The sequence below is a fragment of the Pyrus communis genome, chromosome 15 (genome assembly GCF_963583255.1).
Source record: "Pyrus communis chromosome 15, drPyrComm1.1, whole genome shotgun sequence".
Lineage (NCBI taxonomy): Eukaryota > Viridiplantae > Streptophyta > Magnoliopsida > Rosales > Rosaceae > Pyrus > Pyrus communis.
Window position 1 is genome coordinate 12,783,240 of NC_084817.1, and position 71,310 is coordinate 12,854,549.

Sequence of the window (71,310 nt, forward strand, 5' to 3'; positions counted from 1 at the left end):
ACGGCGTTAGGAATATTCCGTCAGAATTGACGGAATATTCCGTCGCCTTCTTCCTTCGATCGCCGGCAACGTCGCCGGCGCCGGAAACTGGGAAAACCTGCAACTCAGGTTTTCTCACTCATTTTTCAACCGTTTTTCGTGATTTTTGGACCAAATGAAAGCCCTAGACTAGAAGAACAAGTCCCAACAAGTTTTAAGGGCTAAAACTAAGAGATTATACCTGTGCAAATTCTCCAAAACCGGCCAACTTCGAGCAGGACGATCCCGACGTCCAAATTCGTCCAACGAAGTACTCCGAGGCTCCTGGGAACCTCACAAACACAACTACGAGCTCAGAAAACCCAAAAACTTAATGTATAACTTTTGCATGAACAGTACTCAAAACGGACATCGTCGAATCGACGTGAAAACGATGTGTTTCTCACCTGAAAATGCTACGGTTGTGTTCCCCTCGACCTCACGAGCTCAAATGTGTCCTTGGTTTCCTCGATCCACCACAGTTTGAGGGGTATGTGTGTTGGTCCGTACGTTTTTGGAAGAAGAAGAAGAAGAAAGGGAGAGAGAGAGAGACACGGGACAGAGACAGAGAGAGGGTGAAGAGAGACAGTGTATGTGCAGGTGTGTGTGTGTGGCCCAAAGCTTGCCAACACCACACAAAGTAACCAAAAACAATAATACGAAAACCAACTAGGGGTAAAAAGGTCATTTCCTAAGCACATTTCCGATATTTTCGGGACGGGATGTCACAACCTTCCCACCTTAAAAGAATTTCGTCCCGAAATTCAAAACAACAACGCAGCAACCCCCTAGTAGTCAAAGAACAATCGAGGGTACAAATCCCTCATCCGATTCTCTGTCTCCCACGTAGCTTCTTCGACTGAATGGTTTCTCCACAGAACCTTCACTAAATTCACTGTCTTGTTCCTCAGAACCTTCTCCTTCCAATCAATGATCGTCACCGGTTCCTCATCGTACGTCAAATCTGGGTTAATCTCAAGCGGTTGAGGAGGTATCACGTGAGATGGATCAGCAACATAGTGTCGGAGCATAGACACGTGAAAAACATTATGCACTCTAGCCAACTCCGGAGGCAACTCCAACCTGTAAGCTACCTCACCAACTCGTTCTGTGACCACGTATGGTCCGATGTACCTGGGACTCAACTTCCCTTTCTTTCCGAACCGCACAACACCTCTCCACGGTGAAAGCTTCAGAAATACCCAATCTCCGACCTCATATGTTCTGTCCGTAGCATGCTGATCCGCTAGACTCTTCTGCCTGTGCTGAGCTGCTTTCAGGTTAGACTTAATCACCTGAACATTCTGAGTAGTCTCCTCGACAATCTCTGGACCCACTAAAACTCTTTCGCCAACCTCTGACCAACACAACGGTGTGCGACAAGCTCTGCCATACAAGGCCTCAAATGGCGCCATGCCAATGCTCGAATGAAAACTGTTGTTGTAAGCAAATTCCATCAAATCCAACCTTTGGTGCCAAGCGTCACCAAACTGCAACACCGAAGCTCGCAGCATATCCTCCAAGGTCTGAATAGTTCTCTCTGACTGTCCGTCTGTCTGTGGATGATATGCCGTACTGTAAAGTAATCTCGTGCCCAAAGCTTCCTGAAAAGCTACCCAAAACTTCGATGTAAATCGCGGATCTCGATCCGAAATAATACTCACAGGGACACCGTGGTACTTCACAACCTTCGAGATAAACAACTCCGCTAAACGGCTCAAAGAATACTTCTCTCTCACTGGAATAAAATGAGCCGACTTAGTGAGTCGATCAACGATCACCCAAATGCCGTCAAAGCCATTATGTGTACGCGGAAGCTTGTACACAAAATCCATGGTGATATTTTCCCATTTCCACTCCGGAACGGGAAGTGGCTGCAACAACCCAAACGGCTTCTTCCTTTCTGCTTTAACTTGCTGACAAACAGCACATCGGCTCACATACTCGGCTATCTCCCTCTTCATACCCGGCCAATAATAAAACGGTCGAATGGTATGATACATTTTTGTAGCTCCTGGATGCATGGCATAAGCCGAGATATGTGCTTCATCGAGAATTTCTTTCTTCAACTCCACACTCTTAGGCACGAACATCCTACCTTCTAGCATCAACATGCCATCCGAATCACGAACTCTGAGGTCTCGCCTCTTTCCATGATCTCGAGCTTGAATAAGTTCTTGAGTCTCCAGATCAGCTACTTGGGCTTCAAGCACCCGATCAACAAGTATCGGTCTAACTTGGAAATTAGCAAGTAATGCCACATCTCGATCTTCGGCTTCTAGCCTTACTCCCGTAGTACGCAAGTCCACCAAAAGAGGAGCACGACTAGTGTACAACGCATTAATACGGCCCTGTGACTTCCTGCTAAGTGCATCAGCCACTACGTTCGCACGACCAGGATGATAATCAATCGTGCAATCGTAATCGCTGAGCAACTCCAACCACCTCCGCTGACGAAGATTAAGTTCCTTCTGAGTAAAGAGATACTGGAGACTCTTGTGATTTGTAAAGATCCTGCACTTTTCTCCATAAAGATAGTGCCTCCACAACTTCAACGCAAAAATGATAGCAGCCAACTCTAAATCATGTGTAGGGTAATTTAACTCATGAGGTTTCAACTGCCGCGAAGCATAAGCAATCACCCTACCATGCTGCATCAATACACATCCCAAACCATTCAAGGAAGCATCACTGTAAACCTCGAAATTACCACTATCGTCTGGGAGTGCCAAAACAGGTGCATGAGTGAGACAATGCTTCAACCGTTGGAAACTCTGCTCACACCTATCATCCCACTCAAATTTAACACTCTTCCTCGTTAACCTCGTCAGTGGTAAGGCGATCACCGAAAAATCCTTAACGAATCTCCGATAATACCCTGCCAATCCAAGGAAACTTCTCACCTCGGTGACGGTTCGCGGTTGCTCCCAACTCTCTACCGCTGCAACCTTCTGAGGGTCAACCAAAATACCCTGAGCAGAAATGACGTGTCCCAAGAACGCAACTTGGTCTAACCAGAACTGGCACTTGCTAAACTTAGCATATAACTGGTGTTCCCTCAACCTTTTCAACACCAAAGTAAGATGTCGAACATGCTCCGCTTTCGACTTAGAATACACCAGAATATCGTCAATGAAGACAATGACAAATCTATCCAAGTAAGGCTGGAATACTCGGTTCATCAAATCCATAAAGGCGGCTGGTGCATTCGTCAACCCAAATGGCATAACCAGAAACTCGTAATGACCATAACGAGTCCTGAACGCCGTCTTAGGGACATCATCCCTACTGATCTTCAGCTGATAGTAACCAGACCTCAAGTCTATCTTAGAGAACACACAAGCACCTCTCAGCTGATCGAACAAATCATCGATACGAGGCAATGGATAACGGTTTTTAATCGTCACCCGATTGAGTTGCCTGTAGTCGATGCACAGCCTCAAAGTTCCATCCTTCTTCCTCACAAACAACACTGGAGCGCCCCAAGGCGAAGTACTAGGCTGGATAAATCCCTTATCCACTAACTCTTGCAGCTGAACTTTCAATTCCCTCAACTCCGCGGGAGCCATACGATAAGGAGTTAAAGAAATAGGATTTGTACCTGGAATCAACTCAATGGTGAACTCTACGTCTCGATCTGGGGGTAACCCAGGTAATTCCTCGGGAAATACATCTGGGAAGTGTCTGACCACTCTCACATCCTCAACTCTGTTAGAAACAGCTTCATCTAGCACTACGTGAGCCAGATACCCCTGACAGCCTTTAGATAACAACTTTTTCGCTCGCAGCGCCGAAATAACGCCATGCCTCACCCCACTCTGCTCACCCACGAAAGTAACCACAGGTAGTCCAGGTCGGTGAAACGTAACTACTTTCCCGTAACAGTCAATGTTGGCACGATAGAAGTGCAACCAATCCGTGCCCAGAATCACATCAAAGTCCACAATATCTAACGGGATAAGATCGGCTGACAAAGCAACTCCCTCTACGATCACTGGACATCCTGGGTACACACAATCTACGACACAACTCTCTCCTCTAGGCATAACGACCTCTAAATCATACCCTAGAGGTGTGGGGCGAGGTTGCGTTACTTGAGCAAAAGTATGAGAAATTACGGAATGTGTAGCTCCACAATCAATTAAGACTCTAGCAAAACAACCAAGAATGTTCAACGTACCCATGATCAAGTCTGGGTTGTTCTGAGCGTCCTGCAGAGAAATATTGTGAAGACGCCCCTGTCCCTGCTGACGCCCACCGCGGCCTCGGCTCGCCTGAACGCCGCGTCCCTGAGCACCACGCCCCTGACTGGGCTGGCCTGACTGTCTCGAAGACCCTGCACTACTAGTGGCAATCTCCCCCTGCTGATACTGTCCTCCCTGGTACCACTGTGAACCACCCGCTGGAGCTGGAGGATACGGCATATAGCCGCCCGAATACTGGGGATAGCCACCCTGGGAATAGGGATCCTGGGGATACTGATACTGCCCCGGAGCATAAGGAACAGCATCACCCTGATAATGGTAAGCACCACCTCGACTCGTCTGGCCGTAACTACTAGGACCCTGGATCTGCTGGAGTGGTGCAGGCGGTGGCATAAAGGTCTGCTGTGGTTTCTGCTGCTGCTGACCCTGGGGACAATTCGCCGCTCTATGTCCCACCTGTCCACATGTGAAGCACCCGTTGCTGCCACGTCTACACTCGCCAAAATGCCGGTTGTTACACCTACGACAAACTGGGGCTCTGCCTCGCCCACCATCGCCCTGCCTCTGGCCTCTAGCGCCACCAGCAAATCTACCTCCACGACCCTGTCCAGTGGCACTGAAGCCACCACTCGAAGAACTAGAACTAGCTCCACCTCTCTTGAAGTTCTGAGTCTGACGGGGCCCGAGCGATGCCTGACCCTTGCCTTTGTCATCTTTCTTCTGGTTGCCGTCCTTCTCTTCATCAGTATCGCTAGACATATTCTCGGAGTCCTCGATCCTCAACAGTATCTCATAGAAGTCCCGGTAAGTCTCACTGTGGACCGTAGACGCCATAGAACGCCACTTCTTCCTGGTGCCCAGACGGAAAAGAGGGAGCATCTCCGCCGGATTACCAGCGACATCAGGGTGATAACGGGACAAGTCCGTAAACTTACGGTAGTACTCATTCGCTGACATCTTCCGCTGTTTTAACTCGGAAAACTCCTGTTTCTTACGGTCAATATACTCAGGGGGGACATATCTTCTCCTAAAAAACCTCGTAAAAACATTCCAATCAACCCTCTGATCCGGAGTCAACCTACGAAGCTCCTGCTCCCACCAAGCGGCCGACTCCGTATCAAGAAACCAAGCGGTCGTCTCGACCCACCTCTCCATAGGCAAGTTCCCCTGATTATGCAGCACCCGGAAAGTCTTCTCTATGTGTTCTAGCCAGCGCTCTGCGCTCTCGGGCCCCTCACTGCCCTTAAACTTATCCAACTTCAGATTGTACATCGTCTCCAGAGGAGTCCTCTGGGGAGGACGCATCACTGCCTGAAGGGCTGTAGCAAAAGCTTCCCCCAACTGAGTAATATCGGGGAAACTAGGCTCAGAAGAGCGACGGGGTTCCCGACGAGGAGGCATAGTTCTGACAGAAGACACCAAAATCATTAGAATACTCACAAGGACACAGGACTGCCAAACCTAGGCTCTGATACCAAACTGACACACCCCGACCGAGATCGGAGCGTGCTGGCCGTCACTCAAAGGTGACGTAGCCATGTGCACGTGCGGAAGCTAGTAAGTAGTAATATAAAGGTACGAATAATTAAAAACTAGCATACAAGTACTAGAATAAGTGCTAGTTAGTGCTATACAAGTTCAGAGCAGGTCTAAAGCAGTCCAAATAAAACGACAACAGTAGTACGCCCGAAGGCGACCCTACAATGTGGAGTGTCTGTCAGAACGCCGAAAAGCTCTCAAGGGAAACCACCGCAACGGCTAAGCAACTAGAACCTGGAGGGGCGCAAAACAAAAGCGTGAGTGGGCAAAAACAAAGCTCTTTGAAAACCATTTCATAAAATACATTCTAACCCCTCACCGTAAAACCTGTATACTTCCCAGGAAATAAACATATTTACGTAAGTATAGATATGCCCAACGTGCTCAAGGGTATGCCAATCATGCTCAAGATATGCCATGTCAAAACCTCGCAATGAAATGTATGTGCTCAGGTATGAATCATATCAATAACATAACATCTGGCAGCCGGAGTCACCTAACGTGACCTGTACGGCTGCATATAGAGCTCAATCTCAAACTCAACAACTGAACCTGCCCACGAGTCGGAACCACTCTATGTGGTCTGTACGACAGGCCTGGGTGTAATACATATATACGCTCTAGTGCTACGATCACGTGAAGGCTGTGCGAATAATCGCGGGTCACCTACGAGTCGGAACCACCTAATGTGGTCTGTACGACAGGCCTATGCACCTAGCTTGGATCCAAGCTGAGCGTATGGTGCGGGAGGTGAACAACACGTGAAGGACTGTGCCCTACTCTGGGCGGGAGCACTAACACCGGGGGTGCAGGTTATGAGCTCTCTAAGCATCTCTAAACACTATGTAATGCAATCGTTAATTAACGCTTACCTGGCACTTACCTATGCCTCCACAGCACCCACATATAAATATATATGGCATATGCATATGTATATGTATGCTACAAATAATGCATACAAAGATGCATAAACGATAAATAATAAAGTGCATGGCATAAGGCAAATAACCCTTTTTAATTCAATTTCTGGGAATACAAATGTATATAGGTATATACGGAAAACAAAAGCCCACTCACTGGTATGTAGAAGGGTCGTAGCCCCCCTGTCTCGCGTGTGCACGCTCGTCCTCTGGGTACGTGTCACCTAGATGCGAAACAACTATAAAAACGTTAACTTTAAAGCACATAACCCGTTTCTCGTAATAACTTCTCAAACATTGCTCAAAAAGGACAAATGAATATACCCACGTGCTCTACACAACCTCAGGATCACAACCATATTTTTAGAAAAAATTTTGGACCCCGCACGCGCCCCCACGCGCCAGCACAGGCACGGACCTACGCGCCCCCCACGCGCGGCCACGTGCCAGGCACACTGACGGTGTCAACAGACGCCGTCAGGAATATTCCGTCAAACTGACGGAATATTCCGTTAAATCTAACCGGATCCGTTAACGGCGTTAGGAATATTCCGTCAGAATTGACGGAATATTCCGTCGCCTTCTTCCTTCGATCGCCGGCAACGTCGCCGGCGCCGGAAACTGGGAAAACCTGCAACTCAGGTTTTCTCACTCATTTTTCAACCGTTTTTCGTGATTTTTGGACCAAATGAAAGCCCTAGACTAGAAGAACAAGTCCCAACAAGTTTTAAGGGCTAAAACTAAGAGATTATACCTGTGCAAATTCTCCAAAACCGGCCAACTTCGAGCAGGACGATCCCGACGTCCAAATTCGTCCAACGAAGTACTCCGAGGCTCCTGGGAACCTCACAAACACAACTACGAGCTCAGAAAACCCAAAAACTTAATGTATAACTTTTGCATGAACAGTACTCAAAACGGACATCGTCGAATCGACGTGAAAACGATGTGTTTCTCACCTGAAAATGCTACGGTTGTGTTCCCCTCGACCTCACGAGCTCAAATGTGTCCTTGGTTTCCTCGATCCACCACAGTTTGAGGGGTATGTGTGTTGGTCCGTACGTTTTTGGAAGAAGAAGAAGAAGAAAGGGAGAGAGAGAGAGACACGGGACAGAGACAGAGAGAGGGTGAAGAGAGACAGTGTATGTGCAGGTGTGTGTGTGTGGCCCAAAGCTTGCCAACACCACACAAAGTAACCAAAAACAATAATACGAAAACCAACTAGGGGTAAAAAGGTCATTTCCTAAGCACATTTCCGATATTTTCGGGACGGGATGTCACAATACATACATATACAAAACAAAAACTTTACACCCTTAATACAACATCATGCATAGCATATCAAATTAATAATATAATATAATATGAAAAAGTTAAATTAAGTATTTCGTTATTCGTCTAGGATGTCATGGTAGCGTACCAATTATTGCTAAGTCCTCTACAAATGCAGAAATTCATAAAGTTAGGCTTTTTTAGTTTTAAGCTTGTCAACCAATCAAATTACACATATTATATATAGCATTATCCTAACTAACCTAATTACTTTAATCTACGTGATTCAAACTTCGGTTCCAGCTAGCACATTTTTTCATAAACATAAACATATGAGCCAAACATGCAACGTGGCTAAATCTGTATCTCGATAACCAAATGCCTACAAGCAGTCAACCGTTGGATCCTTGCAAATTTGACAATGGTTTTGAAGTACCACAAGTACAGCAATGCCTTTATTTGTTTTCTAAGCCTGAGTTCTTGATCAGACGGCCATGATCATCTCTGTCCTCTGAATTGTACCCTTAAATTCGGACAACTGGAATCAAATCAGAAGGTTGTATGATGTGCCCTAGTACCTCTTAACATACAGCACATATAGTTGAATTCCAGATCACTAGCCCTACTAAAAACAATTCATGTTAATTAATTCACCCTGCGTGTATGTATCTGTGGAGGTTTTGCTAATTCCATGATCGATGCTGGTTAGTTGCGGCAATGGCAAAGTCAGAAATCGATCTCAAGAAGGGCCTTTTAAGACATACAAAAGAAATTAAACCGATCATATCAATATAATTAATTGGAGAATATTTAAGGTTTTTTTTTTATTGGAATGGAAAATTTATCAAACAAGAGTGATGGGTGTTTAACTTTTTATGAAAAATTTACTATTGAAATGATTATAGCAAAAGAACATAACTTGTTTACGAGCTTTAATGAAAGGGGAAGATTCGAACAAAAATTTAAGTTCATATTCTCAAAACTATTACATGAGAGGAATTAGTTGTTCTATTGTTAAACAAAAGGAGTTCAGTTTCAAAAACGAAGGCTAATTACAAGGTTTATAGACTTATTTTATATAAACTGAATAAAAAAGGAATTAGTTTTTCTGTGGTAAAACAATTAGTTTTTCTATGGTTACACAAAAGGGGTTCAATTGAAGGCTAATTACAAGGTCTGTAGACTTATTTTATATAAACTGAATAAAAAAGGAATTAGTTTTTGTTTTTCTATGGTAAAACAAAAGGGGTTCAGTTTGAAAAACGAAGGCTAATTACAAGGTCTGTAGACTTATTTTATATAAACTGGATTAAAAATGAATTAGTTTTTGTTTTTCTATGGTAAAACAAGGGGTTTAGTAAAAACAAAAAACAAGTTGTTCGACGTCAGTGAACCTCGAACTCATGACAACTTGGAACCATCAAACTACAAGCTCTTTACTGTAAATATTTGCAAGCCATACATATATATTCAATAGATGTCAGGATGGGCCTAGTCGCTCCTTGTGGCTCCGCCGCTGAGTTGCGGGATGTGAATTCTCAATCCATCGGCAAAACAACAGTGGTGTCATTCACATCCATCAACTATACAGTAAGATTTTTGACACTAAAAGAGTATGTACTTGCTTAAACTTTTTGTTTTTTCTTGTTTTGTTAGAATTCGGTTAGGTTTAGAATTTGAATATTCGATCCTCTCCAACATAAGAGGAAAAATAAAAAATTACCATATGTTAACTATAAAATTATTAATCTCGTAAACATATAGTAATGGAGTTGACAATGTATAACATTTAAATTAATTATTGTTTGATGACGATTGCTTTGTTTATAAAGGTCTTCGCCCTTGCCTTCCTTAACCCTCAAACTATGCCTGCAAATCAGTGTATTATAAGTTTAAACAAGTAACCACTTGTCACAGAAAGCATTTGATTTCCATGTGTGTGAAAGACCGATAGGGGCCACAAGGTATTGCTGGTCACTGTCAACATGGTGAACCATCGTCGGCAGAGATTTATGCTGTAAGTAAAATAAGCTTAAAATAATAATATTAATGGATTAGTAATATATGGGGAAGAAACACCAGAAAAGAAAAGGAATAATAATGCACATGATCAAGGACATGCTATGTATGTTGCCATGAGATCATTGGAATCTATTATCTGGCAGATGAATGAACTAGAACCATTTCATTTGAAGAATTCTTTTTCTCATATCTATTCCCCCATCACGGTAAAAATCAACTTGATCTTACTTATGATTTTGAAATGTATATTTAAAAAAAACACACATATGTCAAACTCCCTCCATAAAGTAATCTTACGTTATAATCCAAACCATTTGTAGGTCGCTATTCATAGATCATCTTTATGAATATTCATTGAAATAAAAAAATAAAAAAATAAAAAATTATTTAGATATTTGTATGTGACCTAATAAATTGACAAACACAATATTGTCGAAAAACAATAAAATTTTGACGTTAATAATTTAAGGGAAATGATAACCAAAAAAAATAATCCATTTAGGTTATTAGAGATGTTATAAAAAAGTTTGATCACAAATAGGGCTAGTTAAATATAGAAATAAACTCCACATTGTAATAAGTTAGAAGTCAAAGTATAACTTGATACACAAGTGGTCCTCTACCACACTGGTGAGGAGTGTTGCCTCTACCACGACGTGAGTTCGAACCTCGTCAACTCTAATCTAACAAACTTATCGTTTGACATTAAAAGAAAAAAAAAAAGTATAACTTGATATAGAGATAAGATAACAATGATTTTCACACCCTAAAGTCAAAAAAATAATTTTTGTAACGATACCTTGTCACACTTCTTCCATATTTTATTTTGTTGTAGTAGCAAATTATTAGTGGCCATCAAGATATCTATCCAATGGCAGCTAATTAATTTGGACATGATTATATGGTTCATGTAATTGATATAGTAATTAAAAAGAATAAGGGAAACTCAACGAGGTGAATCACCTGCAGGAAGAGTATGCTTATGTTGTGGGTTGCCAATGCTACCTCACAAAGCATTGACCTTGTATCTAATTTTAAAATGCGAAGGGTCACCGTCCCATACCTTTTACCCTAACGGCTACATTGGAAGTAACAACAAAGGGGAAAAAATATTAAAAGAATAAAAAGTTAACGTCCAACAGATGGCGGGAAATTTTTCTATAAATAGGCTGATCACCACCCTTTCTTCCTCACCACATCCACCAACCCTCTCTCTCTCTCTCTCTCTCTCTCTCTATTTGTGAAGCGTAATTTTTTTTGTTTTAATCAGATCAATGGCAATCCCAGTTATTGATTTCTCAAAACTTGATGGTGAAGAAAGGGCCAAAACATTGGCTGAGGTTGCTAATGGATGTGAGGAATGGGGATTCTTCCAGGTATTATTATCCATCTTTGATTTAGCTTATATGTTTGGTGGGGAACAACGTAATTTTAGCTCACTACTCATGTATTTGTGCTTCTCATTACTTTGTTGTGCTTTGTTTTTCTCTTCGTTTACAAAAGTGTTTAATTTTGGACGTTTGTGTTTTTCACAGCTGGTGAACCATGGAATATCGGAGGAGCTTCTCGAGAGGGTGAAGAAGGTGACTGGGGACTTCTTTAGGATGGAAAGACAGGAGAACTTTAAGAATTCCACACTAATGAAGGCGGTAAATGAAAACAAAAAATTGGAGAATGTGGACTGGGAGGATGTCTTCACCCTCTTGGATGACAACGAATGGCCCTCGAAAACCCCTGGATTCAAGTAAGTAATATGTAGAACTAGTAAGCAGCACGCTTCAAGCAATGCTCTCAAACTCCTAACATAATATGTTGTCTGGCTATCAATTTGACTCGTATTCCTCCTAAAATTCCTAATCAGTTATTCAGATTAACAGTTTGGCAACATAGCATGTTAGATTGTATGACAATGTCACATTTTAAGGGGAGTAGAATTTGTAAATATGTGATATATTATATCGCAGTGTTCAATTATATGGAATCTGATAATTATTTTTCATATTGATAGGGAAACCATGGAAGAATACAGAAGAGAACTGAAGAAACTTGCTGAGAGGGTTATAGAAGTGATGGATGAGAACTTAGGGTTACCAAAGGGATACATGAAGAAAGCCTTCAACGGTGGCGAAGAAGACAATGCCTTTTTCGGCACCAAGGTGAGCCACTACCCACCATGCCCTAAGCCAGAGCTGGTGACTGGTCTCCGAGCTCACACTGATGCAGGCGGTGTAATATTGCTCTTCCAAGATGACAAAGTTGGAGGCCTCCAAATCCTGAAAGATGGGCAGTGGATAGACGTGCAGCCATTGCGCAACTCGATTGTCATCAACACTGGGGACCAGACTGAGGTCCTGAGCAATGGCCGCTACAAGAGTGTTTGGCACAGGGTTTTGGCTACCCCAACTGGGAATCGAAGGTCAATTGCTTCGTTTTATAACCCATCAATGAAGGCCACCATAGCTCCTGCGCCGGAATTGGTCAAAAAGGAGAACCAAGAAGTGGATCAGACTTATCCCAAGTTTGTGTTTGGTGACTACCTCTCTGTATATGCTGAGCAGAAGTTCCTCCCCAAGGAACCAAGGTTCCAGTCTGTGAGGGCCGTGTAAAAAACATATGATCCAAATTAAATGGGGATAAATTTACTTCGCTTTTTATCACTTGGGTGGTTAAGCACGTACTATTATTACATACTCGCTCGTCTCGCTCTCAACTGAAAAACTTCTGTGTGGGAGGAGAAAGCTGAAGTGGGTGTAAGTCAGTCTGTGTGTTATGTGCTTGACGTTGCTTTTTTCTTATGTATTGGTGTGTAATCCTGAGGATGCTTAAAAGCTCCATTTCAGATTTGCTAGGTAAATAGTAAAATATTATGGATTGCAATCTTAAATTTTGTTGTTGGTTATGCCCTTCTCCTTCTTTCCTTATGTAGCAATGAAACTTCTTTTTTTTGTTTTTTTTTTTTGACAAGACAATATCATATACGTACTATTGTTAGGGAGATTTAAGTTTTGAGTGTAAGGAGATGGATACATTGCTCTTACCAACTGATCTAACCAATCTACATGTATCAATGGACTTTGATGGCCACTTTTTGGTTAATAGACTTGTCATAATTAGCTAGATGCATTTTAGCAATGCATAGATTCAACTTAACTAGAAATTAAAATCTTTTTTTTTTGTTTTTTTTGTTTTTTTTTTTTTTTTGGTTTTGTACTAATGAAGTTGAGAGGGAAGAATCTAGCCCTGGACCTCAGGTTACTCACTTCAGCTATAAGCCTTTTACGTATTGTTTTTTATGTTTAACAGTTCTTTACGTGTTTTAGCAATGCATATAATCAACTTAACTAGAAATTAAATCTACTTTCCTTGGGTTTTTTTCTTTTTTTTTTTATTTATTTTTTTTTTTTGTTTTTTTTTTATACTAGCGATGTTGCGAGGGAAGAATCTAGCATTCGACCTCAGATTATTCTTAACCGCTTCAACTACAAGCCTTTTACGTATTTTTTTATGTTTAACGGTTCTTTACAGGCGTCTTTGATGGTTCCCTATATGTTTAGCAAATCCTAAGTATATCCACATGGAACAGCCTAATGACAAAATTCACAAAACCTAAAAGGAAGCAAGCCACCAATTGCCATAAAAACTTATTGACCATAAGGAATTAGTCATGCCACCAATACTATAGTTTAGTGTATTCCTCTTCACTGTTAAGTGAAAAGTCTTAGTTCGATTTTTGCCAAAAACGAATTTGAACCATATTATTGCTAGTACATTTTGAGACTTAACCCACTCCTCCACCCCCTTCAGCAAATAATATAATTTGTTAGAAAGAAAAAAAAAAGAAATTGGTCCTACTTTCTCTAGTAAGATTTTCAATTCTAGTCTCTCTCATGAAAAAAAAAAAAAAATAGATGTGATGGAAAATTAATAGCACTTAAAAAATGAAAAGAGGATCACTCAATAACATCCATGAAAGAGTAAGTATAATTTCTACTGCTTTATACTGAGAATGAACATACTTACTCTCAGTTTGATTTCCTCTAATCTGTAATATGTACAATAATATACAGAATCATTAACCAAGAAGGAAGAGTGGAGTAGGTTTCCTTTTTTTTCGTTTCGGAGGCTTAAAGGGCCTTTTGATCTAGTCTTTCGTTCCAGTTTAGGCAACGAATCAAGCTTCGAAACCAATCACCTGTTTGGTCACGTTTGTTAACAGTTGGAAGTGGGTGTTCGCTCATAGATATTCGGACAGAGTCTCCTCTTGAGAGTTGCTGCCTTCTCTTTCCGTCAAAAGAAACCCAGGCATTGCTTCGAGCATCACTTGGAATCTGTACAAGTAAATGAGTTATCTCATGAATACAACAGCTCGCTATAATTATAAAAATCCTCTCCTAGTCCTCCAGATATAACAATAAATAATGCTGGAAGCGTGGGGGAAAACAAGATTCACCTTCAATTCAAGCTTTGCAGAATCTGGAAGTATAACTGGTCTAAATGAGAGGGAGTGTGGGCAGATTGGGGTAAACAACATGCACGGGACATTTGGATGCACCTGCATTTCATCTTATCTAGTGTTAGAAGCACAATGACTTTGTTAAAAATCAACCGCAACAACGAGAGACAAATAATAAAAATTGTGGTTTCAGCATGAATTTCTACTTTGATTGGTCAATATGTATAATATCTTCAAATTGAAAGTCAGTAACTTGTTTATAAACTTGCCCCACACTAGTTTGAATTAGCCAAATAAATAAGGACTCCTACGTGTGCTTAAACACAAACTAGCAATTTTCTGAGCAAACACCTCATCAATCCTACGTTCAGGCAAAAAGCAACTAAATGTCTAGCATAAATTAGGAATACACACACGCACGCATATGTACTAACATAGACTTTGAGCACCACTTCTAAGTACATTAAAATAGACGTCTGCCATACGAATCTCCATAATCTTTATAGTAGGAACTAGCATTTTTAAACAAATCATATACAGAAATAAGTATATGGAAGAGAATTTCTCTTTCATTAGGAAATATCACACCTAACGCAAACTGAACCACCCAAGCCCTTCAATTTGCACAAGTGCCAGGTACCAAATATTGAAAGATGGTCACTACGACACTGAAGAGGACTTTGCTTACCATGGAACCTCCTGCAGCTGTAGAGTATGCAGTACTTCCTGTAGGTGTAGCGATAATGACCCCATCACCTTGGACCTAAAAGATGTGGCATTTTTCAATAGACAGCATGACAACATAATTGTTACGGAAACTCTCCATGTTATATGAATTTCATCACATCAGATGCCATCCATATAGTAATTACTCTCACAGATTTGACAGCTAGGAAAAGAAAAAGAAACGGCCTTCTATGACTGTGGAGAACAAAGTACAACTCATTTACTCGTGAAAAGTTTAGGACATTATTAGAGCCTATTACAATAATCATTTTATAAGATATGCAATAACAATCTCACCTTGGTTATAAGCCGGTCTTGTTCATAACATTCAATCTTAGAAAGGTATGGATTAGAACCTCGATCAACAACTATTTCATTCAAGACATCAAATACTTTCCCAGGCATTGCTTTACCCTTTCGAAAAATCTCACACCTGAGCCGCATTCTAAGAGTTATATAAACACCATCACTTGTGTTATTTCCATGGATCACTTGCCTTAAGTCCTGCATATAGTCATCAAACTGATACAAAAATATAAGATGGGTTAGACAACTGACAATCTATGAGAGAACATAAATCAACTACAAGCCTACAAAAGACAATCAAAGAACTCACCGTATGGGAAGTCAAAAATCCCAGAGATCCAAGATTAAATGATACAATTGGGGGAACAGCACCTTTAAACAGATTTGAAGCATGGAGTATAACCCCATCTCCTCCCAGGCATGCCACAAAATCAACCCTCTCATGCAAATCACTGAATGTATCAATCAAGTATAGCAAATTTCCAATAAGGTCGTGAAATATACAAACTGCTATCCAACTTTAGGTACAAGTTTGGTACCTGGTATCTTGACTATAGAAGGTCTGAACAAATCCAAACCCTGGGATTCTAGCAAACACATCATGCACATCCGGTTCCACCAGAACATTCATTTTCTCTTGGTAATACAAGAAAGAGACAACCTACACAAAGACATGGAAAAAGCAATAAGAATATCCAGCGAACAAACTCACAAATTAAATAATCGTACATTTAAAAATAACTGCTGACATAGTAAGATATCTTCCAATATACCAGCAGAAAATAAAAATGCATCCATATACTGTATGGTGCACACAAGGCCCTTTCACAGAGGGATCCCTACATTTGCAAAACTGGGAATCCCTTTGTGGGGACCATGGGGCATTGTCGCTTAACGATCTAAACAGTTTTAAGTCTTCCTAAATGATCATCCTTGTTTATGATAATAATCCCAATCAGAAATCATTAAGATATCTGACTACATTAACGAAATAGACAAACACAATGTTTCTGGTAAACACTTGCATGATCATGAATCCGTGATGATAATCAAAGGGTTTGACTGGTTTTTTACAAGGATGATTTGTGGATGTAGAATGAAAAAGATAGTCAGTTCGGAACATTGAACTATAAGAGGAGAAAGCCCACCTGGGATCCCACTATATGTATGCTACTAAATGCCAAATTGTTTGAAATACATGTGTGGAGGAGCTGTAGTAAGAACATGTTCCCCTTAATTTACCCTTTAGTTTGTTCAAGTTCATGTACTAGCAAAGCAAGCAATCTGTAATGCTTAATGAACTAACCCCATTGCCTAAGTTGTTCATTCTCATTGTAGTGGATGTAGGAATTTTGTAATGAGCATGATCTTTCCGGTTTACACTCTTGTATTCATACACATTAATCGTTGATACAAACTCTGTATTTTTTTTTAAGAGAAAATTTATATATAAAAAAAAATAATAAAAAATAAAAAAAGAAAAAAAAGAGAGATGCAAAACAATATGGACAAGACTTCCAACTAAATAACAGAGTTTAGAAACTCTGACTGACACCAGTTCTATCATTAGACCACATTGCAAGTAAAAAATGGAAAGTATCATCTAAAAACAGATAGTAGGTTTTAAATATGAGTAGAATATTTACAGATACTAGATTCTCAGATGGTACCTCTTTAGCTTGTTGCATGAGTTCTTGCCCTAGCTTCTTCAACACTAATACTGTCTTTGGTGAGGATTTCCACATAAGCATTTGCTGCTGGGTACTTGGATGAGTGAAGGCCAAGGAGGATTCCGTCACCTTTTCTCGGCTACAAGAGAATCCATCTGTTCGAACTAAAAACATCTCAGCTTTCTTTCTTGACTGCACCCTTACAACACCAGTTGCAGAAGCACACATATTTCCTTCAATTGACCCCAGGTCATCGTCTCCTGAAGCTAAGGTGGCTCCACCATTACTCTTCCTATCCTCATTTACTGCTTTAGGTAAGACACTCTCATCATAACTACTACTCGGAGTAGTAGACACATTACTTGCAATTTCATTCACTTCATCAAATCCGTTCACAACTGGACGAACAGAACCAGAATTAACACTAGTCAAATACTTCCCATTTCCAGAAGTAGAGGTCTGGACTTCTGGAGACAGATCCTTTCTGTAAGGTGGCCCATATGAATTTTGTACCACCACAAGCTCGGGTGCTGAATTGGTACCGCCTCTCTGCATTGTTTTAATATTGATACCTCTGGAAATTGGTAATGTAGCCAACCTTTTTAAGTGATGATTAAAATAGGAGTGAGGTGAGATGCTTTTTCTCCCCAGAAACCTGGACATTTCTTTTCTAGAGAAAACATTACAAGGAGGAACTTGGGCATTCAGGGGTTCAACTTCCCTGCAAAAGTTCATCATATTTCCTTCCCCATTTTTATCTGGTTCTACTGATGTCATGCCTTGGACAGACATAAGGCTGTTATATGTCCCATTTGAGCTCTGATTTGTTTCATCCCTATCTGAAGACACATCCTTTTGAAATACACCATTTAAACCATAAGTTTTGTCCAGTTCCCCTTGCAGTGGCTTGTTCTTTCCCGGGATAGACCTTTTCTTAGAAGTGGAAGGCTCCAGCACTTCGCCTGCCCCATTTGTATTTTGTAGTAACACATCGTTGATAGCGCTTGACTGCTTGGAGACAAACTGCACATTATAACGTGACGAGTATTGCCTCCATCTAGAAACCATGGCAGAAGTTCTCAACGCTCCTTCCTTACTATGAAGATAGATCGGCTTCTTGCTGCAATCTGAAACCAAAGATGCAAATTTCTCAACCTGCTCCATTGAAGGTGCAGTCCCAACTTCAACTGGAATTTTGACCAATTCAACTTTCCCGGATGCAATAGCATCATCTATGGCTGAATGATAAGCTTTGTCTTTTACAGTCTCTGCCCTAAGGTCAACAATAGTTTTATATCCTTTCTCTAGTAACCACTTCAGACCTTCTTCTGTTACCTGGCCACCCCTCCAAAAAGCTATCTCCGAATCTATGGACCTAATGTCCTCTTTACAAGAGGATAAGTAAACAGGAGCCCAATTCGCAAAAAGTGTATGGCAAGGATAATCCTCCCCTCGGGGAAAACCAGAATCATAACAGACATTCTTCAGTCTCTGAAGTTTCCTCCATACATCCAAGCTTCGATCATCCCCAGGAACCAACCAGTTTTCAAGAGCAACGTGCAAGCTCTCGCAACACCTTTTCACCTCACTCCTGAAAATGGCAAGTGGAGGAAGCTCATCCTCCATTACACTTAAATCTGCAAGGCGAATGGACGATCTACCAGAAAGCACATCCTCCCTTCCTTTGTTCAACAGGGATACCATACACCCAATCACAGAGACAATTTTATCCTCCAAAAGTGGTTTTTCCTCTGATGGGTAATCATAATAAACACTACATTCACCCGTTACTGGATTGCATAATGTGTCCATCAATGCACTATGAAGCCGTTCAGCACATCTAAAGATTCTACAGTATGCCTCAATTTCTGCAATATCTCCAGGAATAGGACCAATTCTAGGTAATTGCGAAGGATCATGAGGCCGAAAGGTCTTCAAATTCAGAAGCAGTGTTAGTCTACTATACAAAACTTACAAGAGGTCATCAAGTTATTAAGTTTCCACTATAAATCATACACTTCTTCATATGATTAATATCATCAAAATAAGGTTATATACACAAGGTTCGCAAATTAAGCACACGTTTTGAAACCAACACAGACATGCACGCTGTATACAAAAACAAAGGGTAAACTAACAAACTGAAAGGGATGAAGGGGGGTGTATTCAATTGGGAATTTGAGAGATTTAAATGGATTTATAAATCCATGGATTTTTATGGAGTTTAATTGGTTTGTAGAGATTCCATGTAAAATTTTGATTCAATTCGCACGAAATCTCATGGGAAGAGGTGAGATTTGTGGATGCTTAAAACACACTACGAAATCTCTCCAATTCCCTCTAATTCCTCAACTTTTTCAAATTCTTTAAAATCAAATTCTAATTGAATACACCTGGAATGTTACAAACTTTTTTAAAATCCTAATTGAATACGCATTGAATTTCAGAGAATCACTTAAAATCATGTAGATTCATTAAAAGAATTAAATTCCCTCAAAATTCCAACTGAATACACCCCAAAATTTATTCCATGACAACAAGTATTTCTTGCCGCCGGATTACGAATGACATAAACACGGTTCGATTGGTTTGTGTTGATTCCAAATTCCAAAATCCAGTTGAGAGATTTTCAACTAGTAAATAGCAACAAAAATCACCAATAAAAGTGCGAGCACTAATGATCGAAACAATTCGAAAGCATAAAAATTTAGACAAAATTGATTTTATACACAAAATCTAACATAACTCTGACAGTAGATTATCAAACAAATCCCAATCAAACCCATTTCTTTGTTTTGGCCAATCAATGAAACCCATTTGCAGTTTTAGCATAATCTCAGTCTTTCTGTTACCAATTCAACAACTCCACCGCCACTCAAATGTCAGAAACAAGGGAGAGAATTAATACTAGAGTGAGTAGTCTAACCTGAGAGTCCAAGCCGAAGCTGAGAGCGAATGGCTTCGAAAGCTCTGCACCGACAACGAACTTAAGCCGCCGCCTGAATCGCTCTTTCCTCTGGAACTCGAACCCGAACCTGAAGAACTTGACGGCGGTGGTGCTGCTGCCGGAGAACTGGCACGGCGTAAAGACGCAGAGATGGGGAGGCGATGAAGCGCACCGATTCATGTCGACGACGACGATGGCCAGCTGGCACATGAGGCTGCATGCCACCTTGTGTGAATTTTTCACTGCCCAATTTGCATTTTCTCTCTCTCTCCTTTTTTTTTTTTCAGTTGTTAAAAACTTGTTTGGATGACGAGAAAATGAAATGTGTTGTGGAGAAATTGAAAAATTATTATATACTTATTGAGAAATTATCTAAAATCTTTTTGTTTTGTGGTAATTTATTTTCTTGGTGGAGATTGGTTCTTGTTGGATAATAATTTTATTTTGAATCAAATCATGTAATTGGAGGAAATTGATTGGATTATTTGGAAATTTTATTGGATTAAGTGCTATTCTTTTTGGAGCCTTGTAGAACGCATGAGAGCTGCGTTTAACCATCTCAGTTATCAAGAAAATGCAAATCATGCCCACATAATAAACATCGGCTATCTTTTCCTCCTTAATAAGTTCAAAGTTGGTTCGGAAATACCTTTAAAATAATTAAAAGCATTTTTAATGAAAATATTTTTAAAATCAACATTTAATAAAAATTCAAGTAGATCGTGAAAAAATATTTAAAATACTTTCTACAAGAAGCACATACATGGTGTTTTTTTCAAAAAGTACTTGATGTGCTTTTGGAACCAAAATCAATTTCACCAAAAACGTTTTCAATCATTTTAAAAATACTTTCAAACCACTCCCAAATCTTGTGTACTTATTTTGTGTGAGACATTTCTGTGACATGTCCATTATTTTGACACCTGGTCATTCACTCGACACCTTCAAATCAAACTATGATGATCTCCTAAATAAAAAAAAAACAATTGATAATACCAAGCGTCCGCTACAAATTGTTCTTGCCTTCTACGCACGGCTTTCTTCTTCTTCACTAGTACTCTTCTAATGGAACAATTCTCTTCAACTTCTTTCCACACAACCTTCATATCCAAGTACTGAACCATGCAACTATATACACCAATATTGTTCTCAAATATGATCAATCGCCTATCTCCATAGATTGTCTTCCGAAAATATGAACTTTAATCTTCAAATGGGTTCCCTATAGCTCATCTTTTCCAACCATTCATCCCAATTTTTTCACTTAAGAACAAAAATCTTCTAATTACTTGGCAATCAGTTTATTCCCTTATTATCTCTGATCCCTAAATCGGATTCCACAACCCTCACAAAAGACCATGTCAAAAGCGACAGATCGTATCCCCGCGGATGTTACTGCCGGTGAAATGGTTGTAGGAATCCTTGATGTCGATCAACATTTGAATTAGCAGTGTTCTAAAAATCGGCTTAGGGGGCCGCCTAGGCGCGGGTCGGTGACATGCCGTTCCGATTAGGTGCCAATAGGTAGACAAAAGCGAGGAGGTGTTAGGCACCTGCCTAGGGCCTAGGCGGTGCTAGGCGTTCCTTTTTTTTTTTCTTGCCTTCTCTCCCAATTGCCGTTCTCCCGTCGCCTTCCACCTCTGGTTGCACGAGTCACGAAATCTGAGTGAAAAAGAGAGAGGGAGAGAGAGAGAAAGGTGGGGCGAGAGAGAGGGAGGGTGAGATAGAACGACCTGCTGCAGAGAGGGATGAAGGGGGAGAAAGAGAGAGATCGCTGGTCTATTCAGAGAGGAGACGAGAGAAACGGCAGTCTCATCTGAAGAGAAAAGTGGGTGGGTGCGGCTAACTCTGCTAGGGTTAGTAAAGTTTATTAGTTAAAAGTTTGGGCAATTTTTTAAAGATTTTCAGCAAACCCAACTTCAATTTTTTTAAAGAAAACATGGACCCAATAATAATTTAAGGTTATGGTCTTAATAGAAACTCTAAAGCTTTATACAATAATAAAGTTATGGTCATAATAAATATATATTTTTGGTTTTTTTTTATTAACACTCCACATGTTGTTAAATACATCCTACTTAAAAATGTAATACTAAACAACTTGTAACTCTAATATGAAATGACTATTCGAACCCTCATAGCTACTCTTACTCCCCATTGTAGAACAAAACTCTAAAAACACAAACACGTTGATGAAAAAATATCTTTTGATGAATGGAACAAAAAATCTAGTTTTGCTCCTCGTTCATTCGTTGGCTTTCACATTCAAGAAATTATTTAAATAATGGAATAAAAATTTGACTTTTTGCAAAGCCCTGCTCTAATTGGAATCCAAGAAATAGAAAGAAAACTGAAGAATATTATAAAATTTTAAGATGTAATTATATGTAATATTCTTGTGGCTGTTTGATGAAGAAATTCAATATTTTTTGGCTGGTTGGAACTGACATGACCTTATAAGAACAGTTCCTACCATTTGTCCATTAGGCTTCTTAGAATCCAACGTGATTGTTCAAGAAAATTTGACGGATGTTTATAAATCAAATAGCAAGATGGAAATTTTATTCCACAATTTTATTCATCTTTCTTGTCTTTAAAATGTGGATTATTCTTTTGTTTGAAAGAGATGAGGAGTCTGATGTGTGGCTAATTAGTTGATGATGGTGGGGTGTGTGAGGTGTGGGGTGTGTGAGATGTGAGGTGTCGGGTGTCAGGTGTCAGGTATAAGGTATGAGGATAGTATTGGAAAATACGTGAGGTGTAATAAGAAAAGTTTTAATTTAAAAAGTAAATGTGGGGTGTATTAAGTATATGAGGTGTAGTCAACAAAATGTGGGGTGTTAATAAAACAAGTCTATATTTTTTATTGTTTTGTATTTTTTTTTTTTTAAGATGTATTAGTTTTAGTGTAAACATGTATTTATTTAGGCTTATTATATTAACACCCCACATATTGTTGAATGCATCCCACATTTGCTTTCTCAATTAAAATTTATCTTAATACACCCCACATACTTTCCCATAATACCCTCACACCCCACACTCTCAACATATATTTTATATTTTCTACACCCCACATTTTCTATATACACTTCACACTCTTCACATCTTACATCTTAGGTGCAAGTGAAAAATCATGGAATTATCCTTCTTCTATTTATTTTAAGTAAAGAAATAACATGGAATTGAAAAAAGATTAAGGAAGTATCCTTCTTGTTTTAAGATCATTATGTGTGCGCAGAGAGACATATGGAGAGAGCCATTAGGGATGTCTAGCTCTTGGGTGTCAAACAATTACTGCAGTTTTTGTTTATGCATTTGAATTCAACCACAAAAACAAAAAACCATGAATAAAAAACAAAAAGTACAAAACTTTCAACATGTTCTTATATCTACATTCAATGTTCTAAAAAACAGCTTAGGCGCTGGGCAGTGGTGAGCTGAGACGTTTTCTTGCAAATCGGTGGGAAAAATCGGATGGGCTCTAGGCGGCTGCCTAGGCAGGCTAGGCGGCTAAGCGGGGCTAGACGGGGCTAGGCTGGGCTAGACGGTGCTAGGCGGAGCTAGGTGGTGCTAGGCGGAGCTAGGAGGTTTTTTTTTTAATGAAATTAAAAATAATAATAAAAAATCCTATCTAAATCTAAGTGGTTTAAAATTGTGAACTTGTTGTACATGTGTCATCCTACAATACTCCTCACTATGGTTATCTGACATATATGCTTAATGTGTTTTTAAATTTTGGACTTGTTGGATACTCTTTTTGCATTTTATCATTCTTTTATTATCTTATCCATGGATTTCATACAAGTATAATTTTTTGTAAATGTCAATATGCACTTATTTACAAGATATACAACAAATTTACCTAAATCCGCCTAGACCCCGCCTAGCTGCCTAGGCGCTAGGCGCCAGCCCACCGCCCGACTAGCGCTTAGCGTTTTTTAGAACCTTGTCTGCATTGCTTTAATAAACAGCTCACCAGAAACCAACGAAGCATTGATGGGCGTTGCTTATGTTTTGTAACAGGTTATGACTTCCTTCCTTGTTCCTAGAGATGCATTGATATCACTACTTCATGACAGTTTTCTTTGCCTAATAAGAAAGAGAAAGCTTTATCAACAAAAACTAGCGCCTTCATCTAAGGGTCATCAAGAACATTCACTTTGTCTGAGAGTTGAAGAAGATAAAACAATTTAAAATGATTTGGGGTGTATTTAGAAATTGTGTAAATTACACTTTACCACCTCAAGTTTGGGGTCGATTTCAATTTCTTACAACATCTTTAAAACATTTCAATTTCATACCTCAAGTACTATTTTATTTCAATATAATGCATCCGTTACATTTTCCATCCATTGATCCTTTAAGAGGTGACATGACTGCCACATTTATGCCACGCGGCTGCCAAATGTATGCCACGTGGAAAAAAAAATCCTGAATCTTCTCAAAAAAAAAAAAAAAAAAAAAAAATTGAAAAAATTGAAAACTGATGTGGAAGAAACTAACATACAAACTAAACCCTTTTAATGCAATTGTAGTATGAGCAAATAGGGATCTTTCCATCCGGGGATTAGAAGGGATGCTAATCAACACAATTTTGACACAAAAACCCTAAAAACTAACTAACACACACTAAAACAATGATATGGGGATTTTTGGACGAATTTTAAAAAAGTAAAGTAAATTGCATCAAACAAAGTAAATTGTGAATGAAAATTGGGTGAAAGGCTAGCTGGAGGATTCTTCTCCACACATAAATCATATGCATACAAATCGATTTCCAGTTATTATTCCTATAAACCATGAATGACAATGCCCAAATTAATCGTGAACAGCACTAATTAACTCTCAGATTTTCCTAATTTCATTGAATTGGACTCAACGACGCAATCAAATTATTCTTATCAAGTTCCCTAGATAAATAGTATGATAGAGATACATATCAAAGATCATTAAGTTCTATGAGAATCAAAAGCATTGACAAGGCATTCATAACTATAAAAAGCATGATACTCGTGCCAGGAATTTACTTAACGCAATCATGACTAGTGACTTTTACTACTGTGAATATAAGTTCATAACGATTAGGTGAAATTCCCTTATACTCTAGCATCAAATCCCTGCATGCATACTAAGTAGGCTTCCTTAATAAACATACAAGAATAAGTTCTTTATAAAACAGATAAGTAAATCGCATTCATGCTTTATGAAACAATAATTGGAGGAAATCAATTCATATAAAACATATATCCATGGCTTCGAATTCACCTCTAGCTAAAACGAAACTTAGCCACTCATGTTCATTGTATTTGAAAAGTAATATAAAATAAACATTGAAACTATGAAAGGATAGAAATAACTCTGGAAATCTCCAAGGCTTGATTGCAATTTGCGGCACAAAACTTAGGTGTGTCTCTGCACGGCACAAGCTCTCATTTTCCTATTACACGTCACAGCACACTTGATTTCTTCTTTGAATGCTCCTAAAACCTACGGCACCCCTAAATGCTGCGGCACAATACAATTTATAAGGCAAGGGTGCGGCTGAAACCAATGAGGAAAAGGATTGATGTGTTTAGATGGATTAAAACTCCTAAATTTAGATGGGAATGATTTAAAATAGGATAAGGACTCATTTTGCAGCTGGAGATAAGTTTAGATAATGTTGGATTAAATAGGATAATGTTTGGATAATATAGGATAAGATAAGATAAGATAAGATAAGACTAGATAAGATAATGTTTTTCCTTGTCTTCCAAGCTTCAATGTTGATTTCTCCAAATCTTAAGCACATATTTAACACATGTTAAACACCTTTTAAACCTCAAAAATGTCCATCCCACTTGTTCTCCACGCATGTTATCCATTCTAAATCCAAAACTGCTCCAAATTGCTCATTTTGGCCATTTATTGTCATCTTAACCAATTGAACCTACAATAACTCTTTTCACCTCCCCTCCCATCCAAAAACCCGCCCCATCCCACCCCCACCTTCCCCGAAGTTTGAAGCACAGTAGGTCGAGAAGGCGTGATAAGAACTGGTGGCCCTATGTTCGGATTTCGACCAATCGGAGCTTCCCAAAACCTGGGGGGTGGCGACGGAAGAGGCGGAGGAGAAAGTCTTATTGGAACAAAACTTTTATTTCTCTCTGGAGAGTGATTCTTCAGCTCGAAAAGGTTAGATTTTATTGAGGACGACAAGGATAATGATGGGGACGATGATACTGATATCTAATGAGGTCGCGACGGAGCTGGGAAATTGATTACTGAGTCCAGCAACTTCGATTTCAAGCTTATGAGGCTCAAATTCAACACTGGCGAGACCGTGCACGACCCAAAACTTGATGGGGAAGCAGATTTCGAACATGGGTATGATGCAATTCTCGAATTAAAGCTTCTGCTTTCGAAGTTGACGCCATCGACGGCCTTAAACACTCTGTCGAAGCTTGTTATTCTTAAGCTACCATGTTTGGGACTTGTGGAAGATCCTCTGGGAGAAAAGAACTCATCTTCGTCGTCAGAACCCAATTGGGAATTCTTGAAGCTCCATCTAAAATTATGCTTGGGAAGTGGAGGAAGCGGCTGCAGCTCCGGGAAGGGGAAGAGGAGAAAAGGCTTGGGGAAAGTGAGGGTGGGGTGGGATGGTGTGGGTTTTTGGATGGGAGGGGAGGTGAATAGAGTGGAGGAAAGGGAGGTGGTTGGGAGGCTCGGGAGGGAGAAGAGGGGTGGGGGTAGGTTCTGCGTTTTATTTTTATTTTTATTTTTTTTTAAGAAGATTTAGGTTTTTTTTAATTAAAAAAATATTTTTTTTGGCCACGTGGCACAAATGTGGCAGCCACGTCAGCTCTAGTACTTAAGGTATGAAATTGGAATGTTTTAAAGATGTTGTAAGAAATTGAAATCAACCCCAAACTTGAGGTGGTAAAGTGTAATTTACCCTTAGAAAATTTTTAATTATTTTAAGGTTGAAATTGTCATTGTATAGTAGGTTAAATAAGTTATTTAATATTAAATTTAATGTGGGTTGCGTTCAACATAATATGGGGTGTTTAAAAACAAACCATTTATTTATATAATATAATAAATTTACAAAAAAAAATAATTTGCCTAGTCCGCCTAGGCACTAGAGCCTAGCCTGTCGCCCAATTAGCGTCTAGCATTTTTTAGAACCATGTGGATTGGTATTAGGGATAACATTATGAAGATGACTGATACTGCTAAAAATTTTAATTTCATGGACGTTGACATCAGAGAAAAGTTGTTGATGTTCATGATTCTTTAAGCACTTCATAACAAGTACAACCAATTGAAAGTATCCTACAATACACATGACAAGAACTGGGATGTTGATGAATTGATTGAATACTGTTTTCAAGAGGAGACTTGACAAAAAGCAAGAAAACAGGCAAATATGTCCAGTTATGAATTTTGTGGAATTTGGCAAAGGGAAGAAGAGGTTCAATGTATCTTCTAGTTACTCTGGTAAGAATTCTAAGTCCTCTAAGAACTCTTTTAAGTTCAATGCATCTGCTAAAGTAAATGACTCTTTAAATGGATCTAACAATTAGAAAACTAAAACTAAAAACATTGATGTTGTGGAACTAAATTCCCACACCATAGCGGATAGAAGAGGTGAGCAAGTCTGGTTACCTGTAAGAAAGCAAATAACTGAAGCCAGACCTTGGACCAGTCAGGTACTAGCCAAAGGCTTTCTAACGGTCAAGTTAATAACCAATATTAAGACTCAAGCAGTGGGCAAGAGAATATGTGATAAGGAAGCATTACCAGAGGTTTGCCCTAGATGAGGGTATTTATACTAGCGAAGAGATAGACCTTTTAGGATATGGAATTTATATTAAACCAGGAGAATCAAGAGGATATATAGGATTAGATATTGTTTCCTCTTAGAAGTGTGATTACTTGCGGCGCACACCAATCCTAAAAACAATTGTAGGAATTTCCAAGAATATAGGAAGCTCGTCTGATCCCCAATCGGATCAGGTTTCTCTATCTTGTGGACAAGAATGGTTAATCTCATAGAAGTAGGTGGACTTTGCCTACCTTTTCAGAGTATAACAAAATGTGGTGGTTCGTTGGTTCGTTGGTTCGTTGGTTCGTTGGTTCGTTTAAGTGACTCAATCCAATCGGAGTTATTGAATCTATGATCGGACTTCCGAGGAAGGAGTCTTCTGACCTCACTTTGGTCTTGAAAAATCATGGTCTCACTATTGCCCCTAACTATGTATTTGAAAATGCGTTCTGCTTGAGGATGGATAGTTATCCAATGACCATGTTTTTCCGAGTAAATTTGGATAGCTACCGTTTGATATTCTTTTGACATGTGTCAATCCAGTCTCGTTATTGTTGAGAGGTAGTGGAGATGTTTCGGATTCAGGGGTGTTATCTTAGGAATTGTTCCATAAAGACAGCAATGATGGGAGACATCAATTTGCGTGTACACGAGGAATGAGGAGCTGTTTTTTATATTTACGAGTGAATCCGACCGCCGGTGCACAAAACTCGAGGCGAGACGTTTAGGATTCAACAGTGAGATGATTCTGAAAAATCCTCTTTAAATAGCCCGAAACTTCTCCTTTACTTTTCATATTTTCTTCTTCATACTTCTGATTAAACTATGGTTCTTCGTAATGTTCCACCAATGTCAGTAAACAACAATGAGACCGTCCTTGAACTTCCAAAGTGCGTAGCTAGAGGGTTGCGATTTTTTCTTTAAGGTTCATCAAAATTTGGTGGGCGACTTCAAAATCCGATGAAGATATACCAAGTCTTCTGCTAGATTCTCCTTTTCTTGAGCGTCCTCATACCGGGATCCACTTCCTTCTTGGATTTTCATGGCATCTTTTTGCTAACTCCTTGGTGAAGTAAGGGAGTTGTAGAAGCATCGAGTCACGGTTCCATATACCTTGAGTCACCTCTTTGATTATGTTCGCCAAGTGTATTTTCCTTTAGGTGCTAGAACAATTTTCGCTAAGGGTGAGGGCTTATCTCCCCCGATGTTGTACTTTTTTGCCCTATTCATGGGACTTTGACTATTCAATGAATATTTGCACATCTTTCCAAAGTAAACTTAACTCGAAGTACTAAGTGACAGACTTAAACACGAATAACTTTGTAGGCTTAGGTTGGGTTTCGGAGTACTAAGTGACAGATTTAAACACGAATAACTTTGTAGGCTTAGGTTGGGTTTCGACCACCTTGATAACATTGCACAAAAATGTTATTCCCAAAACTTAGTGTCTATAAAGATTTCCGCAATAAGTAGAGTACTACCATTCTCCAACACTAGGTCTAAAACCCATGAAAAACTCCTTCGAAACTTGCTTTAATGCATGGATTGGATTAAAGATAAGAAAATAATTAATCTTGTCTGGAATGTCCTCCAGATCTTAATGTCAGCCTAATATTTCATCGCATCATGTAACCAAGAAAGGCTTTCCTTCTTAGTCCAAATTGCATGCCTGTTCCTAGTGAACATTAAACAAAACGTTCGTTAGGGACTTGGTCCCTAACACGTGGGATCAGAAACACTTTTGGAATCCTTTTGACAGACCCTATATGCATCAGACTTGATAGTTTCTTGTCAGATGACACATAACTGGCTTTGCTACGTTACTTCCTCAAATTAGAGCTCCGTTGGTATAAAATTTCCCTTCAGGATTTCCTAGTCTGTATGCCTCCTTCAAACCTACATTAGGCATGAGATCGCCGCAGAACATACTTGACTTAATATTTTGGTTTAAGATAGAAATAATCATACTATGGAGTCAGAGTTCAGAGCCACTACTAGGATGATTTATGGGTCGCCCTTCTCTAGGTCACACCCTTCACTTGCTTAATACGCTATGGGCCTCTTAAGCAGTTAACATAAGCACCACGTAATGGGTTATAGAAGACTCCTCTAACTCTAATACTTTGAATTTTTTAGACTTACACTTTTGTATAGTTGTCAAAGCAGTGTAATACGTAGTGTCTTGGCGTATTCCATATACAGCAAAAAAGAAAAAGGAAAGGAAAAATTGTGAGATTTCGGTGTAGGGGTGGGTTCGGTTCCGTTCGGTTCAGTTTTTTGCGAAAACTAGAAACTGAACTGAAATTAATGTTCGATTCGGTTCAGTTCGGTTTTCTATCGGTTTGGGTTCGGTTCGGTTTCTATTCGGTTCGGTTTCGGCTCGGTTCGGTTTTTTTTTTTTTTTTTTTTTTTTTTCTTTCTTTCTTTCTTTCTTTCTTTCTCCAAGTAGCTTAAAAAAGTATATGAAAACAACTTGCATCCATTTTGTAATAAGTCCTATTTCAACATAATCGTCAAGACTCAAAATAAGCATTCCAAATTTCTAATATAATCATAGTCTCAAAGACAATGAAAATAAACATTCAATTCAAAGTTCAATTATAATCAAAGTTCAATTAAAGGTATGGATTCTGAGCTGATGTTATCTTTTCATGCCTGCCATTTTAACAACCATTAAAAAATTTAACTGTAACAACCAGGTTTCTAGAAAATTTAGTCTTGAGCTGCCATCGATCGATGAAGTTTTTTTTCTTCTAGTAATTAAATTTATTTTGTTTTGCTTCTGCAACAGTCTAATATTTACGAGAAGAACAAGAATTCCTTCAGTTTTGTAATATGAAAAAACATTTTCATTGTAAACTCAATTACTAGGTCAAAAGGTTATTGAAATATTTCTACTATTCTCTTTACTTCTTCTCCTTTGTATCATGTACCGGGGGTGCGGCGCAGGCTTGGAGATTCTGGCATTTCCGTGCAACCAGTTTGCTGCTCAGGAACCAGGAAGTAATGAACAGATTCAAGAGTTTGCCTGCACTCGTTTCAAAACAGCATTCCCAATTTTTAACAAGGTAGATTCAGAATCAAAACACTAGGTTATGTTGCATCTGCGTTCCAACAGTGTAAACATATTAGACTTTTAGGCAAGCCAGAAGATTGTTCGACTGGATGCCTCATGCATTGTCTTTGTAAAACGACGAACAACTGCATTGTAACTATGCGCATGCTAACAAACTTAAACTTCTAGAATTTCATATATGTATAATTGTTCTATATCAGTGCTTATTTATAACTCCCGTTAGGAATTTTGCAGGTTAAGAGTTTTAGATGTGTTCTTGGACGTTTTTGTAATTATTGCACACTTTTAAATTTACCATTTTTGTTCTTGTGTTAGATTGAAGTAAACGGGTTTAATACTGCTCCGTTGTACAAGTTCTTGAAGTTAGGCAAATGGGGATTCTTCGATGACAATATCCAGTGGAACTTTGCTAAGTTTCTTGTTGACCAGCAGGGGAAACCTGTCGGTCAGGGCCTCAGGCTGTCATTAGAAGGGGCTATAATCACTTCTGAGGCAATAATCGCTTTTCCCAAAAGTGACTATGTCCCTATTAATGAATCACTGGAGAGAGAGAGAGGAGGCTCAGGGCCTCAGGCTGCGCGAGACTGCGAGAGGGTTACTACTGGGTTTAGGCCTAGGGTTCATGAAAGAACTCTGAACTGAAGAAGAAGAACTGAAGGCAGGGAAGGGAGGGAACGAGAGTCTAGGGAGAAGAGGCTCAGGGGAATGAAAAATAAGGAGGAGGAGGGTTAGGGTTACAACAACTTACTATACACCGGCAGCGTTACAGTTAAGGGTTTTGTTAAAAAAATTAAAAAATTAAAAATAATCTCACAAATCCTGGAGGCATGAGGGTTCGAACCCATGCCTCCTGCTTGTAAAGTTTCACTGAAACCAACTTGGCAACAGGTTCTGTTTTGTTATGATTGTATGACTAAACTATTTATAAATATTCAAAAAAATTATATATATATATATATATCGGTTCGGTTCGGTTCAGTTCGATTTCCGAGCCTCAAAAATCTAAACCGAACTGGTCAGATTCGGTTCGGTTCGGTTTGACAATTTCGGTTCAGTTTTTTAGCAGTTCAGGTTTTTTTCGGCCTCGGTCCGGTTAGGTTGTCGGTTTTTTTCGGTTTTCGATTTTTTGAACCCACCCCTATTTCGGTGCATTATGGTAGCTTGGATGAGGTTCAGAATCGGAATAAGATGATAGTCGAAGATGCATTTGCATGCACAGTAACTACTAAAATCATGCTAAAACAATGACATTGAACCACTTTCCCTTGATGAATGTTAACGTAGAACTGATTGGTCAAATTGGAAACAAGCAATCTATGTCGAATTTGATTCACTTGTGAAACTTAAAGTGTTTGGACCTGTAATTCCTAGAACTCCACATATGAAGTCCACTGGCTATAAGTGGGTTTTTGTGAGAAAGCGTAATGCCAAAAGTAAAATAGTACGATATAAGGCACACCTTGTGGCGCAAGGTTTCTCTAAACTTCCTAGGATTGATTACAAAGAGGTGTACTCCCCCATAAGGACGTCATAACGTGCCGCTACCTTATTAGTTTGGTAGCTTCCAAAAAACTAGATATACAACTTATAGACGTGGTAACCACGCATTTTATAAGGATCTTAATACGTAAACCTACATCATTAGTTCCCGAATGACTAATATTGAATGGATCAAATAGTTCTAGACCATGGAATAGCCTCTCAATTAGATTGAGGCATTCGCTCCACCAATTGAAACAATTTGGGCATATGTGGTATAGTCGTTTAACTGAGTATTTGATTAGTCAAGGATATGTGAATAATGAACTATGCCCATGCATGTTTACCAGGATATCACATTCTGGATTTGTGATTGTTTCAATTTATGTTGATGCATGAATCTCATTGGCACTCCTGAAAAGCTTGAGAAAACTGTCTTGCACCTGAAGTCGAAATTTGAGATGAAAGATCTAGGGAAAACTCGATACTGTATGGGCCCGAAGTTCGAACATTGTTCAAATGGTATTTTGGTACATCAATCGAACTACACCCATAAGGTGTTAAGACGCTTTAGCAAGGATAGAGCGAACCCTTCGAGTACTCCTATGGTCATCCGAACGCTAAATGCAAAATGCGACCCTTTTTTTCTAAAGATGATGAGGAAGAGGTTTTGGAGCCTGAAGTTTCATACTTGAGTGCAATTAGTGCTTTGTTGACTTAGCACAGTGCACTAGACTAGACAAGACATCTCATTCGTTGTTAATCTTTTGGCAAGATATAGCGATGTGCCTACGTGCATACACTTGACTGGTGCTAAAGACATCCTTTGTTACCTCAAAGGTAGTACGGATTTGGGCTTATTATATCCCTTTGGATTCTTGAGTGGAGTGATGTGGTAGAAACTAACACACAAATTAAACCCTATAAATTATGCAATCGTAGCACGAGTAAGTAGGGATCGTTCTATTCCGGCGATTAGAAGGGATGCTAATCAACACAAATTAAACTTATAAAACTGAAAACTAAGTTAAACTAACATCAAAACAATGACTAGGGGATTTTGGACAAATTTAACTAAAACAAAATTAAATGGCAGCAAGTGAATTAAGTTGTGAATGAGGTATGGATGAAAGGATAGCTAAAGGATTCTTCTCCACACATGAAACATATGCATACAAATCGATTCTTCATATAAACCATGAATGACAACGTCCCAAATTAACTGTGAACAACACTAATTAACTCTCAGATTTTCCTTAATTCATTAAATTGGACTCAAGACGCAACCAAATTATTCTTCTCAAGTTCCCTAACTATGAAAAGCATGATAGAGATACATCTCAAAGATCATTAAGTTCTGTGAAAATCATAAGCACTGACAAAACATTCGTAACTATGAAAAGTATGATACTCCTGCCAATTTACTTAACTCAATTACGACTAGTGACTTTTACTACTTACAAATATAAGTTCATAGCGATTAGGTGAAATTCCCTTATATTCTAGCATCAAATCCCTGCATGCAAACTAAGTATGCATCCTTAATAAACATACAAGAATAAGTTTTCTATAAAGCAGATAAGTAAATCGCACTCATGTTTTATAAAACAATAACTGGATGTAATCAATTTATATAAAACATATGATCATGGCTTCGAATTCACCTCTAGCTAAAAACAAACTTAGTTACACATATTCATCCTAACTTAAAAGCAATCTAAAATATACATTGAAACTTAAAACAAAGATAGAAAAAACTCTAAAAATTCCAACAACTTCAATGAATGAATGGTAAGCGCGACACCCCTTAAATCACTGCAGGAATTTCATATATATATATATAGGGGGAAACAGCTGAATCCAAGGAGGAAAGGGATTAGGCATTTTGAATTATTTTAGAACTCTAAGAATCAGGTAGAAAATGTTGGAATGTGATTAGGATTCCTCCTTGCAGCTGGAGATAAGATAAGATAATGTTGGATAAGATAAGATAAGATAAGATAGGATAAGATAATGTTCCTCTCCAACTAGGATTCCTCTTTTTTATGTAATTCCTTGTCTTCCAAGCCTCAAGTTTAATTTCTCCAGATTTTAGCACATGTCTAGTACCATTTAAACACCAAAAAGGTCCAGGCCATATGCTATCCACGCATGTTATCCAATCCAAGTCCAAAACTGCTCCAAATTGCTCCATTTGAATATTTATTGTCATCTTTACCAACTGGACCTACAATAATACGAAAATAACTTAAATTACCAAAATAAATGGAAATTAACTAAGTAAATGCAAAGAAATAAGATAACAAAGTTGCATAAATATTCTCCTATCATAGAGCCGTTATCCCCATTGGCCCTCGAGTTAATTATCGCCTTGTTATGCTGACGCAAGTTATGTATCTAACCCGCACAATGCACGTTCTCAAACGGGTTATGCCTTTACCATTGCAGACACCGGTCAACCAAACAAGCCTTAGTTGCAACTTTTTCATACCATGTTGAAATTCTCTTCTTCATGAAGTTACATGTGAATGTTTCTGGTTGAGAGTTGTTTCTAATCATATTGGAAACGTGTGAATGCTTCTCGTTGACATTATCCTACAACGATTAATGAAGATGGCGTTGCATGTATTGACCATATCAAGACATGATACATCAAAAGAGACAACAGAAAGCATATTGCTTCGAATTTTTTCTTTCACATTAGCAACAAAAAACATTAGAAGATTGAAGTCAATCAAATCTGATTTGAGGACAACCTCGCCAACCTCTTCACAAAGTCGTTGCCAAAGTCTACCCTCTAGAAGCTTGTTCAAGGATTAGTATCCGTTAATTGTCTAATTTGCAATGTTTGTAATTCTCATTTGGAAGTTTTGTCAAGCACAGAGGAGCATCTAGAAGTATACTCACTTAAACTTAATGTACTCTTTTTCCCTACGATTATGAGCATTTTTTTCACTGGATTTTTTTCCACCTGACAAGGTTTTTACGAGGCCCTATCTTAGCCTGGTCATACCCTTATGTGCATTTTATTTGCATCCTGAAAGCGTTTAGTTTTGACTTAATGCAACTTCTCGCTTTTCTCCATGGACTATGGTTTTTATCCTACCTTGAGTTGTTCCATAGCCAGGTTTTGTGAGTTTTACCAATGCATTTTTTTCCGTTTGTTTTGAGACTTACAGTTGCTCATTGTACCTCAACTTATGCTTATTGCTCAGTCCCAGTGCCCTTCTTAGTAAGAGAGCAACAGCCTTGCAACCATTGAAATACAAAGGCAATAAGCAGCTCGATTACCGCTTGACGGAAAGCAAGCATTGTTGTAATACAAAGATTTTCGAAATTATGTGTAAACACATCCAGGCACGCACAAGAGATATAGTTTGCCATCAAACCCTCAATCTTCAAAACTTGCACAAATGCCTGCCGAATAATTGCCATTACCGCCTTTGCTGAAACTTTAAGCAAACAAGGTTTACCTGAAACAACCACTCGAACAAGTAATCGGTCTGCTACCACCAGTGGTCCGAATATATATTTCATCATACGGCATTTAGCAAGAAGCCTTCGAGTTAGCAAGTGGTTTGACAATATAGATGGGGGACTGCAATAGTATTTCAATTCAAGACAGGCTGCTTCGGGTTCGTACTCTGTCTATAAGCATTTGCCGGCCTGACAAATCTTCCTCGTATCCAACAACCTGCGTTGTAAAATTTGAGCATGAGGATGTAAAATTGGAAGGAATTTGGCTAGAGCCATAGACATTTTTCTAAATGTGTCACAAGTGCATAAGGTTCACCGAAATTGACAAAATTATGTTTCCTAAATCCTAATGTTAATATACTAATAACAAAAAACTATAATAAGAACTTGGTAGGCATCAGATAAGCATTCAGATTTAGATAGAGCAATGCAGTTGAGTATCAGCTGAACCTGAGACTCGGTCTGTGTTTCGCTAAAACCATCGTAAAAGCCAGCCTTTTGTTCTCCGGAAGGATTGTGGATGTCATCTTTTTTCCCAGCACTGAAAAAGAAAATAAGTTCAATATCAGAGTCAAATGAGACCAGAAACATAATGCAGAACTGTCATCTTTTGAAGCAGGATCAGCAAATTCTTTATACAGAAGCCTAGTAGCAAAGGAATTCTTTTAACGGAATTTTCGCACGACATGATTGCCTTGTTTTTACACCAAAAGGAATCTATGTCACACCATAACCATGCAACGAGTCTCACGACAATTTGGTCAATCATAGATCAAGGATAGAATCATACATTGAAATCCACATACATGAAATCAAACTCATATTTCTGATTCATAAAGCATAAGAAAGATACCGCATACTATCACTCAACCAATATCAAGACAAAAATTAAAAAAGTAAATCATACACATGCTCAAAGTTAACAATCCCTAATAATATCCTAAGGGAGAGGAAGTGTGGGAGGGACAAGGGCATCATCCGTTCAAGAAAGGAAAGAAAACATTTATTTTCATTAGTCAAACACATGCAACGATTCATTGGAACTTTGGTGTGAAAGGACATATATGAAATAAGTTATACGAGTAAAAAGATATAATGTCACCTGTTTAACCAGTTAGATCTCGATAATCCAATGACGGAGTGAGAATCTGAGCGCTCTTCACGAAGAGTTGAACAATCCGGTGAAAAAATCTGTTTGACAATCAAGCAATGTAGTCATACAAAAGTTGATAGTGAAACAATGAAATTTAGCGTCTAAGGGTAAAAGGATACATTGCTATCACACAAACTCCTCCCTGGCGATTGCTGATCATGAATCTACAGAGAAAAACAGATAAAACTTACAAAACCGATAAACTTGAAAGGCAACCTAAAGATTGTAAGATATCCAACATATTTACCTTACTTGTCTGCTCCAGTAAGTCCTCAATAGCAGAAGCTACATCAGGAACAACTGAAGAAACTTCACCCGGAACTTTCTTGCTGACTCCAGTGGTACAGACAGGAATACTTAAATGCACCCCAGAAGAGTCAACTTTTGAAAACCTTGCCTTCTTATTGGAAAAGCTTGATTCTTTGGCCTCTTCTCTGAGGCTGTCATTTCTATTGCCAATAAATTCAGCTGATGAGTTTCTCAGGTCTTGTAACTGACTTGGACACTCAGATGAATTGCCGCCAAATATTGTTTGAACAGCTTGTGTAGGATACTGACTCGTGGTGCACAGCCCTGCCTCTTGATCTTCAGCAGTGACTTCTTTTGGACAAAATTGGTCAAGAGAAACGACTTTATTCTGCCAAACAGTGAGGAGTTAAGGCATGAACAACAACAACAACAAAGCCTTTTCCCACTAAGTGAGGAGTTAAACGATGATAACAAAGGCATACCTGCTTCACACATTCATATATCCAGTCGGACGTAATTGTGTGTATACCATATTTAAGAGCAGCCTCATACTTTGGTCCATTGGTAAACTTGCATAGCAAATGGGTAACCTTCCTCGTAAACTTTTCCACAAATTTAGCTCCAAGTGTATAACATAAATTTCTTAGTAAAACTCTATCTTTCTCATTATATTGAGAAACACAAAACCGAAAGTTTTCATATCCAGGCAAAGGAATCAGGCAGGGAAGTGGAGCATATAGAATGTGACTAGTAACATCCACCAAGCATCCGTCCTTCAAAATTGTTTTAATCTCATCAGCATTTGGAATGAGCAGAGTACATACTTATTTTAATGGGAATTCAATAAGTCAGGAGCTAATCAAATGATAACATACAGATATAAAAGGCAATAATAAACGACAATAAGAGAAATAAATGTTAGAACTGTAAAACTAATTCAACTTTATGCATCTAGGTCTTGGAATATATGGTGAGGTGTGGGTGAGATCTACAGAGGTCTTAGTTTAAAATCATACCCATCATGTAAAAATATAACATAATATATAACAGCAAATTCCGCTTTAACAAATGAGTTTTAAAGTGTTTCCAAAGATAATACGAGGACTGAGGAAAACATAATGGTGATGAGAAAATTATTTAAATAATATAAAAAAAAGGATACATCTCTCAGTCTCCATTAATTGATCCTTTTGTTTATTTCTTACAGAAAGTGGAGAGTAAAGAAAGACCAATGATGGGTCCAAATTTCATGAAACACTTTTAAGTCATGTTGGCATTCCATATCAGAAATCCAATCTAAGTTCCCTCTCCCTTAAAATCATCACGCTTGTGAGATGAAGATTTTTGCAGCCTCAAAGAAAGTAGGCTTTACCTCACAGCACCCACAACTCAATATTCTTGTTTTCTCAGTTAGGAAAACTCAATATTCTGATCTTAAGAGAGAGAAGAAAAGAAATAACAGTTTCTATTTTCTTCTCTCCTCCCCATCAAGTGGAAAACACAATACCAGGTTGAAGATGCATGCATATAATTTTTTACGATGTATTCAGATATGCATGCATAAATGTCAAGTCATGTTGCAGCATGTGGAAGAATTAGTTATCCAAACATGTGTCGGCATATGGTCATGGAACAGAAGGAAAGGCCTCGTAGACATTGATCGAGACAATGCATTTATGAATTACAGAATATACCTCCAAACATGACCTGATCCAGTGACTTGATACATATGTACTTTCAGTAGCATCCAGGGATAAAGGTCTCGCACCATGACATTCAATAGTGAAGTGCACTTTCTGTTTTATATGGCCATCAACTAACTCTCCTCCCCCTTGAATTACCCATTCAATGATTTGACCTCTCTGGCAGTTAAAATAAAAAATATTACACATAACAACGAAATCAAATCAAATGTTAAAGTTATGAGGACTAATTGTAAAATCTGCATTTAAAGAAATTACCTTATCTTCAGGAAAGGAATTTGAAAAGCAAAATATTCTCCCCTTAAAGACGGATGATGGCTTGCCATTCTGAACATTGAAATCATGTTGCACCTTCTGTAGACCATTTGTTTTATCATTTAATTGAACCTTACTTTTGCCATTTAGGACAGTTAGCTTAATTCGTTTGGATAGTCCAACAGCTGCTACCATGGATCCGTCACCTCTCATGTTAATTTCTGGTTTCTCTTCTCTGTTCTTCTCCAACATTCCCATTCCAGTTGTAGCACTTGTTTTCCTTTGTAATTGATCAGCAGGCATGCTTAGATGAGCCATCGAGATTCTACCTTTAACCTTGCTAGTCATACTTGTTAGTGCTCCTGGTCAAAAAGAGAGGATCAAAGTCAATAACAATGTCTGCTCAGGAACTGGATAAACAAAATTACATATATATCTGAAAGATACAAAGACAGATAAAGCTACAATTTCAATCCAACAACATAAAAATTTGCATGTGCTTGGGAACAAATATAGAACTAATTAACAAAAATGCATGTTTAACTTATTAAAAACCTTCAGGAAGAAGTAGATCATGGGCGATGTGCCTTTGGAGAACAGGGATCTCTTTTTTCTCATGATCACAATCTTCAAGCCAGGCAGCTCTAACAACATGAATGACACCTAAAGCTGCAAGACCCCTTACCTCTTTCTTTTCGCTGAGAAATTATAAAAGAAAGTCAGATATTCAAACAACAAAGCAATAATTATGTCTTAACCATCCAACAAGAACAACTTACATTTCTGAAGGAATTCCAACTACTATGTGCGTCAATTTATCATTGAATGACATATACCGGGAGCCCCCACCTCTGCGAACCATATTAACCAGTCTACGCAATTCGGAAGCTTCAAAGCCAATAAGAGATATTCTACATTCTGACAAGTACAGGTCATCACCTTCAGACTGAGAATCATCGGCAACACAACCATCAAGGTTAACTTCACTTTTGGACTCCAAGGGATCCAAGGCAGGTGCCTTACTATCCTCATTTTTCACAACAAAAGGAGCATAAGAAAATATAGTGGTCATCTTTTGTGAGACGGTAGCTTCTAAATCAGAATCCACAGTTCCAGAACAAGGGGCAGCTGTCAAGTTCGAATCTGCAACCACCGATGGTGGCACAAATTGCAAGCTCCCACTAGCATTGCTTTGGCTATTCTGCAAAGTAAAGCAACCCCTTACACTTTTATTTGAAGATATAGAAGCACCTTGAACAGGATAGGACTCCTCATTAAGACAAGCTATTCATCCAAAAAAAGGGGAAGATAGTGAGAGAGATGATTGCAAGGGCTGACATATAGCATAAAAACCCAAGAGATGGAAGAGTATAAAGTAAAATCCCATAAATTCAAAGATTGCCATAAGCTGTAGTGAAGCCTTACCTCTTTTAGAAATAGATTGATCAAACCATGTTTGAGTTACAATCTGAATGTGGCCCCATCTTCGTGCAACCTTGTATTTGTCACCTTCTGGAGCTTACAAATAGTCAAGAAAACCGACACATAGAATTGAATAACACGCATTCTCGAAACTCAATGCTGATTGATGATGCAGGATTAGAAGGAAGATATTCGTGAATGCACTTTAAGTAAAAAGAACACACGCATATAACTGACCACTAACCCGAACAGAGATTGAAAAACAACAGTCACAACAAAGTGTTCATGCAACCTAATTGTACATCAAGGGAGCGAAAGAAAAAGCAGCAATGCATGCAAAAATAATGCACTTACTCATAAAATCAAATTAATTTACAAAGAAAACTTAGGATTGTGTAGAATATGTTTCTCATAAACCTCTCTTTATGAAAATCAATCAAGTAATTAAGAAATACTGAATAATTTGAGGTTGCAGAAAATTAGAAAAGGTGTTGTACACTATAAGAAGTCGAAGGTGGGGTTGAAGTAGTGATTCAGAAAAAAAATGCAGCTACGAATAAAACTAAATCTGGGTTTATAGCATATTGAAGATAAAATACCAAACATAATATTTGAAGGTTTGCTTCATAAAGTTGAGACTTGTATTTCTATATATGCGGATATGAAGAAATAAAATAACATATACAATGCAAAACAGTTGTCTTCATCTTCGAACCCCAAAAGGATATATCAGAAATTAAATGAGTGCACTTCTTTGTTAGTTCAGCAGAATATTTTCCACCATTTTCTATGATAAGCTTTTCAATCTTCTTTCGCTCATCTGAAGAGAAAAGCACATTTAGCAACACATTTAAGAATAACAAAAATATACTTACTTCTTACACAGAAAATAGGTTGCTACTTGAGAACCTGCTGGAATTCTGGTTACAGAAATTGTCAGCCCAGAAAAAGGAAGAACCCTAAATGAATCTTGAGACACAGTGCGATGCTCTTTCCAGCACTGATACAACCAATTAACAGTGATAATTGGCTTCTTCAAAGTATTTAAAGCCCACTGCATAAAGAATAATAACTCAGTAACTACATCTCTTACCATAAAATATCTGCTATAATCCCTTTTCCCAAAATACCTTCTCAGATAGTGTCTGATTTATCGTCAGACCCCAAATATAAAAATCCTTCTTCTTTAAAGCGATTGCAAGAGAACCCCATCATTGAGTTCCATTTAGAATTTACAAACATAGTCAAATTATATGAAATTGCACGTGAGAGTTTGTAAATAAGTTTTTTAAGTTTTGTTATTAACTGACATGTATAGAAATTTCAAATTCCAATACACTGATGGAGAAATGAATCAAATTGCATGAAACCTTGAAGAAACAGAAAGGTTAAGTTACTAACCTTGTATTTTCCAGCCAATACATTCTTCACAATGACAAAGTTAACATCCGAAGATGTTTGCGTTTGCAAAACTCCCCCCATTGCTGTTACTAACTTCTCTATCTTAATCTGCAACACAATGATAAGCAATGGAATATCAATGATGAAAGAGAGGGGGTTGTTATGCTGCTAATAAATGTAATAGATAGGAGTGGAGATGAACAAAATCGAATATAAGAATGCATGTTTCTAAATAGTAACAGTAGAAGACAATTGAAAAACCTGGATAATAAACTTTATCAAATGGAAGTAACAAAGATTGAAAGATTTTTCTGCTGAACTCAGAAAGAACAATCAAGAAAAACTCAAATAAGTGATTCAGAGATAGATGACAGATGTTTGCTCCCATTGTAATACTTAGTAAGCTACTGTTAGAATTTTGCTCCAATTTGAAATATCACACCCACAAGCTGCAGGCACAATACCTTTTCATCTCCCTGAAAACCCGACGCAAGTACTTTGGAACCATCCATTGCAAGGCAACAAGTAAACCCTTGTTTAGGAAGAGCCCTATGCTCGCTCGCACAAGCAAACACGCATTGAGGACCTGCTCAACATCAGAAACACATATCCAAGTCATCACCACTTCCCAAGAAAGGACTTGAATTAGAAATTCAAAAGAACAACCATTCATCCCGTATCAAAAACTTCTTAAGTTCGCACGGTTTACGATTTAACAGATACCCAATTGTGCTTTGACTTAATGGTTCAATTGGGTAAGGCCATTAGCTATCTGTAGTCTACTTAATTAACTACAGAACTGTATTACAAAAAAATTAAACAGAAAAAGGGAAACATTTCGTGCAGACTTGCTTTGTATATCACTATGAACCATTCTGTAATTAAATAACCATTATCTTCTCTAAAAACAATCAAGACCCAATTCCTCATTTCACTTCACTAAAAACAACAAAATTATAAACCCTGATTCCTAATTCACATAATCGAAAAGCAAATACTGAATCCGAATTCGCACAACAAACAGTGAAATGCAGCGAAATTCGGGAGTAGCATACCTAGCAAATTGCAACCCTTGGCTCTAAGATCCTCAAACTTCACCTGAAAATCGAGAGAAAAAAAAAATCAGAAACCAGAAATTGAACGACGCGAATACAAAAAAATCTGAGATTTGAGGGGAGTTGAGACGACACAAACGTGATCGGAGGACTCGATGACGTGGTAGTCGTTGGGGGCGGTGCGGGAAGGGTCGCAGCAGAGGAAGACATTGGCGCCGTTGTGCTTAAGCGCGTCGTGAAGAGCGTCGAACATCTCGGGCGGGACCAGGTTCCGCGACATGAAGACGTTGGCCCCCTGAAACGCCGCCGTTTTCCGCATCTTGGGGGATGCCGGAGACGTCGAAGACGGAGCTCTGGGGAGAGAGAGAGAGAGAGAGAGAGAGAGAGAGAGAGAGAGAGCTGAGTGGAATCAGTGAATTTAGGTTTTTCAGTTTTGGAGAGCTCCTCCGTGAGGTTTTGAATTTCGGGATAGAGAGAGAGAGAAAGAGAGAGAAAAAAAAAAAGGGAAAGGGAAAATAAAAAGGCGGGAATTGCCTAGTGCAGACGTCGCCGTTGCCGTTGGGCAGTACGGATTGCAATCGCCTTTTCTGTCTCCTTTTCAGGCTATTTAACAAAATGGTTATTTTCAAATTTCAATTTCGGTTTCTTATGTCGAGCATATTTTATGGTTGCGCCGTCCATATTTGATACATATGCCTATAATATTCAGTTTTGGTTAGTTCGATTATAAGAATTTAATTTGTATGTTGTTAACATAACATTGAATTTTGCATTAGCCAATTTTCAGTTTTTTTCCTCTTTTGGTACACTGGTGGGCCTACAGGCACAAGGTCCAACCTAAAAAGGGACATTTCGAAGGCGTATAGACCTTTCATGCGAACATAATCCAATAGCTGTGAGCTAACAAGCGCGTGCGTAAAACCCAGTCTTCCAACCCCTCCCCCCTACACTGTTTAACCAACACCAGCTCAAATCCTTTGAAAACATAGCCTTTCCTACCTCTTGATGCTCTTGCACTTGTCGTCGCCGCATGGTAGCGTATACAATAAGACCATTCACAATTGTAAAACATATAGTTGCCCTCATCAATAATAAATCAAACAACATATAGCATTATTCATCGATACGATAACACACTTAATATCATAAGTGTAAAAGTTTTCAATAATAGGAGAGCAATTCAATTTGATACATTACCAGAAAATAGTCATTGGTGTTGGTAGTCAAAACTGGTGGTACGATGTGAAGCTCGTGCTGATGCTTCCTCAGAAGAAACGGCTGCAAGTAGATGTGCTGTCATAAGGAAATTTTAAATTACACATTCACAACAATGCAATCCCAACTCAATACAATTACTCCAAAACAATATATGGTTTAGTTACTTACATTGGTGGACAGCCCGCCTTGCAGCTCAAGGAGCTGCCTCCAAAAATTAGTGTCTCCATCCGTCCTAATATCCAACAGGGCAACCAGACTAACAATGTAACAAAATCATAAAGGTTCATCATTGTATTCAATTACTCAAAAAATTTCATACATAAATAAAAACTAAACTTTTAAGAGTAATTTACTCCTTTTCATTCTCCTTCACCATCTTGAAGTGATAGAAATGTTCCATAGCATCAAGCAAGCACTTTTTGTCTACGACTTTAAGTAAGGCAATTCTCTGCACAACATCCTCCAATGGCTCACTAGCATGGAGTTTGGCCACTTGGTCACGTTAAAGATCACCGCAGTATGATCTACCACTTTCCTATTCCTTTTATGCCCTTTCTTTGTCGTTGCCCTTGTGTACCTAACCTTATTTTGGTTCCCAAATGCTCGCCCTCAAGTGTGAATATAACCACCTCATCATCGGTATTGGAACCATTGACATCTTCTTTTGCGGTCCGATACTGGTTCTCCAACCAAAACAAGTAGATTGGCACATACACTTAAGGGATTGTCCCAATCAAGAATCCCTCGAACCACCTTCAAAGCCTCTGCCCCCACAACTTTCATAATCTCTTCCCTTACGACCCCTTGGGTTCCTACCTTTTCCTTCATTTCTTGATCCTCCTCATTCTCATCCTCACCCTTTGCTTGTTCCTCCCCTTCTTCCACATCATATTCTCTATCACCATCTTTTTCACCATCCTCTTCTACATCTTCATTCTCATATACAACCTCTTCTTCTTCCTCTACAGGTTTTGTCTTAAATTCCATCCTTAAATACTCGACCAACTTGGTCAACTCTTCCAACTTCTTAAACGTTGTCGTCTCAGAAATGTCATTCTCATGGCCCAATCACACCACAAACACCTTCAACTCCTCGATCTGCATTTTCAACTCATTGACATCATACATGCCAAAGTGAAGTTGTCTAGCAACAAAACATTGTCCTCATCGGTCCATGTCCAGTATGCTTGGTTCTTCTCCATTTTCGTCGGGACAACCTCTCAAATCCTAACAGTTTTCAAATTAACACCACTTATCAAAATTACATTTCTCACACATATTCATACTAAAATATTCACAAATATTTTTACATTTAAAAAATTCATAGACAGTGATACCTCTGAGCTCTCAATCATGTACAACTTCAATTGCTTCCTTGTTATCTTCCACCAAACAAGTTGCGGGGTAGCTGCTAGATATTTATTTAACAGTAACGTAATGATTTCTCCGGTTGGGGAATTTTTTTGTACGCCCACACCTACACATATTGCTCGATTAGTACTCAATCACAGTAATAAAACCAATATTAGCAACAAAAGCAACACATATTTCATGAAAAGCATAGGTAAACCCTTTGCAGCCCCACCCAGATTGTTGCCCCATCTTGCTTCCCTTCACTTCATCTTCCTCCTCCTCATCTCCTTCACCCTCACCATCAACTCTCTCTACCTATCCTAGAAGTAGCGAAAAAGAGGTTGTCTTGAAGTTATTCAAAGAAAATGGCACTCATGCAAAATTGTTAAGCCTATCCATATCCTCCATGAGGTGGAGGTAGTCTAGATTCACAACAAAATTACTCTTTGCCCCCAACACAGCCTCAACAAAGTATACCAAACCCAACTTCAACACATCATTCTCGTTCTTGCATTCTTTAAATGCCCTTTCAATCTCCCCACAAGTCACATATATCTTTTACTAACTTTCTTGAGGGTGGTCTTGGTTTTACCCTCTGCCCTTCTCTCTCTTACCCTTGCTACTCTCTCTTACAAACCCAAATTTCTCAAGCAAATACCCCCTCACAAGCTAATGCCTTATGGCTTAACCTCTACATCATAGGGTTTGTCACATCGAAGCTTGGTAATAATGCAAAGTCTTTTGTGAACCGGGTAAATTCACACTCCATTAAATAGGTTAGTTCCTCTGGGTCTTTGACCTCTTCATTAACGACTCTTTGGAGCGACAACTCGTGCACGGATTGGCCATTGAAGGCCAATTCATCAACATGCTCTAAGTGGCAAAAGCTAGATGTTTGTGCCTCATTAAACTTCTCACTCATTACTCCTAACCAAGGTTCTAAAAGATGCTAAGCGCTAGTCGAGCCAGGCTGGGGTCTAGGCTGCTAGGCGGGACCTAGGTGGGTGCCTAGGCAGACTAGGTGGATTTAAGTAAATCTATTATATTTCGTGTAAATAAGTGTTTGTTTATACTTAAAATATATATAGTTTCATCATAAACTACAAAATAGAATCATATATATATATATATATATATATATATATATTATGAAGTATTGGAACATAATGAAAATATGGGGAACAAACATATAATGTACGTTAATTTAAGTATTCAACAAGTCTCTTACAATTTATTGAAAAAAAATAAAATGCAAAATGAAAGTTATCTATTTTTTGTCTAAGTAAGTCGCAACTTAGGCAGGTCTGTGTGGGCTAGGATGGTGCCTAGACAGTCTAGGCGGGCGCCTCAACAGGTCTAGGCACCCTTTCTTAACTTTCAAATGCCTAAGTATTAATCAGGGTGGTAGTCAGCCGCCTAGCGCCGTATTTTTAGAACAGTGCTCCTAGCACATGAGAGGCTTGGGATAGGTTGTTAATACTTCCCCTATACGAATACTCTTCTTTTGTTGCTAATTGAACCCCATGAGTTGCCAACTTGTGTACATAGAACAATACAAGCATTCAACATAACCAAATTCAACAAAATTTACCCTTACACAACCAAAGTAAACAATGTATACACTTAAACAACATGTCAACAAGTTTTCATAACCATATGTCTACCGTGAACAAAGCATCATGACTTAAGTAATATCAAGTTAATTCATAAGATTAAAGAACATTTCATCAACAAAAATCAATCTCAACTCAACAGTATAACTTAAACAAAACAAAAGTGAACAACATAGCGCCTATACACATCCTGTTAAAAACACTTCATAAACCCACATCCACCCAAATCTTATAAAATTTTCACATATATCCACCAATTTCAAATAATTTTATCAACAAACATGCATTATTAACCTTAAATACTAAATTAATTAATCAAATTTAACGGAAATAGCATTTATTCTAGGTTTCAAATTTCCAAACTCACCAATTTCAAATTGACTTTGCGGAATGAAGATTTCATCAACACAAATCAATCTCAACTCAACAATATAACAACAAAACAAAACTGAACAACTTAACCCCTATACACAACCCGTCAACAACACTTCAAAACCCAACACCACACCCAAATTTCCCAAAAAATCCACATATGTCCACCAATTTAAACTAATTTCATCAATGAACATGCATAATTAACCTTAAACACTATTTCTAGAGTTCCATTTTCCAAACTCACCAAATTTGAAAATGACTTTGGGGAATGAAGTATGAAGTCGAGTATTGTGCAAGGACTCTGAACACAACCCGAAGGAAGCAAGCACCACATCTTTTCTGTCATACTGACTGGAAAAATCTGAACCAACTTCGCCTGAGTTTTTAACACGCTGTGGGGAGTCCAGTGAGTTTCAAATGTTGGGCGGTTGTTGGGGAGAATGAGAGTTTAAGTTGAAAAGAATTAACTATTTTTGGGTCTTATTTTGGATTAAAGACGGGTCATTTATGACTTGATTTCACTCTAAACTTGTTATAATTGATTTGTTTTCGACCATTCAGATTGGGTCCAAAGGACCGTGTGAACTTGGTCTTGGGCCTGAAATGCTAAGACTGTTGGAAACAAAATAGGGAAGTGCTATCCACACATCCCTTTTTTATTTCTCACAGGCGCTTTGTTAATTTCTAATTTTTTATCTTCTTTAATTCAATCGATCCAACAACTGCAAATTAAAAGGGTGTATAAGAAATAAAATAGGATGTGAATAGCACACCCCTTTTAGTGAACGCGTGAAAAGTTGAGAATTAGACATTTTCATTTCCATCCAAGGCAGCCAAAGTAAATCCTACAAATGGTTAGCTAATTAAAAGGAAATTACCGATTTGAATTTATATTTACCGAACGATGGGACCAAAAATTGGAAAAAGAAAGAACAGTAGAAAACTAGATTGCAAAATTAAAAGTAAAAACACAGCTTTTTGCACTCTATTTAAAGGGCAAATCTCAGATCCATCATATCATATCATAGGGCACCAACCATGCAGTAAATTTTCTAATTAGTCTGCTATATATTATGTCAGCTAGACTGCTCCACACTTGGAACAACTGTGGACTGGAGGTTCGATTTATGGGGCGGCCCGGCCGCCGGCTTTAAGGACTTGTGCCTTTCCTCCCCCGACTGAGAAGGTAATTTCTCCGGGCGGATACGACTTTCATCCAATTCTTGTTCTGGCTTCCTCTTCGTCTTCTTCTTCGTCAATGCACCGTCTCCAACCCGTGTGTCGTCTGCGGAACTGCTTGAACTTCCCTTGAGCTTCTCTTGTTTAAGTCTGTCAAAGCTAGGACCGTTTATTGGACCAGGTACCCCCAAGGCTGCTGTTGTACCAGATGTCGGCTTGTTTGTCGGGCTCTGACTGTTTTGTTCAGTTGCCATTCTCTCTTGCATTAATAGTTGCTGGGTAATTGACCTCTCAACTCGAATAGTCTCTTCTGTTCGTGGTGTCAACATCTTTTTCCTCCTAATTTTCTCCTGCTCCTGAAGAAAAAAATTTGGCAAACAAATGGTCGAGATAAATACCTACTTCCATGAAAGTTATATCAGATGATGCATGGAATTGAAACCCATATGCAAGATACATTACAATAAAGACTAAAACCCAGCAGACTGATGTTAATTCCGAAATTGGCTCATAAAAAATCCGGACCATAAGTTGAGAGAGTGTGCAACTTTACGCACTTTATTTCGGCTGTATCGCTCCCTCCGTCTCTCTTTTGACCTACAAATTGCGCGTTTGATCCCATGATTGTCCATGAAACCATTAGGCCACAATGCCGCTAGCTGAATCACATAAGACTAAATAAGTCAGGAAATATCCACAAAACAACTGAAGTCCAAGCAACAACAATAGAATACAATCAATAAAACTAAATGAATTTAAGTGAATACAAAATCTTCATAAAAGTAGATTTTGAGAAAGATGCCATCACTGGTTAAAGGTTCCTTTGAAGGACTCACTGAAGGCATATACGATCTAAGTGGAAACGCCAAAATACACCATTAAGAAGCATCAAATCCTAGTCCTAGTATTTCTCATCATGTCACATATCACAAAACAGGGGGATAAACCCCGAAAAGGTGAAGTACCTCGGCATACAGCTTTCTTATTTGCGGACCTGCATCTTCATCCAGCCCCTAGAACCAAGACATATATACCAAGGAATAAGACAACAAAAAATGAAGTTATCTGCAATATAAAGGAACAAAATTTCCGATACGAAATTGAAAGCTTGAGTTAGTACGTCAACATAAAGGTCATAGAGGTCACAAATCTTGTCCTCCAATGCAGCATCCATGCTAAATTTTCTTTTTGAAAGCTCTTTTGTTCCAGAAGCAGTTTCTTGAAAATCATCTGATGCTCCAGCTTGTTGTTCCAATGCCTGAGAAAAACACAGTTTGCATTTTGCATTAGAGCCATGCACAAAGGTTATTCTAATTACTTATTTGACATACAAAAAAGGTTATTCTTGTTACTGTGATGTGATACCATTATGAGAAGGGGGTGGGGGAGAGGCGAATTAAAAACACTTTGTTCAGCATCTTCTCACAGCGAAACAAATATGAAATACCTTCCACATAAGGCAGTACTTAAAACACGAGTTACTGAAAATCCACTTTCATTTTTCACTAAGTTAAGTACCAATGAAGAAAGGATGAGAGCAAGTAATGTAGGATGACTTTGGTCAAAAGCAACAAGGACAAATTAGCAACGAGCCAATAAAAGTAAGCTGGGGAATCCAGGTAAACACAACGAATGTAGAGAAGAAAATTGAGCACCAAGACAGAATGTCATCTGAACTAGCACAACAAATGGCCCCCTGAACAAGGGGAACGCTAACTGAACCAATGTCCATAATGTTTTAAAAGGCGAAGGCTAAGCCAAGGCATTTCATGGATAGCCCCGCCTAGGCAACAGCCTTGAGGCATGAGGCAATAGCCTCATGGGACCTAAAATTGTTAATATATATTATACATATAAAATATAATCAACAACAGAGTCGAAATCAAACATTATAGAAGAATAATCAACAATCAAATAAAAAATTTCTTCACTGTAAGTGAGAAACCCTAACCTTAAAAAAAAATGCCTAAGCTGCACGCCTCAGGCGTGCCTCGACCATGTCTAGGCAAGTTTAAGCCTACTGCCGCTGGGCAGAGGCGTTTTCATCACCGCCCCGCCTCCACAGCCGCCTAGGCGTGCCTCAAGGCTCGTTTTTTAAAACACTGAGTGAAAGACATGATGACCACTTTTAGCAAGAAAAAATTCCATACATGACTTCATACCATCCAGACACCAATATATCTTTTAACAATGATCATAGTCAATATGGTTATTCCAATACTCTTTTACCCAGGAAAAGAACACAGTGTATTAAACACCATACCCCAGCAAGGACCTGCAACACATACCTTGGATTCCAAGGATGGGGCCTTTATCTTAATCATATCTATAACTTCCTTCTTTACATGTTGAAACCTCTCATCTTTCTCCTTTTTGGCTGAAATACCCATACTAATCATGACCTTTAAGTTTCTCTGCAGGAAAAACACATTGCACAAGCATAAATAGCAAATCAATTTTCTTCATAAACAAGAAGCCAAGATACTTAACAGCTAAAAGAAATAAAAACAACTGCACACTCATTATGAGCAGCATTACTGTGTATATGTTATATCTTGTTCAGATTAGTCATCCATAGTGAGCATAAGAACATCACTTATATAAAAAGAAACAATTACCCTTAAACAGTTACTAAAAAATTATCCATGCTATTATTTTATTTTATTTTATTTTTTTACCGTTATTGTCATTAGATTTCCTTTTGTAACAGAAACTAATTTATGGTGACCTTATAAATTATCCAAATCCTCAAATGATAAAAGAGCCAATGCTCAACGATAATGGAAACATAACCTAGAATTCATGATAGTGATGTTGGCTTCTGGAATCATCACTAAAGTAATAATTAAGTATGGATGGTTCATATGTTTATCAAACTACAGCGTTTTTCTCACCAAGTTCCAGAACAATAGGCAAACATAACTTTTGAGTTCAGGTCCTGCACGTTAAATGACCTATAGTTGACAATGGGTAAATTAACGAACAAGTATTGGAGAGCCAGTGTTTTCTTCAAAACAAACTGTAATACCTTTAATGTTCTGAGCTGTATTAAGTGACCAAGAATACTCATAAGCCGGTTAAGTAACTCTTTTGTTATTTTCCCATGGCTAGCCTGCTGCAACAAAAAGAGCATTTATAATTAAATTTATTACAGGTTTCAAGTTGAGATGCATGTATGTATTGAATATTATGAATACAACAATTCAAATAAAGCACAACACCACAGAGTTAAACAGTTACAGTCAAAATAGCTAGTTTGAATACCGCTAGTCTAGCAACTTTAGCAAGTTTCATCTTTAGTTCTCTAGGTAATCTCCTTTTAATTGCTTGGGATGAATTATCTCCCTCTTGATTATCCGCAGCAGGTGGCCTAGCTGCAAGCGCACACAGAATAAAAGATTACTGAAGCAGTTTCCTCAAATCATCATCAAAAAAAAGAATAGAGAGAGAACTGGAACAAACCCAATGTATCACTTAGAACAAATAATAAGACAAAAATGTCAGAGAAATAATAAAACTTACATTCAGCCACCATCTTCTCTAACTCCCTAATAGCCTTTTCAAGCATTGAACTTTTTGACTTTATACTAGAGCCATCCTTTTTGTGCACATGTGAAGATTTCTGCAGAATGTTAATGTTTGAAATCAAATCTACCATCATTGAGAACAAAAGTACAAATTAAGATATATGCACATGATGATCCATTAGGAACAAAGACGACCTTTAAGGATATTCTCAAATTTCTAATACCTTCAACAAACAAGACTATAATGTTCAGTGTTTGTATACATATGAGTACAAACAAGAACTGGACTGGGGGTACATGGAAGATGATGAAGCCTTGAGTACAAGCAGGCAAACATGAGGCTAGTACAAGCAATTTTTTACCTAACACATCTACACTGTCTAAAGAAACTAATAAACCAGAAAGTCCATGCCATGCCTGATTGGAAACAAACTCAAATCTTAAAGAATGATTGGAGTATAAAGCATAAAGATTCACAAGTCCACCTTTCTAAGACTTTTGCGATTTGCAAAAGACAATAACAGCAATTAACCTCATTGTTACTTGGTTTAATGAATATTCACTCCAAAGGAGGTTCCTAACATGTAATCAACAACAAAAGCACTAAACAAACACCCTTAACCTTCTTTGCACGGACACACTTATCCAAGTGCCTAGACTCCACTCCAGTTTCTTTTAGCTCCTTTTAGATTTTTGTCTTTCTCTACGTCTACTTGTGTACTCATATGACACCCCTCGACATCTTCTAGCACATTTTATGATGTATACCAAATTAACAATACAATAACAAGAAAAACATTAGTACACAATAATACTCACAGTTGTTGGAAGAGAGTACTTTCCATCTGAGAGATTAAGGTCCGGAATCTCACGAATCCCATTTTTATGTCTGGCCCGAACCGATGATTCCAACTCATCAACATTACTTGATGCTCTCCCAGATTGGTGTTTGGTTTGTGCATAAGCATTTTTGTCATGGTATCTCTGATATGAACCATCACATGATCCACCTGCATCTTTAAATTTGTTACTTGAGTCTTTGGACAAGAGGACTCCTGCCTTCTGCTTATCTATATCCTTCACATCCGCTTGCAGTACAAAAGCATCTCCGTCTGACACTTTCATAAAAGAAGGGTCCATTACTGTTTTGGATTCAGTAGACTTCCTTGTGGATGAAGGTCCAGAAACATTCAACTGATTCTGAAATTTCACATCTGCACGGTGTTCAGTGGTTCCAGTAATGGTTTGAGTAGGAGTAGATGAATTCTTCACAAGTGTTGGTGTAATCTTTGCTGCTGCTGTCTTACCAACTTTTGTGTGTTTATTTGGCACATGAATGTCATCATTTTCCCCAGGTCCTTTAGCCTCTTTTCTTCGCCTTTTTTTTGGTTGTTGGTTAGGTAATGCAGCAGGTACATTACTAATAAAAGGAAAAAAATGTCAAAAATTAATTAATTAAAACACGACAATGTCAAAAACCTATGTATGAAACTCAAAATAATTTCATTCCTTAGGCAAACCCAATTCCTCTATTGATGTAAGTAAACCCAAAAAATATCTTCCCATGTCCACTTTATTTAAATAGAAACTACTGATATCACTGTTCAGCCAGGGAACGGACAGAATAGTACCTATAGGATAACTATAGCCTGTAATTACAAGTAGATCAGTTCCCTCAAATAGCATCTATGTATCATTTTACCATCACGTTTATGAGCTACTAAACATAAGGCTTGTTGTATTCCAGACTTCAATAGGCCATAAACTATGCAACGAAATGGGTGAATAATATCTAAGGTCTTGTATGTATAGACCACGGAACTAAGATAAATAAAATTACATATATATCTAAGTACACACAAACATAATCAGGTGAGGATAAAAGAAACTCACATGCGCTCCAGCGTTCCCCTGTTTACAAAGAATCCATCATGTTTTATGGCTGAATTATCAACTTCAAAATATTCATCCTGCACAACACATAATGAAGGAACATTATCAAAGCAATAAATATAAAAATAATGTTAGTTCAACAAGTAAAATGGCACCAATTAAATCCACACAATGGCCAACACATATTGAAAAGCGAAAAAAAAAAAAAGATTAATTGGATAGAGATAACTACCAACTCAGCATCATCAATAAAAGAGTCTTCGGTATCATACTGATCGTCATCAGGAACATCATTTGGACCTTCATCATCACTACTATCTTTACCCTGAGATATATTTAAATGGAATTGTAACAACACATTTTTATGTAACACAAGAAGAACTGTTTTATAGCAAGAACCAAAAAGTGACATTATTTATGAATAAACAAATAACAATACCATATATAGGCGTTCAATCTTCTCAATAACAGCGCTAAAACGATTTGGCGCAGCTTCATCTTTCCCTTCATCTTTTGCTTCATCTCCAGATGGTTGTTGGACCTGAAACAACTGTGAAGCACAATTAAGAAAATGAAACCATCATACTATGTGGTCCAAAGCAACTCCTTGTCCAAGAAACGGCATGTTCAGGGGTACATATGCAGATTGTGCATATCTTTTATAAACCAAATCGCTATCAACACTCCACCGTCCCAATAAAATCTGATAGCCATTCATGATACAAACTTAAATCCATCGAAATAAGATGCAGTGAAAATAAATATCTTAGTTTCGTAAAAATGCATTCATGGAATGCAACAACGGAACCTACATTCCCAACCCATATTAGACTCGTCATAATCTTATAGACTTCGAAAACAAGCTACGAGTTTCTCAGTGACTAAAGCAGCAACTAAGCATCCACAAAACAACGGAACAGAAGTTACAACTCCTAAAAACAAAACTAGAACGAGTAAGTCGTTCATGCAATAATCCTCAAAACAATTTTCACAATTGCCAAACGATCAGGTTACATAAACTGCATGTAACAAGCAAATCACAATTAACAAACAGAAAATTAACACAAAACCCAATCACCCAGCAAAGCAAACACAATGTGCAATTGACAAAAGTCACAGTCTTTTCAATTAGGGCGCCTCACCGGAGCTATCCGAGACTCGAGAGCAGGGTGAGCGTTGACAGGAGGAGGTTCCGGTGCCGAGGTCGAGGGCCCACCATTGACCTTGTTCGTGTCCTTCATGAGCTTCCTCCACGAGACTATGGTGGTCTCGCCGGGCCGGAGATCCACCGTGAACATTTGCCGGTCACCGGCTTTCACAAACTTGGACGAAGGCCTGGAGGATTCGCCGCCGCCGCCCTTCTCTTCCTCCATTGGGGTGGCGAAAGCCGGTCGAGAATTCTAGGGCAGAATTGGGATCGAGAATTTGGAGAAATTAAGATGGGAGAAACATTGGGGACTAGGTAAGCCCTAGAGAGAGAAAATTGACTCTAGAGAGAGAAAGAGACGGGAATTGGGCGGGATAGTGAGAGAGAGAGAGGAAATCTTTTTGGGGTCGGGATTTTAACTGAATTTTCTCGACTGGATCTTGGGAAATTTTTCTGGGTTAGCTTTTGTTTTTTGTTGCGAGAAAAGGAAAGAAAGAGGGAGGGAAGAGGATCCGACGGGTGTGATGGTGTAAACCGGATCCGAACCCGGCTCGGATATACTATGAACTCTGATTGCCAACGTTCGGTTATCCAAAGACAAATCGCATCCGTTAAATCCCAGATGTGTTGTAATGATCTATGTGTGTGTTACTTATTTGGAATTTTGGAGTAGGAAAAGTAATAAATTGGAGGGGAGTTGTGAATCTACACACACACACATACATACTAGCATTTGCTTACACATTTTGTGTGTATGAACATATTTTTTTTTAAGAAAATGAGAAGGAGAGAGGGAAAGGGTGGGGGGGGGGCAGGTTTTTGTTTTTGGTTATTTTTTATTATTATTGGAGGTATTTTAACATCACTTGTAGATGAGACTTCAATAAAAAACAGTAAAATTTAAATCTGTGAAATTACATTATTGCCCATCATTTTTTTTTGTGTGATAGAAGACTAAGTAGTCTTCTCACACTTTTAGTTGACAAAGAGGGTTTCATGAATTAATGGAGATATATATATATATATATATATATATATTTATAAAGTGAGAAGGCAAAAAAGATGAAACATTCAAAATGGCAAGAAATGCTCCTCCCTAATTAAGAATTTCAAAACCAAACAATTTAATTAATAAGGGTAAAATGGTAAACTACATCCTTTTGAAGATTTCAAACAAAGCACCTACTGCGTGGGTAGTTACTTGATAGAATTAATACTAATACATAAACATAATGAATAAAAGGCCAATTAGCACATGCATAGGCGTGTGCTAAGGAGCTACTACGTGAGAGAGAGAGAGAGAGAGAGAGAGAAACAACGAATGAGTATTAGGTCAATCACCCGTAACGACCAGTAACATTCATTCCCACCATCCCTAATTCAATACTAAGAAGTTATTCTCTTTCACAACAATTAGATCAATGGTTAGCAATCACAATTTTCTTAGACTATGTGGGAAAATAGAGAAAGCAATTTACGTGGAACAGATTCACTGTCACGTAAGGTCTCAATTCGGTAATATATTGTCATGTAGAAAAAATTTCTACATAACAATATATTATTAGAAAGAAAAAAAAAAGCCACGTGACAGCAAAGTCATTACATATAAACATATAAGTCTTTCTCGATAATAGTACTCATATACGTTAGAGCATCTCCATCTGCATTAGGGCAAAGGTAATGCAATGGCAATGAAATTGCTTCTATTGTTCACTCTAAACAGTTGTGCAAGTCCACTCGTTTAAGAAGAGGAAGGACAGGCAAGGGCAATGGCAATGGCGATTACTATTCACAAATATTTTTTATTTGTATGCCTCGTAAGTGTGACATCCCACATCGGCCAGGGGAGTGATCCTTATATGTATATTCTCATCCCTACCTAGCACGAGGCCTTTTGGGAGCTCACTGGTTTCGGGTTCCGTAGGAACTCCGAAGTTAAGCGAGAAGGGGGCTTAAGCAATCCCATGATGGGTGACCCACTGGGAAGTTGCTCGTGAGTTCCCAAAAACAAAACCGTGAGGGAATGGTAAGCCCAAAGCGGACAATATCGTGCTACGGTGGTGGAGCGGGCCCGGGAAGTGATCCACCCCGGGCCGGGATGTGACAATTTGGTATCAGAGCCTAACCCTCGTCGCGTGTGTGCCGACGAGGACGTCGGGCCCTAAGGGGGGTGGATTGTGACATCCCACATCGCCCAGGGGAGTGATCTTTATATGTATATTCCCATCCCTACCTAGCACGAGGCATTTTGGGAGCTCATTGGCTTCGGGTTTCGTAGGAACTCCGAAGTTAAGTGAGAAGGGGGCTTGAGCAATCCCATGATGGGTGACCCACTGGGAAGTTGCTCGTGAGTTCCCAAAAACAAAACCGTGAGGGAATGGTAAGCCCAAAGAGGACAATATCGTGCTACGGTGGTGGAGCGGGCCCGGGAAGTGATCTGCCTCGGGCCAGGATGTGACGGTAAGTGTGTACTTAGTAAGTTTATTCTTTGAAAATAAAAGTCTCTATTTAACTCTGACAATTTAATTTTAAATACAAAGCAAGCATAACATTACAAATAAGCATAATTAATTAAAAATAATTAATTTGTTTAAATTTAGTGTGTTTTAAAAAAATATAATTTTTTTTACTTTTGGATTAATTATGATCCTTGATTTCCAATTTTTTTTTTTTTTTTTAAAATCAGATGCACCAGATTATGTCAGGTGGCCCAATCTAATATTTTTAATTTTTTTTTTAATGCATGTATACATCTAAAATTTTGTTCCTTCCCCATACATGACTCTAAGAAAAGTTGAATACTAGGTTGATCTACCCTTACTTTTACTAGATGAACATCTCATAATAGAAATAAATGATTTTTTTTGTTATCTCTTGATTATTTATATATAATTTCCATTTTTACAATCGCATAACCAATTATTCATGATTGCCTAGATCATTGATGCAAAAAATATCTAAATATCAAATTCAACCTCTATAAAACTTCTTCAAAGTATAAGAAGTTCTTAGGAAGATTAAAGAAAGAATCTATTCTTCTTCCATAAAGAATTTGTGGAGCAAAAAATAATTAAGAAAATTATGGAGGTGACACGTGGACTTTTGGGTGAAAATGACAAAATTACCCTCGAAGCACACCAGGATTCCCACACTCATGCAACAAACAATAACAGCTCAATCAAGGAAGAGTCAAAGGTGATCAAAATGATATTTATTCAAATCTCTCTAATCACTCCTCATCAAATCCTTATTCAAAGGGTAACTCCCAAAATCCTATTTAATTTGGGATTAATTACCATGTTAATTGCAAGATAAATAATATCTTGCAATTATTCTCCAATTACACCATATATGGCCAGCCACTATTCTCCAAATAGAGTCGGCCACTCCCTTATAAATATCCCTATTATCCTACTAAAAAGCTAAACCATTTGCTACCCAAAAACTCCTAAATACTTTCTTTTCATAATTCTAAATTTGGCATCGGAGATTCTTAGGCCAAAGTCCCCCATTCATCGTGGGCACGGGAGGCTTTTTGCCTTAATATTAGGTGTTATTATCTTGTAGGTGCATTTTCGTCAAAGGAGAAGATGGTGGAAATTTGCATCCACAAATTGGTGCTTTCATTGAGAGTTTGATTCACACGCTCGAAGAAGACTCTCGTATTCAAAGTTTTTCATTTCTCGTTCGTTCGTAAATTTTTCATACTTTCTTATTCCTAGAATTTTTTAATTCTTTGAATAAAGGTAAGGGAAAAATACAATGACGGAAAATTCCAAAACCACGTTGAACGGAACTTCTTACGTTCAAAGATCCAAATCAAATGATGGAGGACGAGACGTAGCCCTACCAAGACGATTTACGAGGCTCAACGCAATGGCAAGATGATCAACTTTGCCACCAACGAGCACCACCACGGTGGCAGTAGGGAGTGGGCCAACTTCATGATAGCAGGACCATCAGGCCACGACCTAAGAAAGGCAAGCCTTGGAGGCAACCCATCTTGTTGTCACTTCAGCAGCCCAGGCCTATACAGTAACCTTGCACACCAATCCCAGGTCCGCACCGAGAAGAGAGAAGGCCCAGTGTACGTGTACTTTCGCAGCACAGCCCACTCTCGTGGCCCTCCTAGCGGCCTAAATCAGTCCAATACTGGTTCAACAGTCTTGGCTTCAGATTTCTGGACCGACGATTGAACCGGGGATATTTTCACCTCATTTCTTCGTAGATTTGACATATCCCAACTCAAATCTCGCACCTAGAGTCCATTCAATTCCATTACTCAAGGAGACACATACCGTCCAAGCTTTTTCCAACCCAAATGACGAATAACACTTGTCTTGACAAGTCATAAAGTTGACAAACGCCCTTGCGCAGCAGACAACCTTGGTAAACCAGCTTTTGCAACATACCAAGATATAGCGTGCCCTAGACGAGGTGTTCCGAAATAGGACAAGGGCAGACAATAAACCTTTTCAGCATCGTCCCGGTAAACAGCTACTTGACCAGTAATGAACCAAGTGTTCTGGCAGTGTACGCTCCAGACTGGGCATCCAAGATAGCGTATACTCTCGTTTTAGCGTGCGGAAAGATGCTACATTTGTCGAAACAAAAGTAATCATTGTATCTTCCAATGTATGTGGAATGTTTCGTTCGCTCAATCTTGTCAATGAAAGGTGACTTGTTTATGTTAGTCATGTCTTGTCGTAGTACCTCACCAATGACCTTGTTGCATTGAAAATCGTGCAATTGCTCGGTCAAGAGCCTCTCTACTTCTTCTTGAATTTGTTTTGTTAGGGTGGCGGAGCTCTTGGCTGCCTCTAGTTATGACCTGCTGGTTTAGGTTGCTCTTCCATGTGTTAGACTTGTCTATGTCGCGGCTGCAGTGCATATGGTACATTCCTAACAGACGGGTGAATTACTCGCAAACTGCCGGTTGAACTTGAGCCGGATTGAGTGACCGTTTCTCTCCATACGTTGTGTTGCCTACTCCAATGTGAGGTGGATGATGCTCCTTGCGAGCCTAGCCACAAATGAACACTTCGCCTGGAAGGTTGCTTATGTTGATTATCGGAGTGTGGCCCCAACCGTGAATGTATGCTCTTCCGTGGGCCTAATCAAGAGTGCAGGTTCCTCCACACACTAAGACGAGAGTATAAGTTATCTTAGAGGCCTAGTCGGGAGTGTACATTGCCAGATGCTTGGTTTTAGTACGCGAAAGAGCGTGCACTCTCAGTTAAGCCCATGGATAAACATACATTCATAGTTGGGGCCACACTTCAATAATTAACATGAGCAACCTTTTAGGCGAAATATTCATCCGCGGCTAGGCTCGCAAGGAACATCCTCTACCTCACATTGGAGTAGGCAACATGACGGACGAAGTGAAGTAGTCACTCAATCCGTCTTAAGTTCAACCAGCAGCTTGCGAGTAATTCGCTCGCCTATTAGGAACGTACCACATGCACCACAGCCGTGGCATAAACAAGTTGAACATATGGAAGAGCAACCTAGACCAGCAGGTCACGATTGGGGGCAGCCGAGAGCTCCGCAACCCCGACAAAGGCAAATTCAAGAAGAAATAAAAAAGCTTTTGACGGAGCAATTACGCAATTTCCAACGTAATGAAGTCACTGATAAGGCACTACGATAGGACATGACCAGCATAAATAGGTCACCTTTCATTGACAAGATCGAGCAAATGGAACCATCTTACATACAATGGAGGGTACAATGATTACTTATGTTAAACGCAATAACTTAGTTTAATTGGTGCTAGGGGCAAACAGGTACCAGAAAGACACACTGACCAAACCACTAAGAACCAGGGTCATGTCTTATTTTCATCACAACTCCGCGCTCAAAGTCGTGCCTGCCTGATTCAAGGCCCCTGCCCGCCCATGATCTGTCACCATGGCCTCCAACCATGCCTATCTTGCACCACGGCTCCCAATCGTGCCACCTTGTGCTCCTACCTGCATTGACTAAGCCCACGACACTTCAAACTTCAAAACATTTAATGACAGAGCAGAATACGAGGCCTTACTAGTAGCCTCTACTAAGGAAAGACTTAGTGGTGGAGAAGTTTTTAATCCATTCAGATTCTTAGCTGACCACCAACCAAGCCACAGAAGAACATACGATGAAACATTCAAGGAAAAGATAAACTAATTGTTCTTCAATGCAAGAAGATAAACTAATTGCTCTCTAGTGTGAGAGAGTAAACTAATTCCCTGACACCCATCTAGGTATGCTCTCTAATGCGAGAGGATAAACTAATTACTTTCCAGTGCGAGAGGGTAAACTAATTTCCCAACACCCATTTGGGTCTGCTTTCCAGTGCGAGAGGATAAACCAATTGCTCTCCAGTGCAAGAGGATAAACTAATTCCTTGATACTTATCTGGGTATGCTCTCCAGTGCGAGAGGATAAACTAATTGCTCTCCAGTGCGAAAGGGTAAACTAATTCTTCGATGTCTATCTGGGTCTACTCTTCAACGGAAAGGAGTAAACTGCCAATGAATTTCCACACTACTACTCATTTTGATGTGATTAGTTAACTATTTTCATGTTCCACAGAAATTTATCAAATTGTGATGCAACCCACACAGCTCAAAAGATCGAATACTCAAAGACTAGCTAAGTAGTAAATAGTTAGGGGCAGTAGCCACTTCGCACTTAACAGTTTGCTCATCTGACACTTCATCTTCAGCATCTCCGACCTTGGCATCTCTATCCTTAATTGTTCCATCTACGACAACTGAGAAATCAAACTTAAGCAGTTTCCTCATTCTTTACAAGCAACACAAACAAGGTAGCTCAAACCGTGGCCTATGCCACGCCACTTCCTCGACCTATGCCAAGCTAGCCCTTGGTTCCAGTCAAGCCGAGCAGCATAAGCCGTGGCCCTTGCCACACCACCTCTTTGGCCTATGCCAAGTCGACTCCTGGCCCTTGCCAGCTGACATGCCGCACCACCTTAACGACTGCCCTGCAGTAGCATCAACTAAGAAGAAGACAAAGAAAATTAAGTTTTTCTTACATTGGTGCGGCACGGAGAAGACAAAGAAATCAACAGAAGACGGTTCTTTGCCCTAGTAAACGAAGAAGAATGCTATGGGAGAGGAACAAACATCCTTTAGCTTTCTCTCTTTCTTGGGGGGATAAATAATTGCCCTTCGAAGTTAATTTAATCCCCTATTTAAGATAGGCTTAAATAGGCTTTGGAGACGATTTATTTCTCTTTCCTAGAAGAATCTAATTATAAGTCCAAGTGGGAATTTGCATCAAAGTTGGAGATCTCTACACCTGCTGCCCTTTCCTATGAGCAGCCTAGTAGGTGTGAGGGCATTTATGGAGCCAAAAATAATCAAGAAAATTATGGAGGTGACACGTAGACTTTTGGGTTAAAAGGACAAAATTACCCTCGAGACACATCAGGATTCCCACGCTCATGCAACGGATAATAACAGCTTAATTAAGGAAGAGTCAAAGGTGATCAAAATGGTATTTATTCAAATCTCTCTAATCACTCCTCATCAAATCCTTATTCAAAAGGTAACTCGCAAAATCCTATTTAATTTGGGATTAATTACCATGTTAAATGCACGATATTATTTCATATAATATCTTGTAATTATTCTCCAAGTACACCATATATGGCCGACCACTATTCTCCAAATAGGGTCGACCACTTCCTTATAAATAGCCCTATTATCCCACTAAAAAGCTAAGTCATTTGCTATCCACAAACTCCTAAACACATTCTTTTCAGAATTCTAACTTTGGCATCAGAGATTCTTCGCCCAAAGCCCCCCCTCCCCAACAATTCATTGTGGGCATGTGAGGCTTTTGGCTTTAATCTTAGGTGGTATTATTTTGCGGGTGCATTTTTGTCAAAGGAGAAGATTGCGGAAATTTGCATCCACATAATTCGTTGAATAATTTATAACCTAATTTGTTCTTCAAAGTATAAGAAGCTCTTAGGAAGATTAAAGAAAGAATCTGTTCTTCTTCCGTAAAGAATTCATCCAATAATTTATAACCTAATCTTCTTCTGGAAATCCGAGCTATTCTAGCATGATATTGGGGAATCTCATTGCTATTACTCAAACAAGCATGAAATGTATGCTTGCTTATTCGTCGATAGGGCACTTGGATATGTAATTATTGGAGACTCAAATGGTGGATAAGTAAGCATGATAACTTATATGTTATTTTATATCTCTCCATGAATTTAGAAACTTTTGCTTGCTTTCTATCATTTGGTCTATGTACCAGAACTGATAACATTTGAGATTATGTAGGATTATAGACAAAGGATTTTTTTTTGGCTCTCCCATTAGCCTTATGTCTCTTATCCTTACGAGTCTTCCTCCACTCTCAATTTCGAAAAGGTGGAGATGATTTTTTGTGGGCCGGGGACAATTCAACCCAATTGCCGTTGCAATTGGGGGCATTAGAAGAGTGCTCTTAGCCTTGGTTTGATATTGAGGTGATTTTGAAAAAAGTGGCTATAAAAAAAAACTGACAGCTTTTTCATGTTTGGTAAACATTCAGCTTCAGTTTTTTTTCACAGTTTTTGATGAAAAAAAGCCAAAACACACAAAGCTGCAAAACCCAGTTTTGAAAAACCAGCATTTTTTTCACTTTTGTTTTATATAAAAGTTTACCAAATACTCTACTACCTTATTTCATAGCACAACACATCAGAATCAGTTTTTTTTTAAATAACAGGAATACCAAACTAGCCTTTATAGTAACTTAAACTAAAGAGTAAAGATTATAGCGCGCGCTGTTTATCTCTCACGCTTCATTTCCTTATCCAAAACCTGATAAACCTCCGAACCTACAAAACCTGACAACGCCAACAGCCATGAGAGCAACCGCTCTCTTCCTCTCCCCACCACCACTACTCTCCACACCTACGCCTCTCCTCCTCCTCCACTCACTGCACCCACTCCCCTTCCGCTCCCTCAAACCCAATACCCTCCGCAAACACCCCCTTACCCTATCCCCGTCCCCTACCACCCGCTCCTTCCTCGTCCACGCCGACGACGGCGACGGCGACAGCGCAGGCCCCGACGACTACGACATGGACGACGAAGAGCTCGAGGAAGTCGACAACAAGAAGGACTTCGACATCGAGTACGACACCCTAGCTGCTGCTGCAGCTGCCGCCGCCGCCGCCAATGGCGAAGAGGACATCGCCATGGTGCAGAGCAAGAGCTTCGTGTTCACGCAAGGTTGGGACTCGGAGATGGTGGTGGATTATCGGATTAACGAAGACGAATTTCACAAGATTAGCTTGCTGGACTGCGATTTCTTCATCAGGAAACCTCCCGATCCCGATAATGACGTCTATGATTTCAGAGAGGTATGCATTTGATCTAATTTTACATATTTAAGTTAGGAAATTTAAATTTAATTAGAAAACTTAATTTATATATTTAAATCTTGTGTAGATGTATGTTACTCCTCCGGACACAGATGTTTATGCGATTCCCAGGGTCCTTGCTCCAATGCCTCAGAAGGTAATCCACAATCTACACTGAATTTTGATTTATTAAAGCTAATTCGACATTTTTTTGATAATTCATTGCTTGTTTTGGATATCGTAGTACATTCGATGTGCGAAGAGTGACTTTAGCTGCTACAATGTAACTGAACCACCCATTGATGCTCCTAGAGATCCATTGTACAAGTCTGAACGGGACGTGTTGAAGGTATGATTGATTTTGAGCTATGAATTTTGTTTCATTTTGAGCAATTATGTAATGGGTAGGATTGTGGCGATAATTGCAATTTGATTGGGTGAAAATGGTTCGAGATATAGCATTAGCAATTAGCATTACAACCATATGTACCGTTCTTCTTTATCGTTGGCAGTTCTTTATGCGAATGGATGGTGTTTGTATATTTCGTCCTTTTTGATGTATGAATGTCTCGTTTTAGAAATAGCATTATTCATGAGGCTGCTTCTCTGTTTCAGGTTTACTTGACAAAGCACTACAGGAACCGGAGGTTGGGGGACCCTGATTTTGTGCTGGATTTTGAGGAGATTTATGTACTTGACTCCAAAACAAAGTCCATTAGCAGAGCTAAAGTTTTGGTGAGAGTTTTACTTTTTCTGTTTCGCTTTCCTAATGTGTCCTTGAGATTCTCCCTATACTGTATAATGCATATGGTATCACTATCTGTTCCTGCCTTGTATATTTTTAGAAAGCCTTTTTAGCTCAGATGGATCATATAGCATTGACACTCTCTATGTGAGTTTGCTAAGAAATTGACAGCAATAGCCAATAATGCTTGTGCTAGTTATGTGTATTTCCTTAACGGGAGTTAACTTATTAAAGAATACGGGCCAAAATTTAACCCGTTGTGGATTTCTGGGAAACACGATTACACAGTATTAGTTTTTGAATCCCATTTCTCACATTCTATGTCTTGACCTCTGCTAAACTAAGTGGGATGTATCATTAAGATAGAAAGTAATATTATGTGAATGTCTCTTTGAAGTTTTGACTATATTTGGTACCAACATCTGGATTATGTAATTTGCTCTTTAAGGTCTGTATGACACTGGCTTTTGTGTAGTATGATGAATCAGTAATAATATCATGATAGAATCTGATTTCTATAGGTCATTCTCACATATATGCATCATTGGTAAGACATAGAATGAGTAAAAATTCAACGGAATCTTTTATATCTGGAATATTTCCATGAATTCCACTATATCCTTCCCCATCCCCATTTTCACTGACATATGATCAAAGATGAACCAAAGTAGAAGACAATGGAACCACAGTTAGGAAGGGAGCATTGCTCTTTACAACATAAGTAGGACTGCCATGGTTAAATATATGTGTGTCAATCCAACCGCTCAATATTCAGTGCAAAGTGTTGCTAGTTTATGAACTTTTTCTATTTATTTTTGGGGAATGTTATGCCTTGTACAGGTCAGTGTTCTGGGGGGAAGAAGCAGAGATAGGAGACACGACCTGCTTGTAATACGTGATAATGGAAACTCCTTCAGAATAGTTCACGGGGTAACCAACTCAGTCTGATCGAAATTGCTTTCTTTAAATTTAAATTTGTTATTCATTATCTGATTCGCTCTTCTCTTGTATCCTTTCAGAGTGAAAAAGATGATCCGACAACAGTGATAGAGAGGGAAGAGTGGAATAAGACCAGACAGGACATGGAAAGGCATCTTAGCAAGCTACGAGATTTCAATGTTTCCAATTGGTTCTAGTCCTTCAGACAAGTTTGCAGATAACATCATGAAGGCACATATGCAACAAAACTCAGACTTCCATTGTGTCACTATGTGCGAATATATCAGAGATCGACTTTCAAGATACACTAGCTATCCGGATTAACTTAAGTTGAGTCAATGCTCAATTTCAGAAGGTCCTCGTTCCTGATGTTTTGGCGGGCATATTGTGCTTTCGTTTTTGCGAAGTATGGAGCTGATATTGAATATCGAAGTTCCTTGATGGCCATGTGGGTAAGGCACTTTGCGTTCAGCTTCCATTTTGCCAAATATGTGTAGGAACTTAGGAGCTTGATCTCTAGTTTTTAGAATGTTGAAATTTTTGTAACGGTAGAATACTTTTTGATCCCAAGCCTTGCTCCGATTCTCATTTTAATCAACGTGTTTTCAATTTGGTGGCATTTTGATATGGTCATATATGTTTAACTTTTAAGTTAGCCGTTAATGTGCACACGCGGCACATGTAAAGACTCACGTAGAGTTGATTAAGATTGTTAACGGGGTTAAATACAACGCCAAATTAATCAAATTCAAAACACAAAAGAAATTAAGTTTCGAGCAAAACAAAGCCCAACATGATGTTTTCATTTTTTTTTTTTGTGAACAAACGGGGGAGGCGGGGTTGGATTTAATCTCACAATGAGCTAGTAATAATGTGGTTCAAATTCGCATTTAGCGATATCGAACCTAAGACCAACGTGATTTTTACTCTTTAAAAAAAGAGTTAAGGAAATGGTTTATTTAGGATGGTGATTTCCTATCTTGTTTTTGTTAACCAACGCCATCTCCAACCGAAGGGGTTAATTATAACCCCGTCTAGAATTATAGGCCTTGCAAAAAATTATTTTTGAATGAACAGTGTCAGACCATACTCATATATCATCTCTAACTGAATGGGTTAAATATAATCAGCTCAATAATTTATTACTTTTAGGTTTGTACTTTAAATTATTGGTTAATTTAATTAAACTATTGTTGGGTATTTTCAAATCTAGTAATTGAATTTGAATCAATTATTCTAAATTGAGGAATTGAGCCCAAAAAAAGGCTAAGAGGAGGCTACATTTGACTAGTTTGATGCCTCTTTGGCCAAATAATGGTTTACTGGCTCTGTATAGTTATAGCACATCCATAAATTGGAGATGAGTTTTTGAACAAATCAAACCGTTTTTTGATTTTTGAACCTTTAGCCCACTTCATTAAAGATGGCCTAAATTTATCCAATCATAATTTAAAGAGTCCTAAAGAGAAGAAGAAAAAGAGTACAAAAATCGCTTCTCATTTTTCATGTGATGCAAGGGAATCTGCTTCAAGAGACCCGCGGCCTGACAATGGGAGGAGACAAGGAGAATCTCTATGTTTGCTTGAGAAGTGAAGCCACATGCAAATGCAGTCTATATGTCCTTAACTTTTAACTTTGACTGTCGAAACTGGATTTCTTTTTTCAAGCTCGCCCAAACCGGACTCTGCTGCATGCTATATTTGTCCATTTTTCACCTTTTTATCCGGTCTAGGGTTAAATCTTCTTCAAGAGCTAAGCTAGGCCATTTAACCATATTACTGCAAAAATGTACTTGCAACTTTTTACAAATCTTTTAAATAAAGATATAGCTGTTTACTTGGACTCACTTCTTGGGAGCAAAACTCAAATTTAATTTCTAAACCCACCCCAACTCATTCTAATTTTTGGGCCAAATTTTAGTTTTGGGTTAAAACTCAAATTTTGGGCAAATTCCATCTAGGATTTGAGTTCCGAATGCTTTCGACGCGCCAAGTGCTTAATGCGGCCGGGGGGGGGTCCCATGCACGTCGGTATGTCGGCCATCGAATTGAGCCCAACGGCTCTTTAGTTCATCCAATGATTGTGATTAATTGGACTGTATGTTGATCTACTGGTGTCACATCCCGACCAGGGAGGGACCACTTCCCGGGCCCGTTTCACCACCGTAGCACGATATTGTCCGCTTTGGGCCCCGACTACGCCCTCACGGTTTTGTTTATGGGAACTCACATGAGAACTTCCCGATGGGTCACCCATCCTGGGAATGCTCTCGCGCGCTGCTCGCTTAACTTCGAAGTTCCCATGGAACCCGAAGCCAGTGAGCTCCCAAAAGACCTCGTGCTAGGTAGGGATGGGAATATACATATAAGGATCACTCCCCTGGGCGATGTGGGATCTCACAATCCACCCTCCTTAGGGGCCCGACGTCCTCTTCGGCACACACGAGACCAGGGTTAAACTCTGATACCAAATTGTCACATCCCGGCCCGGGCAGGACCACTTCCCGGGCCCGACTCCACTACCGTAGCACGATATTGTCCGTTTTGGGCTTACCATTCCCTCACGGTTTTGTTTTTGGGAACTCACAAGCAACTTCCTAGTGGGTCACCCATCATGGGATTGCTCTAGCCCCCTTCTCGCTTAACTTCGGAGTTCCTAAGGAACCCAAAGCCAGTGAGCTCCCAAAAGGCCTCGTGCTAGGTAGGGATGGGAATATACATTTAAAGATCACTCCCCTGGGCGATGTAGGATGTCACAACTGGGCTAGATTCAATTTTTTTAGTTTTATATCTATAAATTAATTGAATCTAATGGTTGAGATCTAATATGATTAAATCTAACGGGCAAAAGAAAATCTAATGGTCCTAATTTAAATCCGACTAAAATAATTAATGTTCATAAAATTAGGTTAAGTTTAATATTTATCATAATCTAAATATTTAGGGCATGCTGACACACCCCGAACCAAAATTTGGGGTGTGCTGGTCGTCACGTGAGGGTGACGTAGCCAAGTGCGCAATGCGGAAGTAATAGAGTGAAAATACAAGAAAAATAAAGTCGACGAGATAATTTACAATAAAAAGATCAGTGAGTGATAGTGACAAATATAGAAGGAGAAATGCAAAGTAAAAGTTCAAGTATTCTAGGTGCAGTCCAGAAAAAAAACAAATACTACACAAGTGATAACTAGAAAATCCTACATGGAGAGTGCTTTGTCAGAACTGCCTCGATGCCATGTTCGTCACCCACGTCCTCGCTACCTAAAACCTGGAGGGGCGCAAAACAGAAAACGTGAGTGGGCAAAAACAAAGTTTTCCAAACCATTTCAATATCAAGTAATAACCCCTTTCTGTAAAACCCGTATACTTTCGAGAAAATATTATACTTACTCGTATCTCAAATCATGCTAAAAATGATAAAGCTCAAATATGCCATGCCAAAATATACTGTGTCAGAATATCCAATCAAACAGTAGTAATCACTTAGCAGCCACCACATTTGCACGTCCCGGGTGATACTCGATCGTACAGTCGTAATCACTTAACAGCTCCATCCACCTCCGCTGGCGAAGGTTCAAATCTCGCTGAGTAAACAGGTACTGGAGACTCTTGTGATCTGTGAAGATCCTACATCTCTCACCATAAAGATAATGTCTTTAAATCTTCAGTGCAAACACGATCGCCACCAACTCAAGATCGTGAGTAGGATAGTTCATCTCATGAGGCTTCAATTGTCTTAAAGCATAAGTGATAACCCTGCCGTGTTGCATTAGTACGCAACCTAAACCATTCAACGACGCATCATTGTAGATCTCAAAGTTACCACTATCATTTGGAAGTGTTAGCATATGTGCATGAGTGAGACAGTACTTCAGTTGTTGAAAACTCTGTCCGCAACTATCGTCCTACTCGAATCTAACATTCTTCCTGGTTAACCTCATAAGTGGTAATGCAATAACGGAAAAATCCTAAACAAATCGTCTATAATAGCTTGCCAGACCAAGGAAACTCTGTACTTCAGAGACGGTTCGTGGCTGCTCCCAATTTTCTACTGCTGCTATTTTTTGGGAATCCACTTGAGTACCCTGAGATGAGATAACATGTCCCAAGAACGCTACTTGATCTAACCAAAACAGACATTTACTGAATTTAACGTATAACCGATGCTCCCTCAGTTTCTTCAACACTAAAGTAAGATGTCTCACATGATCTGCTTTGGATTTGAAATAAATCAAAATGTCATCGATAAAAACAATGAAAAACTTATCCGAGTACTGCTTAAATACCCAGTTCATCAAATCCATAGAAGCAGCAGGTGCATTAGTTAACCCGAACGACATCACTAAAAACTCATATTGACCATAACAGGTTCTAAACGCTGTCTTAGGGACATCATCACTCTTAATCTTCAGCTGATAGTAGCCATACCTTAAATCGATCTTCGAAAATACGCAAGCTCCTCGAAGCTGATCAAATAAATCGTCAATACGTGGCAACGAATAACGGTTCTTAATCGTCACCCGATTCAGCTGTCGGTAGTCTATACACAGCCTTAAGGTACCATCATTCTTTTGCACGAACAAGACTAGAGCTCCCTAAGGCGAAGTACTAGATTGTATAAAACCTTTATCTAATAACTCATGCAACTGAATTTTCAACTCTCTCAACTCAGCAGGAGCCATTCGATAAGGAGTCAAGGATATAAGGTCTGTACCTGGCAATAAGTCGATAGCGAACTCTACGTCATGATCCGTCGGCAATCCCGGTAAATCATCCGGAAACACGTCG

At 38.9% G+C, this 71,310-nt stretch overlaps 5 protein-coding genes across 9 annotated transcripts; 2 read left to right on the forward strand and 3 right to left on the reverse strand.

Annotated features, from left to right (window-relative positions):
• Positions 1–11,250: 11,250 nt before the first annotated feature.
• LOC137718650 (1-aminocyclopropane-1-carboxylate oxidase) lies at positions 11,251–12,582 on the forward strand. Its single transcript, XM_068458203.1, has 3 exons — positions 11,251–11,352; positions 11,512–11,720; positions 11,985–12,582. The coding sequence occupies exons 1-3, from the start codon at positions 11,251–11,253 to the stop codon at positions 12,580–12,582; spliced, it is 909 nt and encodes a 302-aa protein (XP_068314304.1).
• A 1,325-nt stretch (positions 12,583–13,907) lies between these two features.
• Positions 13,908–20,408, reverse strand: LOC137717871 (NAD kinase 2, chloroplastic). 2 transcript variants are annotated; one of them, XM_068457366.1, is made up of 8 exons: positions 20,058–20,408; positions 17,132–19,063; positions 16,001–16,122; positions 15,772–15,913; positions 15,453–15,677; positions 15,118–15,192; positions 14,427–14,539; positions 13,908–14,304 (listed from the first exon to the last, which is right to left on the reverse strand). In XM_068457366.1, the coding sequence occupies exons 1-7, from the start codon at positions 20,286–20,288 to the stop codon at positions 14,429–14,431; spliced, it is 2,838 nt and encodes a 945-aa protein (XP_068313467.1). In that variant the 5' UTR covers positions 20,289–20,408; the 3' UTR covers positions 13,908–14,304; positions 14,427–14,428. The 2 variants fall into 2 exon arrangements, with proteins under 2 accessions (XP_068313467.1, XP_068313466.1); XM_068457365.1 differs by having other exon boundaries at positions 14,427–14,528; positions 20,058–20,406.
• A 15,212-nt stretch (positions 20,409–35,620) lies between these two features.
• Positions 35,621–43,790, reverse strand: LOC137717622 (uncharacterized). The gene is made up of 17 exons (XM_068457040.1): positions 43,298–43,790; positions 43,159–43,201; positions 42,568–42,689; positions 42,104–42,211; positions 41,612–41,756; positions 41,418–41,522; positions 40,706–40,798; positions 40,060–40,564; positions 39,836–39,978; positions 39,284–39,642; positions 39,017–39,184; positions 37,805–38,095; positions 37,321–37,710; positions 37,193–37,237; positions 37,023–37,111; positions 36,371–36,461; positions 35,621–36,137 (listed from the first exon to the last, which is right to left on the reverse strand). The coding sequence occupies exons 1-17, from the start codon at positions 43,475–43,477 to the stop codon at positions 36,060–36,062; spliced, it is 2,955 nt and encodes a 984-aa protein (XP_068313141.1). The 5' UTR covers positions 43,478–43,790; the 3' UTR covers positions 35,621–36,059.
• A 4,857-nt stretch (positions 43,791–48,647) lies between these two features.
• Positions 48,648–55,946, reverse strand: LOC137718359 (ubinuclein-1-like). 4 transcript variants are annotated; one of them, XM_068457895.1, is made up of 14 exons: positions 55,459–55,946; positions 54,756–54,866; positions 54,549–54,641; positions 54,317–54,393; positions 53,731–53,843; positions 53,243–53,637; positions 52,419–52,518; positions 52,161–52,270; positions 51,925–52,011; positions 51,185–51,310; positions 50,017–50,154; positions 49,862–49,909; positions 49,454–49,555; positions 48,648–49,252 (listed from the first exon to the last, which is right to left on the reverse strand). In XM_068457895.1, the coding sequence occupies exons 1-14, from the start codon at positions 55,687–55,689 to the stop codon at positions 48,794–48,796; spliced, it is 2,190 nt and encodes a 729-aa protein (XP_068313996.1). In that variant the 5' UTR covers positions 55,690–55,946; the 3' UTR covers positions 48,648–48,793. The 4 variants fall into 4 exon arrangements, with proteins under 4 accessions (XP_068313996.1, XP_068313995.1, XP_068313994.1 ...); XM_068457894.1 differs by having other exon boundaries at positions 53,243–53,843; positions 54,756–54,857; XM_068457893.1 differs by having other exon boundaries at positions 51,925–52,008; positions 53,243–53,843.
• An 8,319-nt stretch (positions 55,947–64,265) lies between these two features.
• LOC137718085 (PLASTID TRANSCRIPTIONALLY ACTIVE protein 6, chloroplastic) lies at positions 64,266–67,150 on the forward strand. Its single transcript, XM_068457597.1, has 6 exons — positions 64,266–64,839; positions 64,928–64,996; positions 65,084–65,188; positions 65,455–65,574; positions 66,425–66,514; positions 66,604–67,150. Exons 1-6 carry the CDS (start codon positions 64,339–64,341, stop codon positions 66,718–66,720), a joined length of 1,002 nt encoding a protein of 333 aa, XP_068313698.1. The 5' UTR covers positions 64,266–64,338; the 3' UTR covers positions 66,721–67,150.
• The last annotated feature ends 4,160 nt before the right edge of the window (positions 67,151–71,310 follow it).

Excerpts from the sequence above, each read along its gene's own strand:
- LOC137717622 (XM_068457040.1), bottom strand. The coding sequence starts at position 43,477 with ATGCGGAAAACGGCGGCGTTTCAGGGGGCCAACGTCTTCATGTCGCGG. Across the intron at positions 40,799-41,417 it reads TTCTGATATATCCTTTTGGG|CTCCAGAAGGTGACAAATAC; the intron begins GTTCGAAGATGA and ends ACTATTTGTAAG. Across the intron at positions 37,711-37,804 it reads TATATGAATGTGTGAAGCAG|AATAAAGTCGTTTCTCTTGA; the intron begins GTATGCCTTTGT and ends ACTGTTTGGCAG.
- LOC137717871 (XM_068457365.1), bottom strand. The coding sequence starts at position 20,288 with ATGTGCCAGCTGGCCATCGTCGTCGTCGACATGAATCGGTGCGCTTCA. Across the intron at positions 15,914-16,000 it reads TTCTATAGTCAAGATACCAG|TGATTTGCATGAGAGGGTTG; the intron begins GTACCAAACTTG and ends TGATACATTCAG. Across the intron at positions 14,529-15,117 it reads CAGCTGCAGGAGGTTCCATG|GTGCATCCAAATGTCCCGTG; the intron begins GTAAGCAAAGTC and ends GATGAAATGCAG.
- LOC137718359 (XM_068457892.1), bottom strand. The coding sequence starts at position 55,689 with ATGGAGGAAGAGAAGGGCGGCGGCGGCGAATCCTCCAGGCCTTCGTCC. Across the intron at positions 54,394-54,548 it reads TTATTGATGATGCTGAGTTG|GATGAATATTTTGAAGTTGA; the intron begins GTAGTTATCTCT and ends TGTGTTGTGCAG. Across the intron at positions 51,311-51,924 it reads TACAGCTCAGAACATTAAAG|AGAAACTTAAAGGTCATGAT; the intron begins GTATTACAGTTT and ends TTTTTCCTGCAG.
- LOC137718085 (XM_068457597.1), top strand. The coding sequence starts at position 64,339 with ATGAGAGCAACCGCTCTCTTCCTCTCCCCACCACCACTACTCTCCACA. Across the intron at positions 64,997-65,083 it reads TTGCTCCAATGCCTCAGAAG|TACATTCGATGTGCGAAGAG; the intron begins GTAATCCACAAT and ends TGGATATCGTAG. Across the intron at positions 65,189-65,454 it reads CTGAACGGGACGTGTTGAAG|GTTTACTTGACAAAGCACTA; the intron begins GTATGATTGATT and ends TCTCTGTTTCAG.
- LOC137718650 (XM_068458203.1), top strand. The coding sequence starts at position 11,251 with ATGGCAATCCCAGTTATTGATTTCTCAAAACTTGATGGTGAAGAAAGG. Across the intron at positions 11,353-11,511 it reads AGGAATGGGGATTCTTCCAG|CTGGTGAACCATGGAATATC; the intron begins GTATTATTATCC and ends TGTTTTTCACAG. Across the intron at positions 11,721-11,984 it reads TCGAAAACCCCTGGATTCAA|GGAAACCATGGAAGAATACA; the intron begins GTAAGTAATATG and ends TCATATTGATAG.